The 72,089-nt window shown below is 41.5% G+C and overlaps 1 long non-coding RNA gene across 1 annotated transcript; it reads right to left on the reverse strand.

Annotated features, from left to right (window-relative positions):
• Positions 1-11,784: 11,784 nt before the first annotated feature.
• On the reverse strand, positions 11,785-22,839 carry LOC131828029 (uncharacterized). The gene is made up of 3 exons (XR_009352196.1): positions 22,512-22,839; positions 21,844-21,960; positions 11,785-11,867 (listed from the first exon to the last, which is right to left on the reverse strand). It is a non-coding gene; the product is annotated as an uncharacterized LOC131828029 (long non-coding RNA).
• Between the last annotated feature and the right edge of the window lie 49,250 nt (positions 22,840-72,089).

The following is a 72,089-nucleotide window of genomic DNA, read 5'->3' on the forward strand; positions in this document are numbered from 1 at the left end:
TGAGAACCATAATTTTCAGTAAGGAAAGGAGCAAATACAAATGTAAAACAAATACTGATAGTCAACAGACACATGAAAACATGCTCCCATCATCACCATCATCAGGAAAACGTAAATCAAAACCACAATGTGATATCCCCTTACACTGCTCATCAAGGCTAAACAAAATCACAAAAAACAATAAGTATTGTCAAGGACATGCAGAAAAAAAAATCCTTATTAGTGTTTTTGGGAATGAAAACTGATACAACCACTGTGGAAAAGAGTATGGAGTTCCACAAAAAAAAAAAAAAATCAAAGACAGAATTATCTTATAATCCAGTAATTCTACTACTAGGTATCCCCCCAAAAAAAGAAAAACAAAAACCATTCATTCTAAAAGATATATGCACCCTATGTTTACTGCAGAATGACTCACAATAGCCAAATTACAGAAGCAATCCAAGTGTTCATCAATAGAGAGATGGACACAGATGTGGCATATATATACAATGGAATATTACTCAGCCATAAGAAAGAATGAAATCTTGCCATTTGCAACAACATGGAGAGATCTAGAGGGTATAATCAAAAGTGAAATAAGTGAGTCAGAGAAAAAACAAATACCCTATGATTTCACACATGTGGAATTTAAGAAACAAAACAAATGGACAAAGAAAAGAAGCAACAGATCACAGAACAGTCTCTTAACAGAGAATAAACCAATGGTTCCAGAAGGGAAGTGGGTAAGATAGATGAAGGGGAATGAGAGTACTCTTATCATGATGAGCACTGAGAAATGCATAAAACTGTTGAATCACTACACTGTAAACATGAAATTAATATAACACTGTATGCTAACTATACTGGAATTAAACATTTTCTTGAAAATGTTATCTTCTTGTGGTACTATCTGCTGAAAAGGCTTTAGAAACCATGACCTACCTCAGAAATCAGTATCTCCACACCCAGATTGGGTTCTAACTGTCATTTTCCACTAGCAGGCCCTAAGAGTCATTGGAAAAATGAATAACTCCATGTCTGGGGCAGGAATTAGGAAAGATGAGCCTGGACTATCTTATCATTCCAGAAGACAAAAGATGCTACTAAAATCATGTCAAAAGGACTTGGAAGATGATCCATGAGAATGACCTCATTTCTGAATGGTAGAAGCATTCATAAAGATAATGGAGGTTTACTGTGTACATGTTAACTGTGGAGATCTACTGGAAAAGGCAATATCCAGTAGGAAGGTGTATTCCCCATTCTAGAGTTCAGGGGAAGATCTAAGTCTTCAGGTGAAGCTATGAGAATGCATGAGATTGTTTCTGGAGAATTAGAGAATGAGGAGGGATGATGACCATTCTTTTCTTGATAAATGAATGGAAACAATGAAGTCAGGGCTAATGGGAAGGGAGGGCCTATGGAATCACCAGGAGTGACCCAGCCTTCTTGTCTGCAGTGACCTCTGGGAGGACATGTGGGCACAGTGTAATGGTCAGAAAACCACACTAACAAGCAATACTGGTTGGAGAGGGAGAAGAGGATTAGGGAGAATGGTGCTAAAGAAGAAAAGGGAAGGGGTGCCCGGGTGGCTCAGTGGGTTAAAGCCTCTGCCTTCGGCTCAGGTCATGATCCCAGGGTCCTGGGATCGAGCCCCGCGTCGGACTCTCTGCTCAGCAGGGAGCCTGCTTCCTCCTCTCTCTGCCTGCCTCTCTGCCTACTTGTGATCTCTGTCTGTTAAATAAATTAAAAAAAAAAAAAAGAAAGAAAAGAAAAGGGAAGAGTTTGTATCCAAAAAAGGAGAAATGAACAGTTCTTACTGATAGAGAGAGCAAGTAAAATAATGAAAAAGTCCCCTGGACTTGGCAAGTAGTGGGTTGAGTCAGGGTGAATTTAGCACAGAGATCAGGGAAGAAGAAAAACATGGAGATGTATAGCTTCCATCATGTCAGGAAATGACCAGAGGAGAAGCAGACAATGTCAATACAGACACAGGAACATGGGGGATAGCCAGAAAGCACAATCCTAAATGCAGGAAAAGACTTACCAGAATTTGAAAGCAATGGTTTAGAAGTATAGGTTTATAAACCCTTATCTGAAACTCCTAGGACCAGATGTGTTTCTGGATTCAAAATTTTTTAGATTTTATAAAATTAATAATGGAACATACATAGTTAATACATAACACTTCATAACCAAATACCCTAATAGTTCTGCAAACAAATATATGAGTACTAGCAAGTAGGATAAATAGCTTCATATCAAGTCAGATATATTTTTGTCACAAAGTAAGATTCAAAGAGCTTTCAGTTCTCAGTGCATTTCTTTATTTCAGAGTTGCAGACTCTGTAGCAAAGAAATGCTAAGAGCAGATATACAAGTTTCTGCTGAGCAGATGGTGAAAGGGACATTGACTGAGAAGAATAAAGGTCTAAGTGTCTAGGATGGAAAAGGGAATATGTTGGGAAGAGGGACAGCAGAATAAGGAGGATGGATGAGGAAGTCCTGGGCAATATGAAGAGAAAAGGACTCTGAGTACAGGCTTAGCATTGAAGGCAGGAGCCAAGATGCCAAGGATAAGGGACACAATTGAACAGACTGGGTTTATGAAAGTTGAGTTCCAAGAAGTATCAGGATAATGAGATTAAAAGACTACATCCGTTCTTACTTTCCAAATAGAAAACTGCTGAGAGGCTCTTCTGAAGTCTTTTTTTTTTTTTTTAAGATTTTTTTTATTTATTTGACAGAGAGAGATCACAAGTAGGCAGAGATGCAGGCAGAGAGAGAGAAAGGAGGAAGCAGGCTCCCCGCTGAGCAGAGAGCCCGATGCGGGACTCGATCCTGGGACCCCAAGACCATGACCTGAGCCGAAGGCAGCGGCTTAACCCACTGCGCCACCCAGGTGCCCCTTCTGAAGTCTTTTGAAGGGAAGTCTGAACAAAGTTGCTAAGGGGTCCAGAAGACTTTCCAAGTGCACCCTGTCTGTGGTATCACAGCTTGTGGGAGTAGCCGGGGGACTTAAGCCTTGATATGTTTATAGCACAGGACCTCTCCTTATGTGCTCGAGGAAGAGAAGGACCATCTATCTCACAAGCATCATCCAGGTCTTAGCACCTCAAAATGTGGGTGTTTGCAGCCTCCGAGCTCTGCCATCCCTTTCATGCAGACCTATAGAAAAAGGACTACCAGGTTTCTTGCCTTTCTCCCCAAAGAAGGTCATTCCTGAGAACCAGCAGTTAATGCTTTAAATGTACTTGGAGATCATAGATAAAAGGCATGTCTTAAAGTAAACACATAATTTTATATGCATGTGGAATGCCTTTTTTCTACCATGCCTTCTAGGTTTAACAGTAGGTACAGAGATTATATTTGGCTTGTTCTAGTAATATTTAATATACTCCCACCAGGCTGGAAAGACTCTTCAGCCTCTGCCAAAGTTTTTTCTTAAAGACTCACATGCAATGAACCTCAGTGAAGGTAAGTCCCTGGCCAGGGAGGCAGGAGACCAGGCACATACTGTTTGAGGCAGAACCGGACCCCAAACACTGTCATTCCTGCACCATGCACTTCAGCAAAATGAGCAGAGATTAACAAAACATCACATTAAACCACTCAGCTCCCTTTCACAAAAGTCACGGATGGAGTGAGGGGAACACCAGGCTTTGGCTCAGACCTGTCAGGATGCCGCTGGCCAGGGTCCCTGGGGAAAGTAGGGGGTTTATGAACACCTGAGAGCAGGCATGTGAGCTGGTGTTTAAGCAGTTCCAACATATCATCAAGGGCTTCAGCCAAGTTAATGAGAACCAGAGCTCCAGACCAAAACGCTTATTTTGAAAATACCTATTTTTCAAAGATTTTGCATTTTAAATTAAACCATATGAGTAATTGTATCCTAGCTTCATAGTCTATTCTGGAAAATAAAATTCTTGTCCCCTAACTTAGGAAAAAAATCATAATTTTGCAGAAGGAAAGCAGCTAGCAGGGAGAAGAGTAGAGAGTAGAGCCCCCAGGGTACCCAAGCTTAAGCTACAGGGGCCACCTGGACCAGCAGGGAAGCAATGGTCCCTGGAAAGAGTTTCCAGACCACTTCCTCTCCCTCCACCCAGATATCCAAATTCACCTTACAAGCTAATCCTACCTCTACCTTATTTCTATAGAAGGTGATAACTAACTACAAATTAGTGAATCTGAGACATTTGAAATTCATGCATTTAAAAAAAATTCTGTATAGGAGCACCTGGGCAGCTCAGTTGGTTAAGCGTCCAACTATTGATTTCAACTCAGGTCATGATCTCAGGGTCTTGGAATTCAGCCCTGTGTCAGGCTCCACACAGGGCATGGAGCCTGCTTGAGATTCTCTCTTTCCCTCTTCTGCTGGCCCTCCCCTCTTTCGTAAAAAAAAAAAAAAAGTAAACCCAAGGATTGTTCATGGCCTGTAAATGGGACAAATTCATCTTGTTGGTGTATCTATTCTTTTCTTTTTTTTTCTTTCTTTATTTTTCTTTTGTCACAGGGGTAACCTTCCCTTTCTGGATTTTATGTCTAAGAGTCATACATTGCTCTAAGCGACTACCTCCAGAAAGAATGCATAAGGTTAAACTGATGATAGGCCCTACAAATTTCTACAAATTTTACTACAAAAATTACTACAAATTTCTACAAATTTTACTACAAAAATTACTACAAATTTCTACAGACTTAATTCTGTTGTTTCTCCTTCTTTGACTTGGTGATGTTGCACCCAAAACTATTTAGTTTTAGAATAAATATTTTCTTGGTTTTGGGAACCAATTATGGAACCATCAGTAAAACTTGCTAGTTCTCCAAGAGGCATTCATCCCCCCCATTAAATCATTAAATAAGGTAATGACAGAAGGCTGCAGAGAGTACCCATGGGGAGCCAGATGAGAGGTAGAAGGGTCTAATGGAGTTAAGCAAGGTTGAATATTCAAATCCTGCCTTTTGCCAGCTTTGTGAATAGAAGTTAATATGTACAGAGCTTTACCCATGTACTAGGCACTCTCCTTATAACCTATACATTTAATTTTCACATATAAAATCCATTTTCATAAGAAAACAGAGACACCAAGATTAATATCTTACTTGAGCAGTGTCTGAGAACTAAAAAGTGGCAGAACTAGGAAATAAACTAAAGTCTGTCAAACTCCAAAGCTCCTTCTCTTAAGACTTAGATTTGCAAAGTAAAAATTGTGACAAACTAGGTCCCAGGAATTTAACTAATCAATGCTAAATTGATTCACTGATTCACTGATTTGCATCCAGCTGTGATATGAGGGAAAGAACAAGGCATCTAAGTGCTTCCAAATTCAAACTCTTCCCCTTATGAGTGGTATGACCTTGGACTAGCCATTTAAGCCAAGTTTCAGTTTTCTTAACTAAAAAAATAAGACAATAAGAAAAGGGCAAAAGATAAAGACCTAGTATTGCAATTGCTGGGTCATAGGTGTTTATCCCAAAGATACAGATGTAGTGAAAAGAAGAGGTACATGCACCAATGGTCATAGCAGCAATGTCCACAATAGCCAAACAGTGGAAGGACCTGAGATATTCTTCAACAGATGAGTGGATATAGAAGATGTGGTATATATACACATTCATATATATGTATATATGAATATATATGTATATATGTATATGTACATATATGTAGATATTCATATATGTATATATGAATGTGTATATATATATATGTATTTCAAAAAAAACAAAATCTTGCCATTTGCTACCATGTGAATGGAACTAGAGTGTATTATGCTGAACAAAATAAGTTATCCAGAGAAAGACAAATATCATGATTTTACTTGTATATGAAATTTAAGAAACAAAAACAGATGAACATAGGGGAAGGGAAAGAAAAATAAATAATAAAATAATAAATAAAATAAAATAAAATCAGAGAGGGGCACCTGGGTGGCTCAGTCAGTTAAATGTCTGCCTTCAGTTTAGATCCTGATCCCATAGGGATCGAACCCCATGTCCAGCTCCCTGCTCAGCCAGGAGTCTGCTTCTCTCTCCTTTTGCCCCTCTCCCTGCTTACACTCTCTCTCATTTGTGAACTTTCTCTCTCAAATAAATAAAAAACTTAAAAAAAAAAGATTAAAAACAGTGAGGGAAGCAAGCCATACAAGACTTAACTATAGAGGAAAAAACTGAGGGTTACTGGAGAGGAGACCAGTGGGGGAATGGGCTTTATAAATGGGTGATGGGCGTTAAGGAGGTCATGTGTTGTGATGAGCACTGGGTGTTCTATATAAGTGATGAATCACTAGATTTTATTCCTGAAAACCATTATTACATTGTATGTTGAATTTAAATAAAATCTTGGGGGACGCCTGGGTGGCTCAGCTGGTTAAGCAGCTGCCTTCGGCTCAGGTCATGATCCCAGCGTCTTGAGATGGAGTCCCACATCGGGCTCCTTGCTCAGCAGGGAGCCTGCTTCTCCCTCTGCCTCTGCCTGCCAGTCTGTCTGCCTGTGCTCACTCTCCCTCTCTCCTCTGATAAATAAATAAAATCTTTTAATAAATAAATAAATAAAATCTTGGAAGAAAAAAGAATTTTTAAAAGAAACTAATAATTATGCTTGTCTCAGTCTTATTGTCAAGATTATATAAGAAAATTAAAGTAGAAGCATCTATCACAAGGATCTCAGTAGGTGCTAATTATGTTACTCAAAAGGAAATATAGCATAGTGTCTAAGTGCTTGGCCTCTCGCTCATTCAACAATATTCAATCCCAGCTTGATCACTTGGCAGCATCACCCTGGACAAATTTAGTTCTTGGCAAAATGGATACACTATTGTAATAATCTCTGCTAGGTCCTATAACAGTGCCTGACATTTGGTATTAAATAAATGAATTTATTTGAATTATCAGTGTGAGTGAGCAAAGACTTCTTTAGCAAGTTAATTAGTTTGACTACCACATGCTTGGAAAAAGGATTGCTACTGAGAAAAATAGTATCAATCTACAGTTTGTGCTAGATGGTTCAAGCTAAAAGCTTAACACTTAGTAGAAGAGACATACATACATAGTTGTGACTCCATGGGTGATAAAAGTGAATCATTTATGAAACAGATCAAAGACAGTGATTTCGTTTTTCTACACCATTTTTGGGGACACATATTGTGTTCCCACTACCATGCTTGGACTGGGAATGCAAAGATGAATGAGGAATGATTCTTGATCTTAAGAATTTATAATCTATAAAAGAATCAGATGTGAAAAGAAATAACTCTGATGCAGGTACTAAAAGCTACATCGAAGTTAAGACTAAAGGGCTAAGGAAACATCAAATGGTTTTATATTACTCAGTAATACAATCACGCATACAGAGTATCACCTTTGCAAGCTGTGATAACAAAAGCATAGACTTGGGGTAGGCAAAAAAGAGAGAGAGAGAGAGAGCACAGAGAACCCCAACGCAGGAAATCAAGATTCTATCATGGCTAGCAGGAAGAAAGGGATGGTCAAAGCAGTCAGACTAGAGGGATTCAGGCAAAATTAGAGTGGTGGTAATGGCAACCAAATGTTCAGAAAACTAAATGACACCTCTAGTTTCAAATATTTTAAAGCATTACACCCAAATGTATATAAATACATGCCATACCTACAAATTCCAATTTGGGGGTTGCAAAATACAGGCAAAAGATGGCACTACCGTCTAGAAAATGATGCCCATGGGGAGGTAGTAGTCAAGGCTGAATTGGGCTAGTGGCTGAGGGAAAGTAGTCATGGAGTGCTGGGTTCAGTTCAAAATTAGAAAAGGCAGCACCCAGCAGAAGCAGCAATAGACGATCCTTCCAAGTTGATGAGAAACCAGCCAGGAAAAGCAAGAGCCCTAAAGTTCTCCATTTCAGGCACGTAGCATGGGATAGGATTTAGGACACTTCTTCTCAACGGCTTGCGTACTGCTCTCCTCTGTGTTTGCTGATCACACTGCATATGGGGTGAATTTTCTAGAAGAAATTTCCTAGAGGTACGGCCCCCAAATCCCCCAAATATAAGGTCAAAAAGACTAATCCAGGGAAAATGGCAAGGGAGACTCCTTCTAAGAGACAATTTGGAACTGGAAGGCCAGGGTGGGCAAGATCAGCAGGGAAGGGGCTATAGAGACCACCAGACCTGAGTCTCCTGGGCTATTGCTTGAGGTCCCACATCACCCCCCAGATACCTGTGGCTTTCACTTGGTACATACCTTTGTTCCCAGCCAGACTGTAAGCAGGAATAATGTCATTTTCCTTCACAGATTGCTTGGCATAGAGAGGTAACCGTGATAGAGATGAAATAAGGGTGTGGAATTCAGCCCTGGAAATACTGTGTATTTCCAGGCACAGAGGTTGAAATGAAAGTCTATGATGCCAGGCCGCCTGGGTTCAAACCCTGCCTATTCTTTTTTTTTTTTTTTTTTAATTTATTTGACAGACAGAGATCACAAGTAGGCAGAGAGGCAGGCAGAGAGAGCGGAGGAAACAGGCTCCCTGGTGAGCAGAGAGCCTGATGCGGGGCTCGATCCCAGGACCCCTTCATGACCCGAGCTGAAGGCAGAGGCTTAACCCACTGAACCACCCAGGCACCCCAAAACCTGCCTATTCTTAACAGCTCTATGAGCTTGGGCAATTGTTTGTCATCTTGCACCTCGATTTTTGCATTTGTAAACAGAGTAATAATAATGCCTACCCCAATGCTCTGGGAATTAAATGAATACAAGCACTTACAGTAGTGCTATACTTAGGTAGATCATGTTATTATTCTCCATAGCCCAGTGAATAGTCCATGTTAATTTGCTTTCCTAAATATTCTCATCTGAAAAATGAGGGTGTAAGATGCAACCTCACAACTGCGGTGGAGCTAATGAAGTCAAAAAACAAACTGAATGGAAAATGCAATCCAAATGTTTGTGTTTGCTGTTATCACTGCACATAGTAGGCACTGGAATCTATGACAGCTAAAATATGGGATAAAAACAGCCACTGAGAGGCTGAGAGGCTGGACTAGACCCTCTCAAAATCCATCATCCCAAAATCCTGCACAAGAAAGTTATTTGTAAACATGATTGCCAGACAAGTGTTCCTTGTTAGCTATGCAGGGGCCCTGGAGACCAGCACTGCCATGTGGTAAGATCAAGTGAAGTGACAAACTCTGCCAAGTAGAGCTCTGAGGCCATACTTCACATGTGCCTGAGAAATAACTCCCCCAAAGGCCTCCTGTGCTGTGCAGTGCCCCACCCCCCCATCTTGGCCACCTTTCCAAAGACCCCCAGCTTTCTCCTCCAGCAATCCTCCGGACTTTGGCCATTCCCAGTTGGCATTGAGGTGCAGAGCTTGGCACATTCTTCATTTCATCCCCCTGGATTCACCCCAATGGGGTGGTTCTGCCTGGCTGTCCCACACAGCATCTCTAGGAGAGTTAGAAAGGAATGTGCTTAACTTGCCAGCACCAGGAGCATAACCAAAGCCAGCATGGCCTGTCATCCAAGGTAGTTTACTGCTCCCATCATCACTGTAATACACACACAGAACAGACCCTGGGAAGAGTCTGCGTCCTCCCCAGAGCCAGGGCGATGGCCAGAAAACCACATGGGAATGTGGGTTCTCCTGCACAAGCTGGGTCACTGATAATGGAGCCTTAAGCTCCTTCCAAGTGGACACTTGACAGGTAAGAGAGAAGAGGGAGAGCTGGCAGAAAAAAAAAAAAGCATCTGTCCCTGAAGCTCTTGGCTCCATATAAAACTTAGAATGGCTCATTTAAGATCAAATCCTAGAGCTTTGCAAACCAAGGCCATTTGCCTACCGCTGAGCTTACTGTATGCCGTAGTGTATGTACTCAAGCCCCTTTCAGCAGTGCCTTCTTCACTTTAGCCAAGGCTAAAGGTGCCCTGAGACTTGGATAAATCCGTGAAGATAAGCAAGCCATTCACAGCACTACAGTGTCACAGGTATTCAGAAATGCTGATTCTTCCACTTCCAACATGGGGTTAGTCCTTCAGTCCATTTTATGTTTCATAAACAGGATTATGACCCTTAATTCAAGTCATTCATAGTCATTCACCTATTGATTCATTCACTTAATCAACAAATATTTCTTGACTGCCTACAATGTGCCAGACACTATGTGGAGACAGAATAGTGATCAAAGCCAGAAGTGATTCTTGTTCCTGTGGTCCAGTAACACATTCTCAGCAGAGGAAATATTGCCCCAAAGGGGAACAAGCTGGATCCCAGGTGGTGAAAGAACCTATTCATTTTATGTATAAAACAGATATGTATATAGTACATGCAATATACACAACTGTACACATATATTGCATATATATACACATATATGTACACATACTGTATACATATATACATCATGTAGGCATCCATATGTACATAATATATATAACAATATACCTATTGTTGCTGTAACAAATTATCTTAAACGACTAAATAAGGTATATTTATTATCTCTCAGTTCTGGAGTCAGAAGTCTGAAGTGGGTCTCACTGGGTTGAAATCAAGGCCTGGCATGATGGCATTTCTTCCGTAAACTCTGGGGAAGAATCAGTTTCCTTGCCTTTTCCAGTTTCTAGAGGTTGCCCACCTTCCCTGGCTCTTGGCTCTCTTCTATCTTCAAAGCCAGCAATGACAGTCTCGTCTTTCTCACACTGCCATCTCCCTCACACTGATCTCCTGCCTCCCTCTTTGACTTATGAGAACCTTGTGATTATACTGAGCCCACCAGGATAATCCAGGGTAATCTTCCCATCTCAAGCTACTTAACAAACTTTAATCCATCTGCAGGTCTAATTTCCCCTTTCCATGTAATATGACTTGTTCAAAGGTTCCAGGGTTTAAGATATAGATGTCTTGCAGCTGAGAGGGGGCGCTATTCTGCCCACAACATTCTATCTGTAGTGTTAACATTTCCAATGGGAAGGTTTAGCAAAACATATCTAAAAAGTTCTCTTTAAGGGAGCAATAATCAAAGATTGAGAAATTGTGGTCTACTAGGAGGCAACACAAGGTCTTGACTAAATCTATACATACTGGGTCAGTCAGCCTAGGTTCAAATCCCAGCTCTGTGCTTATTAGCTATGTGGCTGTGAGCGAGTTACTTAAGACTTCAGGAAAGAAGGACAGTAATAGGACATACTTCCTTCAGTTATGTGAGAATTAAATGAGTCAGTGCATTGAGAGGACTTAGAAATTGCCAAATACAGATCTTCCTTGATTACAATGAGGTTACATCCATATAAATCCACTGTAAGTTGAAAATTTAAGAAACAAAAGAGTTGGTCATAGGGGAAAGGAAGGAAAATAAAAATAAAATAAAAACAGAGAGGGAGGCAAAACATTAGAGACTCTTAACTATAGAGAAAAACCTAAGGATTGCTGGAAGAGAGGTGGGTAGGGGAGATGGTCTGAGTGGGTAACAGGCATTATAGAGGGCACTTGCTGTGATGAGCACTGGGTATTATATGTAACTAATACCCAGTATTATATGAATCACTAGATTCTACTCCTGAAATTAATACTACACTATATGTTAACTAACTTGAATTTAAATAAAATCCTGGAGAAAAAACTCATAAGATGAAAATGCATTTAATATACCTAACATCACAGCTTAGGCCAGCTTACCTTGAACATACTCAGAACATTTACAGTAACCTACAGTTGGGCAAAAATTATCCAAGACAAAGCCAATTTTATAGTAAAATGTTGAATATCTCATGTAATTTACTGAATGCTGTACTGAAAGCAAAAAACAAAAAGGTTGTGAGTATATAGGTTGTTTACCCTTGTGGTCACATGGCTGACAGAGCTGTGGCTCACTGCCCCCAGTCAGTCACGACAGAGGATCATACTGCATATATCACCAGCCTGGGAAAAAAAAAATCCAAATTTGAAATTCAAAGTATGGTTTCCACTGAATGGGTATCACTTTTGAACCATCATAAAGTAGAAAAATTGTAAGCCAAACCATCATAAGTCAGAGACCATCTATAGGCAATAAGTGTTTGATAAATGTTTTCATTAGTGTTAGGCAAGACAATAAAAGATTATTCAAATAGTCACAGACATAAATGTCTAAGTTCTAATGATGATAAATGCCGAAAAGGAAAAGAATACTCTTGCAGTGTTGTAGGAGTATAAGCAGTGGGTAGGGAAGAGTTTCCTAAGGAAATGACTTCTGAACTGAAATTGGAAGGATGAGTCGGCATCAACTAGATGAAGAGAAGGAGGGTAGGGAGAGTCACGAAGAAGTTCCCAAACAGAAGAAACATCATGAGAGCGTCCTTGGGGCAGGAGAGCCATGGCTGCCCCAAAGAGAGCAGAGGCAACAGGGTGGCTGCCAGGTCAGGCTGGAGAAATGATGGGGCTAGATCTGAGAGCTTGGCCCATATTCAGGACTTGGACCCTCATCCTAAGAACAATAGGAAGCACTGATTGAATTGAAGCAGTGACAGTATGAGTGAAATGCTCCACACTGACTGGAGAAGGGAAACAGTGGGTGCACAGAGACTAATCTGAAGATGGCGGGGTGATGGAGAGCAGAAGGACATGAAGAGAAAGGAGATACTTATGGACTTGCAAAGTGTGGCAGAAAGGAGGGGGTAGATGCACACACCTAGTTTCCAATGTCCCATGTGCAGATCCACACGCATCTGCCAATGCTCAAATCCACCCCAAGAGTGTGGGTAGCCTGTCCAGAGAAAAGCCTGCCAAAATGTCTGATCAGTCCTGCCCAGATGTGTGGGGACTTCTTAGAGCACTCTACACACCATTCTGTATCCCGGGTATAAAATAAACTTTAAATTGGATACAGCTTTAACAAAAAGTGGTGCTGGCAACAGCTCTTCTTTTAAGACCTCTGTTTACTATAAAGTGTTTTAAGCATGACGTTTTAATTTCAACTTTTTTAAAATATGTATTCTGTGAGAAATAAACAGAGATGACTTAACTGGAAATTGAACTAGGGTCTCCTGGCTCTTGGCCCACATTTCTACCCAGGGATGACTGCTATAGCACAAATCCATCTACCCAAGCTGCTGTATGACTGGTATGAGCTGTACTTATGTTACCCTTAAAAATGCACACACTTCTTAGCCAGAGGGTCCATGGACCAAAGTATTGATCTGTTAGGACTTCTGCTCCAAGGAAGCCTATTCAATATGTGACATAATGATTCAAGACCAGATTGTGGCTATACATATTTCCCCAAAAGCTCTCTGCATTTGCCTATTCAATATCCAGGACAGGACCACAGTTTACAAACTAGTAGCTCTAAGTTTCTTAAACCATCTGCCATAGCAGTGGTTGGATAAGAATCTACTCAGAACAAACAAGACTGATAGGATCTAAACCATGGAGAGAAATTAATAGAGGTGAGGGGTGGAAGAGAGGGGGAAAGGAGGTATGTTCCTGTTTCTTTCAGAAATAATGAAGTCGAGAGACTTGGGGTTTACTCCCACCTCTGCCATTAAGTACCTGTGTAACCTACACAGTTCAACTAACAGTGAACAAATTAATGAATGAATCCATTAGGCAGGTCAACTAGCCAAACAGTGCAGGAATCAATGAGTGTCCAAAGATACCTAAGCCACAGTACCTACCCATGGAGAGTCTAAAAATGAGAGGTGGATACTTAAACAGGAACAAAATACCTAATAGGAACAAGTACCTAAACAGAAATACAATAAAGTGTCATAAACGATAAAGCATACATATTCCCGAAGGACCATGGGCGAAACCAATCCCAACCTGGGTGCAATGAGATGAAAAGGACGGTAAGTGAGACTAGAGAGATGCATGAGGGTTAAGTCACAGAGTGGCTGGGAATTCGGAATTCATCCTAAAGATGACAGGTGCCTCAGCCCAGAAGTGGCATTTGCCACATGCAAATACTAGATGGATTAATCTAACCTTGGTAGCAAAGGAGTCAAGTGGACAGGGGAAGAATGGGAAAGGCCAGACAAGGGGCTGTTATTTTAGGGCCCCAAGAAAAGGCAATGAAGGCTGAACCAGGGCAGTGGTTGTGGGGGAAAAGCGGTGGCTAGAGCCTTGAGAAACATTTTGGTCAATAAAGCACGTGATACTTATCTTCAAATTTAGATTAGAGAAGTCCCTTTACCATTCTGGGCCACAATTTCTTCAACTATAAGTTAAGAGTCAAGTCTAGGTGTCCTACAAGGCCTGTAACAGTCCATGGTTCTAATCACTGGAGATGCAGTCACACCTGCCTAAAGACAACAGAAACTTCACTAAGAAGGGAAATCAAATTCCTTATGAGGACAGGTCCAACAGGCAAGGCCCTTCTAATGATTAAAATTTCAGGATTAAAACTGAAGTCTGTAGAACTATAAAAGTCACAACATCTGGTAAAGATGGGTTAGTTTCCTGAAACTTACTAAGACTACAGCTTGAAAGAGCACGATGTCCTCATATGAAAGGAAGCATTGCATTCCACAACAGGTGCATTGCCAGAGTGCACTAACATTTGAAAATCTGATGTACTGTTAAAAAAAACAATCACCTTCATAAACAGATCTTTTTACCCTTTATCCAGATGTTTTCCCATTACAGAGACATGAATTCATGAGTGGACTTGAGATCTTGAACATTTACAGTAAGATGTTTCCTTCATGAGACTAAAACATTTCTTGATTGACACCACCTTCTTCCAATAAAACAAATATCAGAAGGGTTAGGCATCAGAACATACATGATAGAGTTTCCCTTTTAAGAATATGTATAGCTTGGGGCACCTGGGTGGCTCAGTGGGTTAAAGCCTCTGCTTTCGGCTCAGGTCATGATCTCAGGGTCCTGGGATCAAGCCCCGCATTGGGCTCTCTGCTCAGCGGGGAGCCTGCTTCCTCCTCTCTCTCATTGCCTGCCTCTCTGCCTACTTGTGATCTCTATCTGTCAAATAAATAAATAAATAAAATCTTTAAAAAAAAAAAAAAAAGAATATGTATAGCTCACTATGGAGTATTATGCCTCTATCAGAAGGGATAAATACCCAACTTTTGTAGCAACATGGACGGGACTGGGAGAGATTATGCTGAGTGAAATAAGTCAAGCAGAGAGAGTCAATTATCATATGGTTTCACTTATTTGTGGAGCATAACAAAAAGCATGGAGGACAAGGGGTGTTAGAGAGGAGAAGGGAGTTGGGGTAAATTGGAAGGGGAGGTGAACCATGAGAGACTATGGACTCTAAAAAACAATCTGAGGGTTTTGAAGTGGCGGGGGGTGGGGGGAGATTGGGGTACCAGGTGGTGGGTATTATAGAGGGCATGGATTGCATGGAGCACTGGGTGTGGTGCAAAAATAATGAATACTGTTATGCTGAAAATAAATAAATTAATAAAAAAAAAGAATATGTATAGCTAAAATTTAAAAAGGCAACCAACACCAGAAGCATGAAAAATGGACATTTTCACAGAATCTCACAGAGTTTCAATATGCACAGGAAAAACAGACTTTTGGTCCAAATGGAATTACTTGCCTTTGCAACTCAGGAGTTCTTTCTCAGCTACAAAAAAATTAAAAAAAAAAAAAAAAAAAAAACAGTTGTGACTATCGTTTTGTTTGAAAATTTAAGTGATAAGGAGGTCCTTTCATTTTTTTAATTCAAATGTTTTATTGATTTTCCAAAAGACTCCTCATAGAATCCCCTTCAAATGAGTTCTTTTTATGTGAATGCATTTTTTAGAAGTTTTTATTTTAATTTGTTAGTTACCGTACAGTGTTCTATTAGTTGCAGGTATGATACAGTGATTCAACATTCCCGCACAGTGCCCGGTGCTCATCACAAGTGTCCTCCTTAATCGCCGTCACTTATTTCACCCATCCCCACCTCCCGCCCCGCCCCGCCCTGCCCACATCCTCTCTGGTCACCTCAGTTTGTTCTCTATAATTAAGAATCTATTTCTTGGTCTCTCTTTTTCCTTTGCTCATTTACTTTGTTTCTTAGATTCTGGAAATCATAAGATATTTGTCTTCCTCTGACTGTCTTCTTACCGTAATACTCTCTAGCTCCATCCATGCCATTGCAAATGGCAAGATTTCATTCTTTTTTATGGCTGAACATTACGTTGAATATATACCACATCTTCTTTATCCATTCATCAGTCAATGGACACTTGGGCTGCTTCCATATCTTGGCTACTACAAATAATGCTGCTATAAACATAGGGGTGTGCATATCCCTTTGAATTAGTGTTCTTGTATTCTCTTGGTAAATGCCCAATAATGTGATTGCTGGATCACAGGGTAATTCTATTTTTAACTTTTTTGAGAAACCTACAAGGAGGTCCTTTTAAAATTATTTCTTTGGAGACCTGAATATGAAAATATGCCTTGTATTACTTTTCATAGCTAATGAGCATTTTCTATATTTCCCCCAATGTAATCAAATGAAATAAGATGACCTATCTTTGTCTCCTATGCTATCAAACTATTGATCGCCTCACCAAGAAGGGCTACTGAGTTTCTGAAGAAAGACTTGGGATCCAATTTGTTTCTCTGAACAAGCACCTCTGCACAAAGGGCCTAACTCCGCTAACTCAGCTATTGTGGGAAAGGATTACCACCTCACTGCAGCCCCTTGTGTCCCCACACAGGCTCCCCCAAACACAGGCAGAACATGACCCTGGGGGACTTGCTCCTGAAGGTTTCCTCATTGTCAGGAATATCTGGCCCATATGAAAGTTTAAATAATACTTATAGTTATTTTCCATTTTAGTTTGCTTTCTCTTTCAAATTGAGGAGTATTTGGCAAGTTTCTGATAGATAATGTACATAATGAAACCCCCCTCCATACTCGACACACACATATACCTACTACCATCCTTCATATACACCCTTCTAAATTGGACAACCAAGAAAAATTAAGTTATGCCTTGACACAGGAAGGAAAAGTATTTGCGTCTTTTATTCAGCCTGAATTACCCATTGGAGGATCTTCCCATTTTTGAAAATCACCTTGATTTAGTTAAGAACAGAATCATTTATGAAAATCTTTTTTAAAGCAAATAATGCAATCTTTCTCAAGCAGAGCTGATTTTTTTTAAGATTTTATAGAAATAGACTGAGAGCACAAATAGGCAGAGCAGCAGGGAGAGAGAGAAGCAGGCTGTCTCCCGAACAGGGAGCTCAATGCAGGGCTCAATCGCAGGACCCTGGGATCATGACCTGAGCCGAAGGCAGCTGCTTAACCGACTGAGCCACCCAGGCAACCTCAGAGCTGAATTGTTGATAGCTAAAGACATGACTATCATCCTCATTCCCTGCCCCCAAAAAATTGCTTATGTTTTACATCTGTGTTCCTCAAGACTTCTAGGTTTGATCCCCTCATCCCCAAGCCACAGCAACTTCAAAGATGCCCAACAGTGGGGATAGGTACAATGCACCCTAGCCAGTGCAGTTCTTTCATTCTCATATTTCTAATGGTTCCTGGAACCCTGAACTTCAGTAAAATTTGCTAAGCAGACAAGTGTTAATACTCGGACCGATTCACTCAAAGAGAAACAAGTTGGCCACAGCTGCAAATAGACAAGGTGAACAGTCCACACATGGGATGTCTCCTGGAGCAGCCCCTAAGCTGTGGGGTCTCTAGCTAGGGAGGAGAAGAGAGGTCTCCAGCTACAAATACTAGAAGACAGTTTCTCGCTGCTAACCAGCTCACCTTTGCTATAAATAATCAATTAGAGGATGGGAGAGCTACTTTGATACAGTTTTTTTTTTTTTTTAAACATCAATTTACTTAGTATAATTTTCTTGCTCTATATTTCTTTTTTTTTTTTTTTTAAAGACATGTGTCTTCAGGGCACCTGGGTGGCTCAGTGGTTTAAAGCCTCTGTCTTTGGCTCAGGTCATGATCTCAGGGACCTAGGATCCAGCCCTGCATTGGGCTCTCTGCTCAGTGGAGAGCCTGCTTCCCTCTCACTCTCTGCCTGCCTCTCTGCCTACTTGTGATCTCTGTCTGTCAAATAAATAAATAAACTTTAAAAAAAATAAAAAAAACCTGTAAGAAAAAACAAAAAGGAAGGAAAAAAAAGACATGTGTCTTCACTGGCTGACAGGGACAAATTTCCCCCTGCTGCCCCGTATAAATCCACCTCGCTGTCTATGTTGCCACCCCCTACAGCCCTCCAGCTGGATTCCATGATAAATAAATAATGCTGCTGCTGCCCTTGTCTTTATCTCGAACCAGAAAATGAACACAATTTCAAAAACCTGTTTTCTAAACTCCCAGGGACTGAGACAGGAAGGGGGGCGGAGGACGGGCCGCCTGTTTGTACACCCACTGGCACTGCCTCTTCCTTACCAGTGAAGCTTTCCATGGAAATTCTGGCTACATTAACCTTGGCTAAGCTTGGGACTATTTTTGGAAGCCTAAAAACCTCAGGGGAGTGACTTTTACTTTTATTCATGTACAGGGTCCTTACTTTTATTTATTAAAGAAACAAAAACATGTCTCCTGCTTAACTTCAACCAGCTTTCATGTCAAGTCAAACAAAACTTGTTGGCTGGTCCAATCGGCCTTTGGCCAGGGTAGAGGGGGAGCCCCTTCCGCAGCGTGTCTGAGGCATATGTGACCTGGGTATTAATCACCCTTCAGAGAAAGGGAGGACTTGCGGTCTTCTGAGACTTTTGTACCAAAGGAACAACTGTAGGAGAGTGTTTGAGTCCAGCCGGGAGAGAAAAAGGATCTGGGCAAAATCCCAGCCAACCTGAAGTGTTTTCCAAAGCATTTCAGGTAGGAAAGAAAAGAGATGGAAGGCTCTGTGCTCCCCCCAACACCCAGCACGGTGACACGGACATCCTAGAACCTAAAAAAAATCAGCCAAGAGGATCACGAAGTGAGAATCACCCCAGAGACTCAGCTTCACCCCCTCCCAGAGTCTAAGTGTTCATTTTAACAAGTTGTGAAGGGCAGGCAGCCAACCCCTCGGCCTCTACAAGACAAATTGATTCAAGGTTTTCTCCTGCAGCCTGCAGCCAGGGTGCGTGCGACAATAGCCGCGGGAGAGGTGTGCGTTTTATCTCAGCAGTGATTTGAAATTCTCTTACCCAGGACTAGCAGCCCACCAGGCGTCTATAGATGGGAGCAAGAAAGAGCAAGGATTGCAAGCTCTCCTAGGGCGCTAAACAGAGCTGCTGTGAGAGTCCCCAGGGAAGGTACTGGGGTGGGGGGTGCCGCCCGGCCTCATAGCAAGGCTAGCCCTCCATCACCTGAGCTCTTCCTTTCCTCCTGGACCCTCACATATTATTCTAGATGGGATTCACATCATATCCCGACATGTTGGACAATGGCTCCAAAGCACTGTGCTGCAATGGGCAAATCACTCCATTTTCCCTGGATGTGAGTTTCATCCAGTTAACTGGGTGTGTGACAGAGGCTACCAGCTGTTCTCCATAAATCTGTTTCATCTTCTTCCTGGGCACACAGCTAGAGTACATAGCCTCGTTTCCTTTGTGGTTAAGCGTGGCCATGTGACTAGCCAACAGACTACGGACAAAAGTGTGGTGTGCCATTCTAAGGCCAAAAAGTTGGTGTGCCCCCTTTTTCTCTTCCCACCAACTGGATGTGGTTAATGCTGGAAACCTAAATATCCACATTGAAGATGGCAGAGCTGGAAAATATATCCCAAGATTGCCCTGTGAAAGAAAGCTGACCTTTAACCAAAATATCTCATTGGGACTATTTCATGAGCAAGAAATAAACACTGATTGCACAGGGTCACTAAAGCTCTGTGACCAGTTACTGCAGCTGACCCTACCCTGATACGATGTGATAAAAAACAACAACAACAACAACAACCACCACCTTTGGCCTGCCTACCTCGAAGGACAGTAGGAAGAAATACTTTGTGCAGAAATACATCACATCCTTCAAGTCTAGAGCAGAAATAACATCATCTGAAGGAAGCAAATCATCCGTAAATTAACAATATGTACTGAATCCAGGCATGATGCTATTTAAATATTTTGTAAGAATTATTTCATTTAATCCACCTAATGAAACCACTATGGAACAGATATTACTGCTATTCCCATTAACCAGATAAGGAAACCAGGGCTTACAAAAGTGAACGCCTCACCCCATATTCAACTAGAGTTGAAAACAGCATGTCTGACACCAAATGAGTAACTGGGACTTTTAATTAACTAAGTGAAACTTTAAGAGCACTCTGACTCAATTACCTATTTCAAAAGAAAGCCATCTTTGGCCTACTATTTGCCATCCTGCTGATTCAGTTTTTCCAATTTATTTTCCATCTACACACACAGTTCCCATCCATGGCAGCTGGTGTTCTTTCAAACAAATGATGCAGACTACCACCTAGATTCCTATCATAAGTTTGGATGCAGGCTTTGACGTTTACTAGGTGTATTTTAAAATCTCAGTCCAGTACACTTTTTTTTTTATTCCCTCTAGAACCTCTTTTGTCCTCTTAAGTGCATTTAATATAAGCTAAAAGACAAAGAAATGCTGTTTAATGGGTGAAAGAGGGCAAGGGCACCTCCCAGGTATTAACTCATTTAAGAAATCTTAAAGCAAGGTTACCTCATGCTTCCACCATTAGACAGAGTCCCAAAGTACAATTACCAAAGCCTAGTAATGAGACCACCAAAGGTAGGCAGGCCATTATAAAAATTTAAGAGCTATTGAGTACCACGGTGTTGCAGCCGGTCAGCTCAGTTATTTAGCACATGTTTTTTCCATCCTTGCAATGCATGGGGAAAATTCAGTGTCCAACATATCTCAAAACCACATTTCCACCTGTGTGGGGCAGTGGAATTAATAAGCATATAGAATAACCTCACAAATTTGGATCCCACTCATCTGGAATTCATGATATTTCAGTTACGCATATGTGGGCCTGGCCAGAGAAAAAGGCTGGCAGGGGTAGAGAGGTCACTGCACAAAGCTCCAGTGAAGAAGGGCTGGCAGGGTCAAGGGCGGGTGAGGAGAGAAATCAGGCTGCAGGGCTCAGAGACTGTTACACATGCATGTTTTAATGATCAAATTAAAATCATACACACACACACACACACACATACACACACACAGAGTCACTAATTGTGGGCTGAGATGGACTTTACCCTTTGATACTAATGTGGGTTTGGGAAGTAAATTTAAATACACTAATGAAATTGGAGAAAGAAGGTTTCACCTACTTGCTGATTCAACCAAACAGAAAATTTTCTTGTACTTTTCAGAAATACCTTCACAAAAGCTATTGGCAAAGTTATCTGTTCACTGAAGGATAGAAATGGTGCAAGCCTTAGGGTCTTCCTGACATAAAAATGATAAAATGCCAGTCTATAAGATATAGTGCAAACCTGAGACTTGTAAGAACTCTGATTACCCGGTCTGTAAGGATAGGCTCCTCTGCAGAGAAGAAGTAGATATATCCAAGCTCAGAACTAACTATGGACCTGCCAAGGTAAGCCCACATTTGCTGTGCTAATTTCTGTTGTTTAAAAAACAGGTAATTTCAAAGTAGACATCAAAACCACACTAGTTAACCATCCTGGGGCTCCTTCTCCATTTTATCCTAGGGACCTGCTCCCTCCAGCCTCTTCAGACATCCTCTAAGATGATGAACATAAGAAAGCCTTATTACCTTTGGGGATGGTTTTTGTTTTGATGCTGTTAGAAAAAATAAAAAGCATAAATATCCCTACAGAGAAAAACGTGTTCCAATACCTCCATGAGACATCAAAATAGATCATTCTCTCTTAAGGAAAAGAAAACATCAGTTCAATATGACAAATACCTTCTTGTAATAGTGTAATGCACTAGGCAGAACAAAAGTTAAAAGAAAGGAAATCTCTACTTAACTGTTTACTGAATCTTCTTTTTTCTTCATACCAGAAAGCAGATCACCATCTTAGTTTCCAGAGCTGTCCCAGGACTTTTGCATGTTTCTCTGCCTCTTCTCTTCCAGACATTTTCCAGCTATTGATCAGAGGAAAAAGACAAATAACTGAAACTGTATTCCTAAGAAGAACTACTTTCTTCTGTTCTGATTATTAAGCATTCAGAAAAGACAGACAAATATAAAATAAAAATCACCTATAATCTCACAGCTCAGAGATAGAATTTCATCTTTTTAAACTTTTTCTATACATAAAATGCATATATTGTTTTAAAATTTTTACCAAAATAGTAAGGCTTTATAGTCTTATTTTTTTCCTTCTTAAAGAACACATGATGGTTGCATTTCCTGATTAATGAAGACCAACATTATCATGGTGAAGGTACATAATTTAACCAATCCTACATTGATTTACAGCTAGATATTTTCTAATTTTCCACCATTATAAAGAATGCTGTGATAAACATGCTTTGTGCATATCTGAGTAAAACTGCTCCTTTGATAAATACTCTCTTTAAGCACATACATTGTCTAAGAATTTCCATTCTTATTGTCAAATTGTACTTCAGAATGTTCTGAATTGCTAAGTTTACTATTCTAATAGCAAGGCAAGCAAATATCCACCACCCACCTTGACAACTCTTAGCCTTAACAGACTTTTTATTCTTTGCCATTGTTCAGTTTCTAGAAAAGCAAGACAAGCATTTTTGGCCATTCACATTTCTTCCCTCATGATTTACCTATCTACTGCACACAGTTGTTTGTTTGTTTTTATAACGATATACTCTGTTTTTTGCTGAATAACTGGGACCCTCAACTGCTCTGAATTTGCTCCAAAGTTGTCCTCCTTCTGCTACAGATTTGTTAGTCTCAGACTAAAGGTGTCTATTGTCATCTTTCCTAAATCATTGTCCCTCTATCCTAGCAATGATTTTTCTGTTAGCTTTAGATATCTTAAAGGAGTCATACTGTGTGTGTCTCTCTCTCCACTGAGACAGCAAGAAGTGGGACAAATTAGAATGTTATAAGTGATGTAATAAGGGGCCCTTGTTAGATCTTAAGCTTTATTTTTCTGCTGAGCCTCAGACACGAGCACTGGGGTAAAATTTGAAATTTTAAGTAAAGATCTTCCTTGGATCCACCAGGACCACTCATTGAAACGCACACTCATTCACTGACCCAGGTAGAATTATGGCAGACATTAAAAGGATAATAATAATAATAATAATAATGCTTTAATGTTCAATTTCTGAAGTTTTACATAGATGTTAAAAATTCATAATAGAAACAAGAACGTAGAAAGCCAAAACTGTTTACGTTGTAGGAACCAGCCTTTTTAAGAGGAAAAGACCTTTGGGAATTAAAAGTTAAACCATGGGGTCCCTGGGTGGCTCAGTTCTTAAACACCTGCCTTCAGCTCAGGTCATAGTCCCAAGGTTCTGGGATCAAGCTCTGCACTGGGCTGCCTGCTCGGCGGAAAGCCTGCTTTTCCCTCTGCCACCCACACCCTGCTTGTATTTCCTCTCTTGCTGTCTCTCTCTGTGTCAAATAAATAAATAAAATATTTATAAATAAATAAATAATAAAAGCTAACCCATGAAAGAAGCAAAGCTTAGAATTTATAAGACTATAGATTTGATCTATGAGAAACACAGCATCTCCCCCTCAGGCATGATAGGGTAAGAATTGGGGTTGAGTTGGAAATATTGGTGGGGGCATTACTTAATTATCCCAATGCCAATAGCACCCTCACTGAGAAACTGCTCAAATTAATGAACAAGGGAGAAATACAAATGAAGAGTCAGAGAGTATATACAGAGACCAAAAGAGAGCTGTCCAGCCTAGGAAAGGGGGATGTCTGACCTGGACAGAGCTCTGGGAATTTATGCTGAGAAGGCCAGACCTAGAGGAACCGAGTCAAGAGGAACTGAGGATCTGAGTCAGCTCTGAGACATGGTCCAGTCTCTTGCTGAACACAAGGCCATTCACCAGCACCAAGGGCCCATGTGGTATCTAATCCCAGAGCTGCATCTTGGGAGCTCCTCCATCACTTGTGCTGAGCATCATCTTAACTGTCCTCATTTCCAATTCCTAGCACTTCCTCCAATAGCCACATACTGCCCAAGAATCTTCCTGGTCCATCCAAACCATCCCAAGTGGACACGGCCCATTCAACAGCTCATCAGTTTTATAACCCTTGAAGCCAAGTCCTGACATTGAGCAAGGCAGGGACTAGTGTAGAAAGGTAAGCCCCAGGCACATGATCTTTGAAGAGAGTGAACAAAAGCCCTTGAGATTTCCTGTCCACCTCATTGCCTACCACCTGCTCCAATCAGGATAGCTGTGAAATATAGCCCAATTTTATCTGCCTGGGTTCACCTGTGAGAAAAGTGAAAGAGACCTGCCAAGAGTCTGCTTGCTGAGAGTCTGACAAATCTTTTAGGGAAAATACCTAAAAATGAAAGATGCAGACACACAAAGTCTGTTCAATACTACACCTCTTAACTTCCTGAGAGCAAGGACTCTATCTACCTTATCACCACTGTATTCTAAGTATCTGCCCCAATGGTAGACACCTTGAAGTTCCAGTAAATGGTTTTTGGAATGAATAAATGGATAGATGGAATACAGCCTAATGTACCTAACTTGGGTTTGTTCAAATTACAAGGAGGACGGAAATGTTCGTCAAGAACATACAGCTTGTTTTCTCTGAACTCTCACTGAGAAATTAAGAGACAAATCAGAACTGTTTTCATATCCTTAAAGCACAGAGGAACATAGAAGGGGACATAGTCATGCTTTCCACAATGTGACTCTGGCACAGGGAGGTCTCCAGAGAGCACAGCAGCAGGTGAGGGCTCCAGATAATGGTGGTCCTGCTGCTGATAGTGGCTGTACCCATACTCAACTCAGGAAGCTGCCTAATGGGTGCATTACTGGGAGATGACTTGGAGAGGTTTCATGAAAAAGTTGGGTCTTGAGAAAACCTTTTATTAGGTATTTACTGAGCATCTAATTAGCTGCAGGTACCTACGTGCCAACCTCAGAAAATGGAAAATTCTGAATGAACAGTGAGGTGGAGGGGACTCCAAAGGGAGAGAACAAAGTAAACAAAGATATGAAGACAAAAAGAATAACTGAAAAAAGAAAAGGCTCACAATTTACAAAGCAACTGGACATATATCATCTCATTTATTTTTTTTTCATTTATTTATTTTCAGCATAACAGTATCATTATTTTTGCACCACACCAGTGCTCCATGCAATCCGTGCCCTCTATAATACCCACCACCTGGTACCCCGACCTCCCATCCCCCGCCACTTCAAACCCCTCAGATTGTTTTTCGGAGTCCATAGTCTCATTTAGAAGAGAGATGACAGTGAGCAGATAAACAGTCAAGTCTAGAGTCTATAACACACAGAGCTGGTAAGTCTCAACTGGGGGATATATTGTTAAAGACAATGCATACAAAATAGGGAAGTGATCTAGTCTCTCCCGCAAAAGCTTTCTGGATGGAAGCAGGCAGTTAGACATTACTTAAAATTTCCATACAATGGTAGTTCTCTTAGACCAGCTGGGCAGAGGATAGAACTCACCTACCATGGATGACAAGTTTCCAGAACAGTTTCCTTATGGCACATGTATTCCACCCACAGCCCATTTTTAAATAGCAAATTTGGGCAAGGTTTTCAAACATAAAATTTTTAAGTGGTTTCATGACAGTTGCAAAAACTGGACTGACTCAATGAATTTATTCTTCAGAGGATCCTGGGCAGTTAGAATTCCAGGTTGCTATTTACAAAACCAAGAGTTAATTAACTCCTTTCTTGTATCTTATAGAGCTGCCACTGCTACATGCCCATGGAGAAAATGCTGGGTTCATGATTGAATGAACTGAACGTTTTGAAATCAATGATAATCTGTATTTCAACTCCCACCCCAAATTTCAGAAGGTGGCAAGGTCTGACACTTTCCCCATCTAGAGGCAGGTAACATGGAAAATAATGCCTCGTTTCCCTTTCCCCTCTCAGTACATCTCCAACCTGTGCCCCAAACTCTGGCTAACACACCTCTTGAATTAATGTGGAGAGAGCTTCCCAAGATCAACACTGACATCTTTCATCAAAGCCTTAATTCAAGGCTAACTGGTATTTTAAGGTAACAGAACCAGCTGTGCACACAACATGTTTGCCTGAGACACCTCTGCAAGATCCAGGCTTCTTAATATAATCATTCAGGCATGAACGAGTCCAGCAGCTCCCTGGAATTTCAGACCAGATAAAGGCAGGCAGGCAGCTACCCCTAGGAGCTTTGCATTCCACATTGAGTCCAGCTGCCTTGAACCCCTGGGAATTTCTTTCTCTGTAATTCCAAGTATTTGGACCAAGCAGCTCCATCCTCAGAAATTTGACAGTTCAATTAATATTGTCATACCCAGATAAATGGGACTATAAAACATCCATGTGTCATGATAATATGGTCTATTTTTAGGAGGACCCAAACTAGGACAAGGTCTTAAAACAGGTCACTGAGGCCTTTGAATTTACGAATTCCTGGTCAGAAGATGGTCTCTCCTGCTCTCAGGTGCCCTCCCTTCTCAGTTCTTTCTAGCAGATGATCAATTACCAGGGTCATGGGTCAAAAAGTCCATTTATCTGCTGCACATCCCCCAGAACTTTGTCTCTGATGATATAACTCTCCAAATACTTGGGAGAGAGAGACCAATTTCTCTAATAAAACTTGATTCACTCTGGAGACTGGGAAATGAGGGTAGACAGACAGCCTTTTGCTTCCACCACCATTGTCCCTCTTGTCTCAAAAGCAGCTCCCCTTTATCAGAAGCAAAGTGAATAAAATCTGAATATTGGGAGAGGATTCTGACATTAAATTATCTGATTCCAGAGATTAACAACTTGAGCAAATTGTCCCTTCTGAGAGGAAGAAAACCTAATGAGGCAAAAACACAAGAAGAATTTCTAGCCTTTGCAGATTTTATTTAAGAGAACTGTAAAAACCGAAATGAATTATTTTTCAAATAAAGTAAACTAACCTCATGTATTTACCACATTATGCCCTGATATTACTGGAGAAATAAAACTGACTCTTATATAACTTGAAGTCTTCTATCTTAAAATGATCAGGTGATTCAATCACCACCATAGTCATTTTAAATGTTTAAGATACACTTCTAATTGGACTCTACCTATTTGTGCCTGTCAGTTTATTACTCAAAAGTGCTCAAAAAGTTGCCTGTTTTGATCCTATTTTGTAGGGTGGATTAGAAGTTTTAACAGATAGCTTAGATTCAGTCTGTGGATATAAAAACAGAATGGGCAACAGAAGATTTCCAAAAGGTATATATTCTGTGGTATTTCATGGGGTTCAACTTAATTCTGTGGAAGTATGGCAGGATTGGATTTGCTTTTTCTTTGCACCCCCTTTCTGGGACTAGAAGCAAAACCATCTTCTTCCAGGGAACCTGGCCACAAAGCATAATAGAACAGGGTCTTTGAAATGCAGGGAAAAGAGGCTCAGACACTCAAAATAATATACCAGAGCTGTGCTCTCAGAATATTTGGGAACAGCCACATTTCTTCATGACCTCACCTCTCTATGCAGACCTAAAGCACACACAATCACCAGCTCCACCAGCACCCAGGCCCACTGAGAAAAAACAAACAAAAGCTGAGATGAGGAAACCTTAGGAAATGCAGAAAGGATCATGAGGAAGAAAAAGGGAGAGAATGATCAGAAAAGAGAGACTTCCTAAACCCATCTGCAGGCACTCAGTATGGACTGGAATAATCTGGAAGAGAACTGATTTTCTCCATCTTCTGAACTCCAAATACAGTCAATCCTCCAAGAGTACGCTTTGATCCTCCAACAGGAAGACCCTCCAATACTAAGAATATTAAGTGGAGGACTGCACATTCCTGCCTTCCAGAAGTCAAGGGCATGACTAAGAGGTTCCATGTGGCTAAAAGTTATAGGGAAATCCCATTACACCAGGCCCATGGTTCAGGGAATTATACATTTAAAAATAAGTTTCCCAGGAAAGATAGCTTCATGATGTGGCTTCACCTCTCTTCCAAATAGATGAAAACAGAAAGGGATGAAATCATAAGACATATATGGGCTTACAATATCTATAAAAAAAATCTAAAGTCAGGGTTGAAGCTATGGGTCTGCTGGGTTTCTGGAGTCAGAAGTAGTGAGAGCCCAGAGTAAGACAGGGTAATAACAACTAAAGGTGCTCCATTTACAAGTAGGTATGGAGCCAGGTTCTCTCCACAAAGCCATGGGGCTGAGGTTTTCTTGATTGTGGAAGGAGCTAGAAAATAAAGAAAAATACTTACCTAACATAGAGGGCTATAGCTTCATACAAAACTGTGCTGAGGGAAATTGGGGCAAAGAGACAGAGCTTCATGACAAGGAACTAAGTTTATCATGAAAGCTCAATTTTAAGTTGTGGCAGCCCAGAAACAAAGGCAAAAATGGAAGAGCAACAAAACGAAACAGAACTGGACAATAAGGAAGAGGAAAAAAACCAACCAAAGCTCCCATTTAAATCTTCAAACCAAAATCGTAAAAATAAGAAATCTAATACTGAGAAACTTAGCCACCAAACTTGAAACAAGTCTCTGTAAATTTATTACAGGTGAAATAAACTGTACAAAAGAACTTCACAAAATATAAAATAAGCATGCTTAGGACATTCTGAAAGATAAATAAAGATGCCATTAAAGTGAACATAAATTTATAAGACAAAACACATAAAAATGAAGAACTGATATATGTGATTTTAAAACCTTATCTGGAACCTTAGAAATGAAAAATATAGTGATTGACATTTTTTTAAAAACTAAAAAGACATAATGACCCCAGAACCAGAAACAAAGAGATAATTAAAGAAAGGAAGAATAAGGCAGATCAAGGAATATGAGAAGAGCATCCATGCAGGAGGGCAACCTGGCCTGAGGAGTCAGAAACAAAGCAGGAGACATCTACATGGGGCAGCCTATATGTGTATATATATATATACACACATGTATCTATGTTTGTTATTTATGTAACGGTACAAATATATATGTGTTTCCTAGCTCTGTCTACTGAGAAGGCCTTAGGGCATGGACAGCACAAGAACAGTGAGCACACCTAGTGCCCAGGGCTTGGCTTCTAACTACTCTTCTCCACAGCAAAATCAGATTTCCTTCAAAAAACAGACAATTCGGGCGCCTGGGTGGCTCAGTGGGTTAAGCCGCTGCCTTCGGCTCAGGTCATGATCTCAGGGTCCTGGGATCGAGTCCCGCATCGGGCTCTCTGCTCAGCAGGGAGCCTGCTTCCTTCTCTCTCTCTCTCTCTGCCTGCCTCTCAATGTACTTGTAATTTCTCTCTGTCAGATAAATAAATAAAATCTTAAAAAAAAAAAAAAAAAAAAAACAGACAATTCAAGGACCAGGGTAGGGAAACTAGAAGACCTTGTCACACCAGAAAGCAAGAAAATGCTTAAATAATGATGAGGACATGTCAAAAGAACACAGAAGCCAGCTTGGATGGATCCCGATTCATGTTGGTGATGCTTAAGCAGAATGTGATGAGAGGGGAACAGCAGCAAAGGTCTCCTGCACACTAATTGTTCCAGCATCACATGGGACTACAGGTTGTCAGATGGCTCTCAATGAGAGAGTGCATATTTGACCTAAATGGTTTTGTTGTCTTCTCCCGCCCTCTTAAGTGCTTAGTGCTGAAAAGCAACAGTGTGAAAAACAATTGATTGTACAAAGTCCCTCCTACTTGTCCTCCTATGAACACCAGTTTGAAACTTCAAAACCCCAGATATGGACATTAACTCTAAGTCTGATCTTTGTAATCAAGCCAGCTCTGAAGTGGCCTGCTTTTAGGAGATGTATGACTAATGTTTTCATTTCACAGAATCACAGAAATAAAAAATGGAAAAGATTTATTAAGTCATCTTATGCTTGCACCTTGCCAGACAGACATTGTTCCGCGAGGTCTGTGGGCTCCAACCGCATCCAGGCGTGATTGCAATAAGGCTACATGCTCTTACCTTGGGCAATGACTCCACATTCTGATAGCTCTTCCATTCAAAAGATTTTCCCCTGGGATTCAACCCCACTAGTCCTTTGTAATTTTTTTTCTTTTTTTCATCTCATTTTGCAATTATACCTTTTTTTTTTTTTTTTTTTTTTTTTTTTTACCATTCCCCCTAGAATGGGAAAAAAAAAATCTTTTGGTTCTATAACCTTTTAGGATGCTGAACCTAAAATGCTGAGTGAGAATTATGTTTCAGTTTAACCCCAGAGGCACTTCTATCATTTATTTGCCCAATGCCAATGGTGAAAATAAACAAAAGTGGAAGAAATACATATAGAGTTACAGGGATCCTAGAATATGTAGAACTTTGTATGATTCAGAAGACAAACATTTTGTGATATGACTATAGAGCTGCTAACAGATTATCAAAGGGTGACTCCAAAATGTTTAAGAACTGCTACCCAGAACAAGGTCACAGAGGACAAATGGAATAAGCTCTTACCTTACAAGTAGATCAGCTATACATTCTTGAGTCTCCTGCCCAACAACTACATGGTTTGAACAAGTCTCTTAAATTCTCTGGGCTTTGGTTTCTATCTCTGTGGGGTGAGGGGAGAGGAGGGACAGGGAGGAAAAGATATCAGAAGAGAAAGAGGAGGGTGAATTAAATTATTTCTAAGGTCCCTTTCCACTCACAGAATCCTACTACATAACGAATAACACCAATCCTTAAGTTCTAGTTCTGAAAGCTGCACCCATGGGCTGACAGCCATTAGTTCATTCCAACTTCTGCCTCTCTCCCAGATGAAGATCTTTGACATAGGTGTGCCATGTATAAGTAGCAGCAATAGACTCCAGTACAGATAATCATGGACCCCTGCCCCATCCACATCCAACACCACAATACCCCAACTTGTGAATAAAGTTTCCTGGGCCATTATTCAATCTCACTGTCTTTGATCTTCTATATTGCTCCAAAATGGAGGCCCCAGGGCTTTATATGGATATTGCTTTGAAAAGGGTATTCAATTTTTCTCTTGTTTCTTCATTTCTTCCACACTCACTGAGCAGCTACTATATGCCAGGCACTAAGCTACATCCTGGGACACTACTGTAAATAGACCAGTCCCCATTCCCAAGAGGCTAAGGATCCTAACAGCACATAAAACCCCTCCCTGTGGAGCTGTACATGGTCCAGGGGTAGCTATTGGTTTGGTTCAATCGAGGGTACACAGACATGGGCAGAGCTGGCATTGAAATGAGAAGAGATAGAGCCTCCAGAAGTACCATACACTTACCTATCCAGGGAAAGGTGATGCTGGCCCTTCTCAGAAGTGAGAATGAAAACCCAGCCTAAGTTGCACTATGTCCCTATGTTTGGCAGGAAAAATGCTAAGGTTTTGTGTATTCAAGTTTTTCTTCCACTAAAAAGAAACTGACTACCATACTAGACTAGCACATGAATATTGCTCTCCCAAGGAGCAGGATTCCATCCAACTTTGAGCCAGCTGACTTCATTAGACCACACCTAGTAACACTAATCCTGGTGTTATGTTTCCCATGGGGGAAGAGCAGACAGCATCTGCTTCTTTCCCCAAATGGCTAATATTTCCTTGCCCGTGTTCTTTTCCTTTCAAGTTCACATCTTATGCTAGTGGAAAGCATTTCTCTCATTTAAGACAAAAGGCTTCCAAGTATAAAAGTATTCTCTCTTGATAATACCAAAATGCACAAAATTCTACACTTAAATTGTTTACCATTTCTTTCATTCTGCTAGTGATACTTGCCTGGGCTAAAACTGTGAGTCTATAAAATAAAAGAAGGCTCATGGCAGTGAATGAAGGGGTCACTGCACAGACCCTACAAGCAATCCAGAACTGAGACTCAGCAACCCCATCTCTCCCAGAATGCCAGGAAGATATTCCTCTCCCAGTAGGGACTCAGAGATCAAACTCCATCTCGCTTGGGGAGAATATGCTGTCACAGCCAACCACCTGCTCTCACCCCCTATCGCTGGATAGTAGTGGGGATGTCTTATGCAAAAGCCAGCACGGAAGTAGTGTCATAATATAATAACAAGGATAGAGCAAACTGTACACATTCACTGTAAATACATAATATGTAAGTAACATTGACCACTTGAGGTAAAGAGGGAGACTCCAAGGGGTACACTCAAATAATAAACCCACACCCAAATAAAGATGGTCGCTAAGTCAACTGATAAATGGAAAGGGTCCCATTGGCTAAGGAGTCTTTTGTTCCTCTGTTCTGTTTGTAGTTAGATGCTGTGGCAGAGTTGAACTGCATCATATTTAAAAAAAAAAAAAAAAAAAAAAAAAAGAGGTCAGGAGTCTGGAGTTCCCAAAATAAAGGAGAGGTAGGATATAGGAGAGGCCAAGATGGTTGCCGTTCAGGAAGGGAAGGAACAGAAAAGAGGAAGAAAAGAAGAACAAGGCTACAAAGGAGACTGGGGAGAAAACAAACACCTAGAAAGGATTTTAAGTTGTCTTGAGATGACGAAGGCATATGCCCCCTACAAAAAATTAACCAAGCTTACTGATGTTTTTAAGCAAATAGATTCTTTGGGATTCAAAGTGAGAATAATCCAGACAGAGAACTGGAAGCTAAAAAGCCACACAGCTCACTCAACTCCATCATACTCCCAATATGCCCACTGTCCCTGTGAGGAGGCCTCCAGAGAAGACTAGGGCAGAAACAGTCCACACAAGATCTATGCAGGGGCTCACCCATTCTCAGCACCGTCTACTGTCAAGTGTCTGTTACTATGCCTTTCCTGCTAGAAGTGACTGATCCAGCCCCACCCAGGAACAGCCATACTCTAACTACAGGAACAGCTCATAGAGTGAGCGACGTCATTTACCTCCTAAAGGTACATGTTCCCTGTGGTTACGAGGGTCAGCTTCATGGGTGTGCAACCTGTGTACACCCACAGGTAGAAGGAGGCCCTTGGTTTAACACTCTTCTACTTTGGTCTTGAAATCACTAATACTTTTTGAGCAAACCCTCCTGCATTATCATTTTGCACTGGATCCTAGAAATTATGTGGCCAGTCCTGATAATAACATCCATTCTGCCTACAAAGCACTAACCAAGAAACCAAATTAGATCATGTAAACAAGAGGGCCAGAGCAAGGTCAAAAGTTAGAGGTAAGGGCCTCCAATATTGTAAAAGGATCCCTGAACTTGGAATTGAGATCCGTGTTCAAGGCCTGGCTCTGCCATTCTCAGCTGGGTTTTCTTGGATGAATGTCATAATGCCCCTGAGACTCAGTTACTTATTCACTGGTTCCCTCAAATGGGAAAAAACAATTATAAGAAAAATTATGAGTGTGATGTACATTTTGATATGGGAAATAAATAATGCTCAAAGAAGGGGCACCTAATCCTCCCTAGGGAAAGGGAAGGAAAACTGGGTGGGGCAGATGAGGGAGGGGAGTGAACTTGGAGGAAGGTCTCCCCAGTGTGGGGATTCTGCCAGTCGCTAAGGAGGTCTATTCCAATTATGCATTCACAAACTGGGGCGACAACCACAGGATAAGTTTGAGGGCTAACTACATGGCAGATAGATCTGAGCTAAAAGTCCACTGATCGTCTGCCCTCTGTGTCCTACTCTGACTGCTGGGCCACAGTAACATTTCAGGTCTCCTGAAATTAGTTCAGAACCAACACCTAGGAATCTCTGAAATGTTTATTTCCCTTTCTACAGTGCACACGCCCACAAAAGAGTGTAGGTCTTTTAGGAAAGGAAAGAAAACCTGCAACTGCCACAAAATTGTTCTATTCCTCTCTGGTCTGCCTACATATCAGAGCTGCTATGAGGATCCCATAAGAGAGCCTTTGGTACTGAGTAGTTACCAATTTAAAAAAAGAGAGAATTATAAGAAAGGACATTAGTTACAATATGGTGCGTCTTCCCTGCACATGAAAACATGGTCATCTTTCCTGCTTTTCATTTCTACCTCCAACTGTGATCATAATTTAAAACTCTCCTACTAAGACTCTTGGACTAGATAAAAGATCATCACCAGGTTTAAATTTCCAAGATCTCAGATAGAGCCAATCAGTATCCTCCTCTACATTTTCATGACCTAGAAGACACACAGACACAGGACCTACTTCCTTCTCATCTACACTTATTTTGGGAGCAGTGATGACATATACACAAACAGTGAGATATGTGCAGGGCACCATTTACTTGGCTAAATGTCTAATTTAGTTAATTTAGCTAGATTGTGCAGTACAGACTGAAAGCAGTGATGATCCAGCAAAAGGAAGCCACTCCCCATAGGAATCTCCACGACTCATGCCACTTTTTCCCTCAGCAAGAATGATAGTACAGTTCGGCCGCATCTCTGTCACCACAGAGGGCACACTTAGCACCCAAATCTTGGTGTTTCTTACTTCCTCAGCTCATGCTTCATGATGCTCCTGAGAGCTGACACACACTCACCATTCTAATGATATAATTATACCTCTTCTGATTAATCATCACAATATCCCAGGTCAGCAAGTGTTGGAATTTGGGAAGCTGGCTTTTATAAGTTGGGTATTTCATGAAATTCAGCCATTTTCCGTAGTTTTCCAGAACAACTGGGTCTCTAAAGCAGATGGACAGTTTCTCTGATATGACAGCTCCCCTCATCTTTGGTGAAAGAGCATGGGTTTACAGACAAAGGTTTGTCATGCCAGGTACCCAGGTAAGACCACTAGATACAAAAGTGATAGATTGCCAATGCTTGGGAATTTAAGACCTGGAATAGTAGAGAAGCTCCAACCATGAAACTTTTCACACTAGGAGCCATTCTTGTTTATACCAATGGAATAATATACATCACGTGGTATGACTAAGTGGGGGGGGGGGTGTTCTTCATCTCTGTAGCAGGTCTCCAGCTGCTCTGACTTGTCTAAGTGCTGTCAGAAGCACCCTACCTAGCAAAAGTGGTTCATAAATATACTTTTATGTAATGTCTTTAAAAATGGTTTTGATTTTTTAACAATTGATTACTTTGCTCTGACTTCACCTAACCAGTCCTATTCTTCAGATCATTAAATCTAGAGTTGGTTACCAAACACTGTGGGTATGACAAAAACATTCACTACACACTGAACATTCATGAGCTCAGCCATGCTTTCTAGCCCCTCCCCACTAGTGAATGGGGGCAGGCCCTGTGTCTAGTTCTGGCCAATGGGCCATGAGTGAAAGTAATACCTCACTTCTGGGCTGAAATTTTGAACAGCCAGTGCATGACCCTCTCTGTCTTCCACTTCCCAAAGTATTAGCAGGATGTCAAGCAGCCTCCATCTCTGAATCAAGGCCAATAAGGAAAATGCTCTAGGGAACTGCCAGGCTTTTCTTGAACAAGAAATAAAGCTTTATATGTTAAGCCACTGAGATTTTGGTATGTGTTCATCACAGCAGCAGAGCTGAGCCGGATCTAACTAAATGTGAATAGGCAGCCAGAAGCATCCTGGGCTCAATGGGACTCAAAGCTGGGAATGGAACCTAACAGCACTACCCTCAGATAAGGTCACCCTTTCCTCAGATTATCTGGGTCAGAGGCTACCAAAAATAGTGGCCATCTAACTGGTAGTAAATGAAAAGAAGGGAAGTGCCAAATAAAATAAGGACAGGAAATGAAAGTCTGCCCTCTCTTGTGGATATACTGGTCATCCCAAAGATGCGAAGTTGGGAAAGATGTTATAGTGAAGGGTTAAGGCAAAGGTGGGGATGGAGGCCACACAACCAGCATGGAACCTTTACTTCTCAGCCAAACCCCAAACTTTTATGTCAGGCCAATAGCAGGGTAAATTAGAAAGCTAAAAACCTGGGCAGCCACAGACAAAACTGTAAAGTTTATTTCCAGACCCGGTATCTGCCACACGGCTGACAAAATCACTATTTCTTGAATTATGTGTTCATTCTCCTGGCCCCCTTCTCCTTTCAGTGATTTCGGTCCCATACTTCAACCACCTAGTATCCAGACCTGAGGCACTCGAGCTCTGAAGCCACCACAGCAGTACCACAGCCCCAAAACCTTCCTTCTCCTCTACCCTGTCTCATCAATCCTAGGTCCAATTCTCTTCAGGCCTGGCCAGGCCAACACATTAATTTACATAAGCCAAGGCACTGCTGGCCACTATGGGATTAAGGCCATGTTCTCCTCAACGATTACACTGTAAGAAGCAACACTGCTGCTGTGATCGAAAGATGTTGAATCTCAGCCTTCAAGGCAAATCCAGAGAAGAATCTTTCGGAGAAAAGAGGCCTTTCAGGGCTTTTCAAATCACTCCAGGGACATAGATGACAGTCTCCTACACTCGCCTCTTCCATACATTCTGGCATCGTAGCCACAGAGCCCCTCCCCCTGTCTTGTCAAAGCCATAATTCTTTGACCTTGTCCTGTTGTGGATACTCTTACCCTGACCTCCCTCCCACATCCACTTTTGATGACACATCTCTAGCGCTCGCGCTGTTACTTGGGAGGCAAAAGAAAGGAATGGAGAGACACCTGGGTTTTCTGCCACTGAAACAGGAAAACAGTCCTTGAGAAAAAGATGTCAAGGTCCAGCGGGACATATTTTTCTATCAAAACATTGTAAAATGAGTAGAGGTTTCACATGACGTCCATGTCTTGGTATGTATTTGTTGTTTTTAGAACAGCAGGCTGCATATCTGAAGCAATACATGCATATATGATGTGGACATTACCATGGCAAGTGCCATGTATTTTTTTGGTTGAATAGAAGGGTAAATAAGGGCATAAATATTGCATTTCCTGTTGCTATGGAGATGCAACAGTTTGGGCCTTTGTCGTTTTGGAAACTTTTTATTTAATTTTTTGGGTTCACTCTCTGCTGTGAATATTCCTATCACGAAGTCTCCAGGCCCTGCTGCTGCTATAATTATGCTTACCCCAACCAGCATTTTTGTCTTTTCAGATAGGTTATGACTGATCTCTGAGGGAGAAGATTCCTTATGGGCTATGACTGATCTCTGAGGGAGAAGATTCATTATCTGCTTTTTCTTTATTCCCACATGTGAAATTTGTATTTTCAATATTAAAAGTATTAATATTAAAAGCATATTTTAAAGTCAAGATTCTATAGTCTACCTGACTTAAAAAAAAATTCTCTTCAAAGTCTTAAAGAGTTTTGATCTATTTTTTGATCTAGACAACAAATGGGTCTAATACCATTTGAACTCTTACTGAACAAAGTGTTTTAATTCCTAATCCTAATATGTCAGCATAGAAAATCAGCCCTTTTGACCTTTGCATTGTCTTAACGTCTCCATCACAGCCATTGATTTACAAGTTTCTAGCATCTAAGCTTGATCTATAATGTGGTCTCTACTAAATTTAAGTCTTCAAGGAACAAGAAATCTAAATTTAGAGACTGAGAGTATTTATTCTGAGATAAACTGGTTTACTGCTTACTATCTAATCAATATATATAACAGCCACCCAAGCAGTTAATGAACACTTACCATGTGCCAGGCATTATACAAAGCACTGGGAATTCCAAAATAATTAAGACACAGTCCCTGGCTCAAAGTTTGTTTCACTGATTAAACATCAAAGTGTTACTACTGGGGATTTTTGTGTTATACTAAAGGTGAATTAAATTACCTCCAAGGTTTTCTCAAAACATAAGATACCGAGCTTATTTGATTCTTCTCTTTTTTTAAAGATTTTATTTGACAGAGAGAGAGCGAGAAAGAGAGAGAGAGAGAGGGCTCCCGCACACAAGCTGGGGGAGCAGCAGGCAGAGGGAGAAGGACAAGAAGGGTCCTCGCTGAGGATGGAGCCTACCCTGGGCTTGATCCCAGGCCCCTAGGATCATAACCTGAGCCAAAGGCAGATGCTTAACCAACTGAGCCACCCAGGCGCCCTTGAGCTTATTTAATTCTATATTAAAGTTTAAGACTAAATTAATATTAATATCAAAATTTTAGCATTTGTGTTCTCAAAATATCTCAAATACATATAATCAATTCTTAAATACCAAAAGCATTCAAAAATAATTGGAAGTTTCTAAGCTCCTTTGCAACCATAGTGTCAGAAGTTGCCACCAGTGATAAAGCAAATTAATTTGATTTTACTTCTGTCCATTAAAGGAAGTGGTTAGGACATGGAGGTGTAGTCAGATTATGTGGTCTCCTTTCCCTATCCCCAAGCAGCCTCTGCTAAAACAGTGATAAGACAGATCCCCCGTAGAGGAGGCAGCCCAGGACAAGGTAGGGGGCAGTTAGGATCTCAGGCCTGCAGTCATTACCACTAGGAAGAGTGAGCTACACTCAAACCATGGCAAACCAGCTGTATCTACCAGACCCTATTTTCCTATTTATGTTATCACTGTTTTACATTCTCCTTACTCTAGTCATTCAAAGTCACCTTAGACCCTTTCTTCTCCTTTGTTCGCAACATCCAGATGCAACGTACTATATGTGATTGTATAGTTTTCATTCATGAAGGTTCATCAACCCAACTTCTGCACAACAGCCTATTGCATATTTGGGGAGATAGGATGAGGGATTTGATATAAACATATTATGATTCAGATATTAACAACTCTTGTAGCTTTAACAACTCATATTTTTTCTCAAGTTCTCTTCATAACAGAAAAACAAAAATATTTAAATAGCCCACTCAAAATTTTAACTCCATATCAGGACTATTACTTCCCTTTCAAAAGATCGTTCTCCCCCTCTTCATTCCCTAGAACATCCCCAAGTATATACACCTCTCCTGACAGTGGAGAGGGCCAGGACTGAGGTCTATGCTGTCCTCAGCTAAGATGTTCATCTCCCTGCTCTGCTCACTGAGCCTACCATGCTGGAGCCCACAGAGTGATGTGGTCTCAACTGCCCTTGTCAGGTCTGAGCTGTCATTTGGCTGCCTGGCCAGTGACATGGTCATTCTGGTCACAAAGCAAAATAAAAACACATGTACCTGACTTGCCATTCTTCCATGACCCTCTAAGCTCCTGTCCTAAACAAGCAAGCATTTACCCTTCCTGCCAACCTACCAGAAACTTCCTTCATACCAATTGCCTCCTCCTATCTCTGCACTATAGCTTTTGGCAAGATTGTTATGGTCTGAGTTGGCCATATGTGGATCTTGACATGGACTGAGAAGCTTCTGAAATTCATAAAAATCTTTTTCTCTCATTAAAAAAAAAGGGGGAACTCCATGCTGTTTTTCATATTGCTTGGACTGCCTCTTCCCTTTGATTTTATTTTGCTTGGACTCAAATCTGATTTAAAACCCAAACCTAATCAATAGCCACTTAATTTTAGGCTTTCCCTTAAGCAATGACATCATTAATTCAACAGGTAAGAGAGCTCTAGGACATGTAGGAGCTAGAATCATTGAGGTATTCCTTGGTTCATTATCACCTTAAGCCAGTTCTCACTGATTGGTCTTTCTATTCCCCTCACTCTGCCTCACCTCTGGGCCCAATACAGATTGATATGGTTAGGGCACTTTCAAACAGGGAGAGAATATGAAGAAGGTTTAGATTTGATTCAATCAGAAAAATAAAATATGTATTATTTTAGTTTCAAATATATGTGTGCTTGAAATTTTACAATTTTTTAAAATCACAAATGGGTAAGAATGGGCCATCATTTTTTGGTGTTAGGGCACTTGAAATGTTAACTTGACAGCTTCCCCATCTTAAGCCCCTGGAATGTAAGCAAATGTTCCATACTTTTGCTTTTCTCTAAGAGCGTAGATCAGGGCCTGGTATGCATCTGGGTAGGCAATAAAGGGTCAGGATCCAGAACAAGACCATCTGCTGAAGAAGGCAGCAGGGGTCAGTTCCTAAAGAAAAGTCCAGGCCTGCAGGCAGAACACAACACCCACCTAAAGAAAAGAGAACAAAGGGTAGCAGCCTCAACAGGCAGTGACCATCACAGAGTCAGGTAGGACAGTCTGAATAAGACTACTGAGGTATCCCCACAGACTGGGAAAGTACAATATAGAAAATCCAGTAACAGGTGAAAGAAAATAAATTAAGCAGGTAAGCTGACCAAAGAGTGTATCACAAAGTAGTAAAAACTCACCATTAAAATTGGAGCCATGGCAATCTTCAAAAAGACAAGAGACAACAAGTATCAGTTAGGTGTGGAGAAAAAAGAACCTTGGTACACCACTGATGAGAATGTAAATTCTCATAGTACAGTCAGTATAAAAAACAGTACGGAGGTTCATCAAAAAGTTAAAAATACAACTACTAACAATCCAGCAGTTCCACTTCTGAATATTTATCTGAAAGAAATTAAAACAAATTTCAGAGAAAAAAGATCTCCCATGTTCGGGGGCACCTTCAGTGGCTCAGTCAGTTAAGCATCTGCCTTCAGCTCAGGTGATGATCTTGGGGACCTGGGATTGAGCCCGCATAGGACTCCCTGCTCAGTGGGAAGCCTGCTTCTCCATCTCCCTCCTGCTCCCCCTGCTTGTGTTCTGTCAAATAAAACCTTAAAAAAAAAAATCTTCCATATTCCCTGTAGCATTACTCATAATAGCCAACATACAGAAAAAAAGGATCCATCAGTGGGTGAATGGATAAAGATGATGTAGAGTGTGTGTGTGTGTATAGATATGTATCACTGTATTTATATATGTGTACATATATATGTGAATACATATATATATACGTATGTGTGTGTATATATATATATACATATACACACATTCACACACACACACACACAAATATTAGTCATATGAAGAAAGGACATCCCGCCATTTGTGACCACACAGAGCTTTAGGGCATTATGCAAAGTTAAATAGGACAAAGAAAGGAAAACAGTGTAGGATATCACTGATATGTAGCCTATAAAAAGCCAAACTTGGGGTGCCTGGGTGGTTCAGTCAGTTCAGTGTCTGACTTGATTCTTGCTCTTGGCTCAAGTCAAGATCTCAGGGTCCTGAGATGGAGCTCTGTGTTGGGCTCCCTGCTTACAGTGGGGGGTCGGCTTGAAGATTTCTCTCCCTCTCTCTCTGCTCCTCCCCCACCCCAACTTTCTCTCAAATAAACAAATCTTAAAAAATAAAAATAAGAAAAAAAAAGCCAACTCATAGAAACAGAGAGTAGAATGGCAGTTACCCGGGCCTGCTTGGGAGAAATAGAAAGATGTTGGCCAAAAAGGTCCAGATAGAAGATGCATAAGCTCTAGAGATCTAACGTACAGCACAGTAATTATAGTTATTAACACTGCATTGTATCCTCGGAAGTTCTCCCATCAGTTATCCCCCTACGATGTCACAGTCCATGTGTTACTTCCCGGCTCAAGCACCTTTAATGTCTCTAGCAGAGGCTGAGCACTGGAAGCCTCCGGTTGAATCCAGCCCCAGCAGGCTTTTGTTTGGCTCACACTGTGTTTTCCAAAACTTGACTTAGATACATTTTAAAATAGAGATTCACGTGTATGTGTGCATGTGTGCCTGTGCGTACACACACACACACACACACACACACACTCTCCCTCTGGTTTCTCTTAAAAATTCAAAAAGTCTGGCAACTCTGGGCCTGTGTTCCCACCTGGCAACAATCAGCTGACACTGAGCGACCCTGTCTGCCCGTCCCTGGCATCTGCTCTCTACCATCCACCATGTTCCCACCAGCACCTGTGCTCCTCTTCTGGCCTTTTACCCATTATGGTTCCCACTAGCCTCAGGCAGTTTTTTTAATTTATTAGCCCTTAACCTACAGGATGAACTCTAAACTCCTAGCATTCAAGGTTCTCCTCAGTTTGGTCATGCTATCACACCACTGTCTAATATGTGAACCCGCTTTTCAGAAACTTCTCTGACCCCCTCAAAAATAGCTTCTACTGGGGCTCCTGGGTGGCTCAGTGGGTTAAGGCCTCTGCCTTCGGCTCGGGTCACAGTCCCAGGGTTCTGGGATCGAGCCCGGCGTCGGGCTCTCTGTTCGGCGGGGAGCCTGCTTCCTCCCCTCTCTCTCTCTGCCTGCCTCTCTGCCTACTTGTGATCTCTGTCTGTCAAATAAATAAATAAAATATTTTTAAAAAATAGCTTCTCCCCCACCTCTCTTCATGAAACAAACATTCATGAAACAAAACTCACTGCTGCCAGGTGCCAAAGAATAAGCAAGACCCACACAGAGCCTGCCTTCAGGAAGATGATAATTCAGTATCTGTTATTCTAGAACAAGGGGGAAAAATCCCTTTAGGATAGCGGACATGAACTCTGACTGCTTATTGGCATCCGGAGAGCTTTAAGAAAAACCAATTACTCAGCCCATCTCATTGTAGGCCATTTCTGTCCAGCAGGGGAAACTACTGTTCCAGTCACAGCATGCAATAGAGAGTTCCCATTGCTACGAGGCTGGCAGAAAAGGGAAAAGCAGTTTGTACCAAGGTCCTAACCCAGTTTAGAGGTTCTCTGAAGGGAGTTACATCTAACACAAAGTAGGAGAGGACAGGTGAGGAGGAAGTGCTCCAGGCAAGGGTCAGAGCCTCAGCAAGGCCCAGAGGTGAACAAAAAACTCAAAGGAGGGACGCCTGGGTGGCTCAGTTGGTTAAGCAGCTGCCTTCGGCTCAGGTCATGATCCCAGCGTCCTGGGATCGAGTCCCACATCGGGCTCCTTGTTCGGCAGGGAGCCTGCTTCTCCCTCTGCCTATGCCTGCCACTCTGTCTGCCTGTGCTTGCTCTCTCCACCCCCCCCTCTCTGATAAACAAATAAAATCTTAAAAAAAAAAAAAACTCAAAGGAGTTGGGTTTGGACACAATGGGCAGTGAGAATGGTCCATGAGGACCAAGGAGTCAAACCTGCAGCTGGAGAAGCAGGCAGGCACAATCATACAGACTTTATCCCAAGGGCACTTGGAAGCATTTGAAGAATTTCACAAAAGGGAGTGGCATGCTCAGTTCTGTGGTTTAGAAAGAGCATCATGACTGTTTATGGAGAATAGATTGGAAGAGACAATGAGGGAAGATGGAAGACATGTTAAAAAGACGATTATTACAAGAGGCCAGACATGAAAGGTCACATATGTGTGATTCCATTCATATGAAATATCTGGACTAGGTGAATCCTTAGAGACGGAAAGCAGACTGGTGGTTGCCAGGGCTGGGAAAGGAAGGGGAGGGTGCAACTTAATGGGGAAAGGGTTTCCTTTGGGGTGATGACATGTTCTGGAACTAGATAGAGGTGATGATCGCACAACACTGTGAATGTACTAAATGCCACTGAATTGCACACTATCAAATGAGCAATTTTATGTTTTTTGAACATTTTATATGAATAGTACCTCAATTCTAAAAGGATGATTATGGAGTCCAGGCAAGAAATGTTAGGAAGAAGAGATGTCATGACATGAATTCTAGCCTCCATGCCACACCCAGATCATTCCCTTCTCCCTCTGGATGCCCTTTCCTCTCCTTCCTGCCTCTCTGGACTGACTCATCCTCCAGCTCCATTTCACTGGCTACCACCTGAGACCTAACCAGCTGGAGCTCATCATTTTCTCCTCAGAAGTGGAGGCCAGGCCTCTCCTCACACACTCCCTGCCACCTCTTTATCATTTCTTCATGTCTGTGCTCCTCTTTTCCTCAACTGTAAGATAAGCTCATGAATAAACAGCATCATTTAGTGAATATGGGATGAGAAAGGCCGATGCTAAGATCACTATGTGGTTTTTCTATAAGGAAAAGATGCAAGTTTTCTGCCACTTGACTATGAGTATATCTGTATACTCATGCAAATATATCATTGTATATTTTATATATACACTGTTGTATCATTTTATATATACATCATTTCCATTACAATTTCCATTACAATTGTATCATTATATATACATAATATATATACATAAAACTTCCATTATAATTCAAGAATTTAGGGGACCTAGTCCAGTAGAGAGTATCAGACATATTTCAAGGTGATACACAATGTTTACGTCTTATCAAGGGGCACAAGTCGCATCTGGAGAAGCAGAATTACAGTCTCTTTTAACAACTGGTTGTAAGTCTAAATCGCCCTGCTTCTCACTGAGGGAGGTTTACCCTATAACAAGCTGACCCCCATATTTCTAAGTTACATCATCTGGCTCCTCCATGGCTACTCAGAAAGCTGGAGTTCTTTCCCATGGAGTGGTGCTTTATCTAAGCCCGGAAGCAGACAGACACTTGGTATAGACAGGGCTGGGGTGCTGGGTGTGAGGGAGAGCCAGCCTGGACGCAGAGCTCAGACTCCTGCCACTCAAGGTGCTGGGCAAAGGCTCTAGCAACAGCTGCTCAGAACAAGAGGTGGGCAGCACCCTCAGGAAGGAGGGGACAATGAGGAGGTGACCAGCTTTGCCGTCAGTAACTCAGACCAAGTGACTCAGACCAAGCAGTATGCTCTGAAGAGCTCAGCAATGTAACTGGCCAACAATCTATTCATCCAGCATAAAGTCACTGAAAACATACCACCAACCAGACACTGTGTTGGGAATACAATGGATATCAACAAAGACAGTAACTGTCCTGATACTCACAATAGGGGATACAGTCCAGTTAACGGGAAACTATACAAGTATAGAGCACTAAGAGAGGGTCAGTGTATACTCAAGCCAGCGCCCAGGGAAACAAAATAGCAGAGACGGTAAGCTGGAGTTCCCAAGTCTCACTGCCCAAGTTCACACCCCTAGCCCTGAGCAACTGTCTGAATTACTTAGTCTAATGGTAGTCCCCCCAAAAAACAGGTCCACATTCTAACCTCTGAACCTGTGACTATGACCTTATTTGGATAAAAGGTCTTTATAGATATAATTAAGGATCCTGAGATGGGTTTATCCTGGATTATCTAAGTGGGCCCTAACTCCAGTGACATGTGCTTTTATTAGAAACAAAAGACAAGGGTCTTTAATGGAGGTGGCTCAGCGGGTTAAGTCTCTGCCTTCGGCTCAGGTCATGATCTCAGGGTCCTGGGATCGAGCCCCACATCAAGCTCTCTGCTCAGCAGAAAGCCTGCTTCCCCCCCCACCTCTCTGCCTGCCTAATTATGATCTCTCTCTGTGTCAAATAAATAAATAAAATCTTTAAAAAAAAAAAAGAAAGAAAGAAGAGAAAAGAAACAAAAGACAGAGACAGATAAAGACGAAGACAGGGGCAGAGACTAGAATGACGTAGCAAAGAAACACCCGGAACCTCGAGCAGCTTCAAGAGGGAAGGCAGGCTCCCCTGGAAACTTTGGAGAGGAGCACAGCCTGCTCTCACCGTGATTTTTGGAGTTCTGGCTTCCAGAACTGTAAAAGAGTAAACTTCTGTTGTTTTAAGCCACTAAGTCTGTTGTCATTTGTTATAACAGCTGAAGAAAATTAATCCTCTAAACTTCTCTGATCTCCAGTTTTCTCAACCCTAAAATATGGAAAATAATAGTACACATCGTATCAGGCTGTTCAAATGAGATAAGGCATAGAAAGCACTTAGCACAGCACTGGCCATGTGGAAAGGACTCCATAAGCATTAATAATAAGATTACCATTACTAGTAGCAGTAATACGCATAGAAGACAAGTCCAACCCAGGTTTTGGGGGGGGCCTCCCGAGGAAATGACTTCTAATTGAGACTCAATGGATGAGAAGGGATTAGCTGAACAAAGGAACAGGGGAGAAGGTTTAGAAGGCGGAATGGTAACTGAGAGGTGGGTGTGGAGTTTCAAAAGGAAAAACATGTTCAGAGGATCAGAGGTAGGATGGACCAGGGAACATCTGAGAAACTGAAAGCGGTTCCAGCAAATGTTGACTGGCATATAGGAATAGCTTTATTTCTCTCATGTGCTTCGTTTCCCATTAGTGTGAGGACAACAGGGAAGCTTGATTTGACGTTATTGTACATTTACTCCCAATCTAATGTCCTGTCGAGTATTCACCGTCTCTATCTTCCTCATCTCTATCCTGGGTAGAGGGACAAGGGTTTTCAGAAAGCACAAAATTAAACTATATTCTTTCAATCTTTTTCTATAAATCTCAAACTCAAAACTGCCCTCTTTTTCCCTAAGTCTGTTTTTACTTAGACACATATGCTTGTGGCGTGTATCCAGTAAATAAGTGTTTGCACTTCGTGGAGATACAGGGCTGCTTCACGTGCCAAGTCCATGACATGCCTGTCACCAACCTGTTTGCTCTCATCCATTCCTAACCTTTCCCCTCCTCTGCTCTCCACATCCTTTCAGTCTTCCCTGTCCTCTGGCTTCCTGATAAGTCTGACCAACAAAAGTTGCCTCCTTAAGCCTAGATTTCAAGGAGTACTATAATGATCTTGCAGAGCTGCTGTGAAGGTTAAATGGGAAAAAAAAAATGTATGTTAGGTGCCTATGGCAACAACTATTGCTTTTTACTAGCACTTTTTACCCATTATATACTTTCTCTTTCTGCCACTATAATAACATTTATAGCTGGGCATATGATCATTCAGAGTAAAACCTGTACTTGCAAACCTCCCTTGAAGCTATGGGTATTCATAGCCTAAGTTCCAGAATGTGGAAAAAAATGTATGATCTCCAGGCTTGCATTCTCTTTCCCCCTTTCTCCTTGGCTCTGGCTGGCATGTGACATGATGGAGAACCACCTTGGAAGGTATGGATAGGGACAAGGTATGGATAGCAGAGAGATGAGATCAAAAAAACTTGGGACCTTACTTGACTTTGTAGAGCAGAGATGAAACATCAGATAGACTTTTACAAAGAGAGGCATAAACTCTGTGCTAAAGGCCACTGTTACTTTGGGACCTGATTGCACAACTTAACGTATGTCTCATTTAATGTAGCACCCAACAAAATGTCTGGTGCACAGTAGACATTTAATGGAGGAGGTGGTTGTCTGCATTGCAAGGAGGTACCTGCAGAGAGACCAGCTCTGCTTGTTTGAAAGCCAAAAAAATAAATAAACTCCCTTCTGAAAGTAATAGTTTTTGCCTGCTGGAGGCAAGCTAGAACGTGACTTTGAAGCAGTCTATCCCTTTGTTCTCTAAGCGGAAACACGGTTGAGCCCCTTTAATTATACAGTAAGGAAGTGGTCTTAAAATTAGCGGGGGAATTTTTGAGAGAAATGAATTTCCTGCAATTAAGCCAATGGGTACTCGAGAAAATTAATTGGGATATTAAAAGAAAGTGGACTCTTCTTTGTAGGACACAGACTACTAAGGCTGGAGATTTATTGGTCACACCAGTTACTTCCAATCTTTCATCATGGCCAGACCTGGACACAGTGGATCAGCAAGCATCTTAACCAGTATTTGGATAGAAGGCCTCTAAGAAATTTCCTATAATGGTCCTTTTATAACAAAGTCTGAAGCTCTTGTACGAGCTTCCCTGCCTTCCCCAAGCCAGGCTCTCCAGGGTAGCAGTTTTATGCCAAAACAGCCTCCTGTCACTTCTTGCCCCTCTTTGCTGACACACACAAAATATCCTCCACAGACTCCCTTGTGTTGTCTGTTCTCTCCCTTTCCTTTTGTCAGTCATCTGTATTTACCCATACTCTCCAACTTCCTCTCCTTCTTAATTCACATCCTAAACTCCTTCTTCACTGCTCTCCTAGGACACACTCAGCCATCTCCAACTGCTATCAGGAATGGTTATTATAGCCCCCAGTTATGAACTTTCAGTGATTCTATATTCACCCAGCGCAGCCATTAAATGGTGGCCCAGAGTTTGAGTCACTAAGATTCACGGAAAATCTGATAACCTGGTTTCATTTTCCATCCTCAAAGGAACTGGCCTTTACTGAGGATCTCCTCCAGGGCAGAAGCGGTACCAACAGCATCAGAGTGCAGGAAAGGGAGCTGATTGCTGGCTAGTGTCTTCTGCCTGATCTTCTATTTTAATCATTAGAAGAAGCAGTATTAGAACAAAAGGAGTCACCACGTTTACCCAGAAATTCCCGTTTGTGGGACTGGGCCGGGAAAATCAGTTTTAATCCTCCTCCATTCCTCCCTCTCCACGTCCTTCTAATCCTCTCTTTCTGGTTAGTGACAGCCACCGGTCACTATCATCCTCATGGTTATCGTCAGAGAATCGTGCTCAGCTTTGGAGCCCCAGGCACCAGCCGAGCAGTTTATGGGACTGGGAGCCAGGGACAGACCCGAAGAGCCCTGAGGCCCTTTCACCCACTCTGCTCATCAGCTCCTCCACTCCATGGGATGCCTCTCCCCACCTTGGCATGGGGAGTCCGCTCCTCTATGGCTCCCTTTCCCCTTCCAGCACTTTCTCTCCTCGTGGTGTAGCCCAATTCTCTCTTTGTAAGAAAACGTGGGGAGGCTAGTGGGAAAGAGGCTGCATACAGGGTACTATTCCAGCTAAAACCCCTTGGACAAATCCCTCTGGAAGAAAAGTAGGGTAGCGTATGTGAGGGATGGAAAAGCCATGGGGTTTATAGGCCTCATAGCCGTCCTTCTGGAGAAAAGACAAAATCTCAGTTCTGCCCCCACTCCACCCCCTCCTCTTCTCCCATTAAGGTTATTTTTTTTCCCCCTGCCTAAAGGTTGTTTAGGCACTAAAAGGGGAATTATTTCAAGGAGGTTTCAAGGTTTCTGCCTGCTGCTTTCTGAAAGAGGAGGATTGTCACCATTGCCACCTGTCCCTCACTAACCAATAAACTCTGGCAAAGCAAGAGCAGACCCCCAGGAGGCTGACAGCTCCACAGAGTTCCGGGACTTTGCTCCAAGCACTAACACTTTCAAGAGCACCTTCCACTCTGGTTTATTTGTATTTGGAAAATGTGGCTGCATCAATTCACCACCCCCGCAAAAGAAAACACCTGTAAAAGGAGAATCTGGCTTTCAAGAGGACAGTGGAGGTGAGATTCAACTTGCACAGGGCATTAACGGAAGAATCACAATCAGCAGGAAGCAGACCAGAAATAAAAATGGATTCCCACCTCCCACTCACCCGAGCTAAACTTAAAAGGAGATGGAAGTGGCCACAGCTGGGCTGGCGCAGCTCTGCCCTGGCACTGCCCTTAGCACTGGCACCTACCGGTTTGCTCTGAGTCTTGCTCAGGGTTTGGCTGGTCAGGAGGTGCCCCTGTAACCACCATAAAACAACACACAAAACTATGTTTTTAGTTCCCATAATGTGTACTTTGACCCTGACTCCTCTGCTGGGAAAGAAAGACAAAATTAGAGCATTGGGTGGGACATTAGAGATTATTGAGCTCAGCGACTTTACTGTGCTTCCATTCCTGCATCTGGGGTGGGGAGTGCAGGTGAGTGACTTTTCTAAGGTCCAACAACAACAACAACAAAAGGTGGCAACAAGGGTACCAGACTCCCTTCTATCAGGTTGCTCAGCATTGTGGCACTTTACTTGCATGACTCAATAGTGATAAATTCCCCCCTGCAAAAAAAGCCACAATATTTTGCATGTCTTCCCATCAATGCCACATCTAGAAAAAGCCCGTTTTTTTCCACTCCCTGAACCTGAGGTTGGTCATGTCACTTGCTTTAGCCATTTGGATATTTGCAAACGTGATATAAGAAAAGGCTTGAAACATACTTGTTTCACAAGTATTGACAACATTGACACTTGCCCTCTCCTGCTGCACTCAGAACCCTGAGGTTCCTATGTGAACATGTCCCAGCTAGCCTGCTGGAGAATCACCAAAGCACTCTAGCCATGAAACCATCCTAGGCCATTCCACCCCAGGCAAGCTGCTGGTAGGTGCAAGAGTGAGCCAAGGCGAGACCAGAAGAACTATCCCATTAATTGCAGCTCCACAGTATTAGTTTTTAATTAAAATGTTATTAAGTGCCTACATGTGGGGGTGTTTTGTTCAATAGCATAAGCTAACTGATACACTTCATTATGTCAGAACAGGATTTGCTTTTGACCCCAGATACACACATCACACTCACATACATACACACGCTTGCTTTGAAATGTTCACCAGAGTTCTTTCCACTATAAGCCACTCACGATGTATCAATATCTTAGGCTGAATTGTTTACTGAACACTTACACAATTGTTATATTATCTTGGTTTATAAGCTAAGTGTTAAATACCTAAAACACAGCCTTAACCCCAACAGAATATTTCATTCACATAACAATCCAGGGTGGTTCCTGATTGAAGAAGGGAAGTCTGCTCCATGAGGTTTTTCGGGGATCTGAGCAGACAGCAGCTCTGTCATCTCTACCATGCTTCCAAGGTCATCCTGCGCATTGCCATTCCAGGTGGGCAAAAGAGAGAAAGAAGAGAGGAACAAACATGGAAGGTTATGGCCAGCCCAAATGGGCCTACACCTTACCATACTCACTCACATTCTACTGGCATGAATTCAGCTACATGAATACATAAAACTGTGAGTGAGTCCAGGGAATGAAGAAGAAAATGACTCTCGGTGGGCAGCAGCAGTCTCTGCCATACTTGCGTGGCACGCAGGGTTTAGAAACTATGACCTCAGAGTTCGGGATCCAAGAAAGAACCAGGGATTCGGCATTGATGGACTCATCAGAAAGAAAAGACAGAAAACTAGGCAGATTTGTCATGTGCAGAGGAATCACAGTTTTCTCAGGTTCTTTATTTTTTTTTTCAGGTGGAGGTGGAGCCAGGTAGGGGAAGTAAGACGCTGCTCCAAACATGGAACAGCCAAGAGGAAGGTTGGAAAGCAGCCTCTGACAATCTGCTGCTTGGTTTTCAGAAAAGGTCAAGGCTGACTGTCATAGGGGCTTCTATCTCTGAACAGAGGTAAGGAAGTCCTCTGAGGGCTTACAAGTAGGTTCAAGCCAAACTTCATTCCTCTCTCCCCATTTACTCAAGTTCGATATGACTGAAAAGAGGAAACAGGCCCTTAAAAGCATCATAGGCCAGGGGCGCCTGAGTGGCTCAGTGGGTTAAAGCCTCTGCCTTCGGCTCAGGTCCTGGGATCAAGCCCCGCATCGGGCTCTCTGCTCAGCGGGAAGCCTGCTTCCTCCTCTCTCTCTGTCTGCCTCTCTGTCTACTTGTGATCTCTGAGTGTCAAATAAAAAAATAAAATCTTAAAAAAAAAAAAGTGCATCATAGGCCAGATCTCACCCAGTAGAAACTTTTTTAATGTTGAGGGCCACTACCCATAGAAAACTCAGAGACATAAGTTCCATAAGACTTCCTTATAATTAGGAATGTTTCAAGAAATAAAGTTATATAATGTTCTATTTATTTGATTTTTAGATCAACAGCAAAAAATACAAATGGTTTAGGGGCGCCTGGGTGGCTCAATGGGTTAAAGCCTCTGCCTTCGGCTCAGGTCATGGTCCCAGGGTCCTGGGATCGAGCCCCACATCGGGCTCTCTGCTTAGCAGGGAGCCTGCTTCCTCCTCTCTCTATCTGCCTACATGTGATCTCTCTCTGTCAAATAAATGAATAAAATCTTTTTAAAAAAAAATACAAATGGTTTATAATTAGTAAAATATGTGTTGCAGTTTGATTTTAATGCTAAATAAGATAAAGATACAGCAAGTGTTTATAAAGTTAGAAGGTTGAAGGAGACAAAAACAAGGATAAGGAAAAAGAGGGAGGGGAGAGAAACAGAAATAGACACTCCGAGCAGCCGTGGACATGCAAACACACTGTGTATACCACTTTTCAAAACCGACATAGCATTCACTTTGTGATCTCATATGATACTGATGCCAAAGACATTTAAATTTCCTTTGTATTTTCCCAACTCTAGGCATAAATGAAATTGTCTTTTCATACTAGCCAGTCAAAATGATGGAATTAAATCATGGGGGAGAAAATCCAACAATGAAGTTTCATATCCTTTTTCTAGGGACCAGAAGTAATTACCACAAAGTGAAGGATTAAAGTAGGATGCATTGAGCACCCTGGAAAGGAAATAGAAAGGAAATATAAACTGTGCAACTCAAAGAAGGAAAAAATCATAAATTCAAAAGAAACAACTACTGTTTCCTTTCTCTAGATGCCTCTGTACTGGTTCACTCAAGAGTGCACCATTTCCTTCCTATTCCTTGGTAACACAGTAGCACTTCATTGGGGTTTTATTTCAGTGTTTGGTTTTTTTAACAAACATTTCTTGAGCAACCTCTATAGAGTAAACAGTGTTAGGTGCTAGAGCTACAGAACAACTGAAATGTGGCCTCTTCTACAAGGAACTCTCCACATTCTGGTGAGAGAGACAGGCATGGAAACAAATTATATTTTAGTGACAAATAAAGTATGCACAAGACATGGTGTTGCAATCCCTCAGAGAAAATGGAAGCCCAACTGTGATTCCTCTGCCCAAGACAAATCTCTAGTGTGTCGCCATCCCCAGGAGCTTCCATAATCATTCTTCCTATCTGGCTTCCCTGAGCGTCATATGACCCAAAGGACCCATGTCTCCCACCATGTTTGTTACAGTTATCTAGTGGTTTGTAAAAAATCATTCCCATCGGTGACCTAAAACCATTGATTTGTTCATAATTCTACAATCTGGGCTGGGCTCAGCTGGGTAGCTTGTCTGTGTTCATGAGTTCTCTGGGTTCATTCATGCATTTTCAGTCACTTGGCAAACTGATTGAGGCTGGAAAATCCAAGATGGGTCTATTCACAGCTCTCGCACCTCAACTGTGACAGCCCATGGTCCTTTATGCACCAGGGCTTCTCCTTCCATAAGTCCTCTCATGCTCAAAGAGGCTAGCCCGAGCTTCTTTACATGACAAGCCACAAGAGCATGAATGTGGAGGACCCTGTCCCAGAACTTGTACAATGTTACTTCTACTGAGTTATTTTAGCCCAAGGAAGTCATTTAGGCTAGCCCAGGTTCAGTTCAGAAAGGCATGACTTATTGAAACCAGTATAACAATTTAAGACAATGTTTTTATGACCCCAAGTTTTCATTACACCAAAAGGAACAAAATATTTTAACCCCAACTTCTTCTAAAGTGTCAAAGTATTCTCTTAAACAGGCAAATTCCTTTTGCAAAATTTCGCACATTTGGGTTAAGCAAGGTCTGTGATAATGCAGTGTTTTTAAAAATGCTCCAAAATTCTACTGAACAGTCCTTCTGCTTAAGAACATCATGATAGGGGCACCTGGGTGGCTCAGTGGGTTAAAGCCTCTGCCTTCAGCTTGGGTCATGATCCCAGGGTCCTGGGCTTGAGCCCCACATCAAGCTCTGCTCAAGGGGGAGCCTGCTTCCCCCAGCCCCCCGCCTGCCTCTCTGCCTACTTGTGATCTCTGTCAAATAAATAAATAAAATCTTTAAAAAAAAATGATAGAAATTTAAAGTAGAAAATGGTTGATAAAGAGTTTAAAGATTCCTGTTCAGAACCGCTATGGAGTCCCACAGACCTCTCTGTAAGTTCCACTTCCTGACAAGTCATTTGGGGACAGTGGAAGGTGAAATACTCATCTCTCAGTGTCTTCTAAAGCCTCTTTTTACGTCTGAGATGGTTGTTCACAAACCACCAGTCTTCCTGCAGGGACAGCAGGTGTCAGAACCTTTTAAATAACAGGAAAAGCTTATTAGAAAAGCAGATTCCTGCCCCAAGCCCCTTCAGATTCACTATGTTTACAGTGAGGCCCAGGTATTTGAATATTTAACAAGTGCTCACACACACACACACACACACACACACACACACACACGGTAATTCTGGTAAAAATGGTCTGCAAGCTGCCCTTTGAAAACACTACACTACAGAAATGGGATTTCAACACTGCCTTTAGAGGCAGTTCTCCAGTTTACTCTGTCCTACAAAGCTGTTGACCTTAGGATTTAGCAAAAATACATACCCCAACTTCTTTTTTCATATTAAACAGAGAACATGGGTTGCACAACTAGAAGGATTCACGGAGCCAATTTGTGTGAATTACCAGCTCTTTCTCAACTCTCCTAGCTGTTCACAAAAGTATTGATCTGCCTCCTTGAGGCAGATATTAAAACTGAAGACATAATTCAAAAGACTGAAACTGCTTCTCAAGCAAAGACTTCATTGGTCATAACCTTCTTGCATATATAAAATTCACATGAAGAGTCCAGACAACTCCACAATGAGTACTATAAGCCTAAGCACTTAAAGGCAATGCCCAGGCAGGAAGCAAACTTAACCCCAGAATTTGTTTCTGTGACACCTGATAAGCCCAGTCAGTCAAGGCAATGTCCCCATTAGAGAGATCTGGCATTCACTGGAAACTGAGGTAGACCCCCCCCCCCACCATGCTCTACAAAGCTGTGGGGGCTCTCTTCTATGGGCTGTTGTAAATAACTCTGTGAGAAAAAATAGGAACTCTGTCATCTGTTGGGAAATCATTCCAAAATGCTGTGGGCTTCATTATATAAGATGTGGAAATAGGTAGTACATTTAAGAAAGTAAAAATAAAAATCCCTTTGTATTATAAATTAAGGGGAAAATGTTTTTTCTCCATTTTCTTGACGATTATCAATGACTCACTTGTCACAACTGAGGTTGATGCTTTTCTTCTCCTGAGATTTTCAAGAGAAAAGTTAAAGAGGCAATAAAATCAACTTGGAAAGCATACGAATGAAGTGCCATGTAACCCCAGGGCAGGGTGACAAATCACACATGCTCCCTTCAGCTCTTTGATTCTAGGATTTTTCTGGATGTTCCAAAGAAACAGAAAGGACCAAGGTTTGAAATCATATTCCTAGAAAAGAACTGCTTAAAACTTTCTCTATTCCCTATTCTGAAGGCAGCAAGGGTGAAATGACCATTCATTCATTCATTCAATAAGCATTTCTGAGCACCATGGTAGGGGTGGGGTGATTAATAAGAGTTTCATTAAAAGCCTATTCATTTCTTAAGCACCCAGATAGAATTATTCCAATCTTGAGTCTGTCTTGCTTTCTCTTAAGTGTTCTGGTTATATATTGCTTAATAACAAACCACCCAAAACTACCGTGGCTTAAAATAAAAGTTGTCAGTTACCTTGCTCCTGAATCTGCAATTAGAGTAGTGCTCCGGAGAGATGGTTCATCTCTGCTCCAGGCAGTTCATCTGGGGAGGCGCAGCTGTACCAAGATGAGGTACACACATGCCTGGCAAGTTGATGCCATGTATCAGCTTGGAGCTCAACCCAGGCTGTCATCAGGTCAGGGGTTTTGGTTCTTCTTCACAGGGCCCTCTCCATGGAGTATCTGGACTTCTTCATAACACAGTAGCTATATCTCAAGACTGAATATTCAAAGAGGTCTGGGTCTACATTCTTGCAATTAGGCAATCCATAAAGACCAGCCCAATTTTAAGGGTGGGCAATTAGACTCCCATCTCTCAAAGGGAGTAGTAGCAAATAATCTGGACTCCCTTTTATCCTACCGTAGCAAGATTAAGTCCCACAAATGCTCACAGTTTTTCCCCCCAATGGCTTTAACGAGAGCTTCTTTTCTATGTGCCTGAAGAAAGAATGAACCTCTGAAGATTCCCTCTGTAGAGAAGTATCCAGAAGGATACCATGTAATTGTCCTGGCATCCTACTAAGGGTGGTAGAAACTCTAACATAAAATACAAACTTAATTTGAGATTAAAATTCTTCCCATATATTAGTATACAGTCTTTGATTAGTAGGTATGGTAGACACTATTGTTCGGTTATCCCAAATTCACTTCCCTTTCCTCTTCTGACCAAGCCCAGTTTTGTTTAAAATCATCTTCTCTGCATAACAAATAGCATGGAGAACATGGGGTGTTAGAGAGGAGAAGGGAGTTGGGGGAAATTGGAAGGGGAGGTGAACCATGAGAGACTATGGACTCTGAAAAACAATCTGAGGGGTTTGAAGTGGCGGGGGGGGGGCGGTGGGAGGTTGGGGGAACCAGGTGGTGGGTATTAGAGAGGGCACAGATTGCATGGAGCACTGGGTGTGGTGAAAAAATAATAATACTGTTATGCTGAAAATAAATAAAAAATAAATTTTTAAAAAATCATCTTCTCTGCAAAGCCACCTTGCAAGTGTCTTGGTGGCTCAGCCAGTTAAGCGTCTGCCTTCAGCTCAGGTCATGATCCTGGAGTCCTGCCATCGAGTCCCCCATGGGCTCCCTGCTCCACAGGAGGTCTGCATCTCCCTCTGCCCTCCCCCCCACTTGTGCTCTCTCTCCCATAAATAAATTAAATCTTTAAAAAAAAAAAAAAAAAAAAGCCATGTTGCTTCAGACAATGTGCACTCCCAGCACCAGGGGGTGAATTTGAATTGGAGATTATCTTGATCTCATTACTCTTGCCAGCAAATGGCTAGACCTGTGACATACGCCTAGCCAATGAGATGTGCGAGTGAATCTCTTAGAATGCTTCAGAGGAGGATTTTTTTCACTAACAGAAGACACACGGGAAGAAACTGTTTCTCTTTTGTGGGTCTGAATTGGATGCTCAGAACCGCCATCGCCATCCTGCCGCTATAATAACAAGAAATCTGAGTAAGGACCTTTGGGTGTCGTTCCATGTTTCTAAATAGATCTTATGTTGCCTTTTAGATATAAAAGGTATAGACATTTGGACTGATTTGGTTTTAACCCCCAGGACAATGACAGAATCTCGATGTAAGAAGGTGTGTTAAATGGTTAAAATAACCAACTTGTACCAAACTATCCAAATTATAGACATCCATGAAAACTGAACTTCATTATTCATAGATTCCATTATTTTTTTAATTCATCTACTCATTAAAACTTATTTGTAACCCCAATATCAACATTCACCCTGCTTTCCCACTCATCTGTAAACATGCACAGAGTAGGGGCAAGTTTTGAGCTTCCTGACACACATGTTCCCAGCTGAAGTCAAACAGTAGGGACAACCTGTCTTCCTGTTTCAGGTTTCAGACTATATACGACGATTCTTTTTCACGGTATATTTAGTGCCACAATTTTTGTTTTGTACTTTTTGATAATTTCACTGCTAAAAATGGCCCCGATAGTACTGAAGTACTATTGACTGTTCCCAAGCACAAGAAAGCAATGATATGATACCCCTTACAGAGAAAGTACATGTCTTAGATAAACTTCACTCATGCATAAGTTCTAGCACCATTAGCCAAGAATTCAATGCTAATGAATTGACAATAAGAAAGTGTTTTTAAAAAGAAATGCACATAAAACAAGGCTACATATATTAACCACTGAAGAAAATGTGAAATACTGCCTAAGCTTGTATTTCCCCTAGGAACAGTAGTTTAATATTCATTAATTCAGTGTTTACACAGAAACTTTCAGAACAAAACTACCATGAATAATGCGAATTGATTAGGTTTGATTTCCTATTATTTGTTTCTTTCTTGCACAAAAGGCATAGTGTTCAGGGGCAGGGGCAGAAACTACGGGAAGTGAGTACCATCAATCTCAGTGAATCCTGCCCTTACAAAATCCAATGACTTCACAGTTCTGAATCCAGCCTGCCTGGAGCCTTCCAGTGGCCTGGCATCATAACCAGATGACCTAACGAAGTTCACCTCCACATTCCAACAGTTGTCAGCAAATCACAGCATGTTACAATGAAAGGCTCACCCTTTGTAGTTAAAGAGGGACATTAGAGGAAAGTCTTCCCAAAAGCAGATGTTCCCACAAAACATCTATTTTCAACCCAGATCTGATTGTTCTGCCAGGTTTCCTCACTTTAGGTGATGGAACATACATTTGTTAAAGTAGTACTTTGATCTGGGGTCTCATCCAGACCTGTATCAGACAAAAAAAAAAAAAAAAAAAAAAAAAAAGGAAAAGAAAAGAAAAGAAAGAAAGAAAAAAAGAAAAAAAAAATGCTCTTTCCACAGATAAGCATCTGAGCCCAGACTGACAGTAAGAGAAGCCAGTTTCTTTCTGAGCCACTTTCCAGAAACAGCCTAGTTTCTATGTTCCCCAATCCCTCAACTATCATCTTCCCTGAGTAGTAAGACATTCTTGCTGCCCACTGGTGATGTCAAGACCACTGAATCCAACAGAAACCTGGCCAACACAGGCCACTTCCACAACTGCTGAACTCAGCCAATTCAGGAGACCGCCGAGGCTAATTCCTCCATCGGACTGAAGGCGATGACCGAGGGAGTTCTAGCTCCCTCCACTGCATGCAAAAGGGGATTTGGATACTTCAGGGCTAGTCTTTATTGACTGGCCCACACTTGGCCAGGAGGTAACCTGTATTCCTAGTGGAAGTTTTCTTCCCTGATAAGCCAAACTTCTCAAATAATTTGTTCCCACCTAAAGTCTCCCTCTTTCCTCACTCTTTAACCTGGCTTCAATCTCCACTGCACCACCTAAAATTTTCAAAAGTTTTCAATGGTTGCCTGCTAGCTGTTGGGCATTTTTCTGTCCTGGCATTCAGGCACTCTTAACGGCATATGACACTGCTGAAGCCTCCCTCCTCCTCAAAGCACAGTCTTCCCTTTGCTTCCAAACTTCTCCTCTGTCTCTCTTTCCCATTCAGTCCCAAGCACTGTGAATCACTCATCTTCAGTCTACTCTTAGATTCCTTGAGACCTGGAGTGAGGCCATCTTCCTTCTTCATTCTGTACATACTTGCGAGAAAAAGCCTCATCCCACATGAAGCTTCACACTTGCCATTGTGAATAAGCCCCAAATTTACAGGAGCAGCCCAGATTTCCTTGAGCTTTGGGATTGTCTATAAATAATAATAGTGACCAATATCAATATAGTATTCATTCTGTGCCATGCACCAATCTAAGTTCTTTATATATGCTAAGCTCATTTGGGCCTCAAAGGAACATTATGACATAAGTATTATTGTTATAATCCCCATTTTCTAGATGAAGAAACTAGGGAACACAGAAAGGTTAAACTTTCCCAAGGTCACACAGCTGCTAAGAGTCAATCAGGATCCACAGACCATGCATTTTAACTACTACAACACTGCCTTTCAATTTATTTGCCTACTGAAAATTACTATTTGAATGTCTTATAGAAAATAAAAAGTAGGGGCACCTAGGTGTCACAGTCATTAAATGTCCAACTCTTGATTTCATCTCAGGTCAAGATGTCAGGGTTGTAAGATCAAGCCCTGTGTCGGGCTACGTGCCCTGCTTAAGATTCTCTCTCTCCCAACTTGGCAGGCCAGAAAGGAGTGGAAGGAAATATTTAGTGTGCTGAATGAGAAAAATATACAGCCAAGAACATTTTATCTAGCAAGGCTATCATTCAGAATAGAAGGAGAGATAAAGAGTTTGCCAGACAAACAAAAACTAAAGAAGTTTATGACCACGAAACCAGCCCTGTAAGAAATTTTAAGAGGGACTCTGAGGAAAGAAAAAAGACCAAAAGCAACAAAGACTAGAAAGGAGAGAATATCACCAGAAACCAAAAATGCCAACTTTACAGGTAACACAATGGCTCTAAATGATTATCTTTCAATAACCACCTGCATGTAAATAGACTAAAAACCCCAATCAAAAAACATAGGGTGGGGCACCTGGGTGGCTCAGTTGGTTGCGCGACTGCCTTTAGCTCAGGTCATGATCCCAGGGTGCTGGGATCGAGTCCTGCATCAGGCTCCCTGCTCAGTGGGCCTGCTTCTCCCTCTCCCCTCTGCCTGCCTCTCTGCCTACTTGCGTCTCTGTCAAATAAATAAATAAAAATTAAAAAAAAAAAAAAACATAGGGTGTCAGAATGGATAAAAATACAAGACTGCTTGATATGCTACCTACAAGACACTCGTTTTAGACCTAAAGACCCCTGCAGATTGAAAGTAAAGGGATAGAAAATCATCTATCATGCTAATGAGTGTCAAAGAAAGCTGAAGCAGCCATTCTTATATCAGACAAACCAGACTTTTAATATTTATTTATTTACTTATTTATTTAATTTATTTTAAAGAGAGAGCACAAGCAGGGGGAGAAGCAGAGATCCTGCTTCTCCCTCTGAGGGAGGGCTCCCTCTGAGCCTGATGCAGGGCTCAATTCCAGGATCCTGGGATCATGACCTGAGCCAAAGACAGACACCTAACTGACTGGGCCACCCAGGTGTTCCCTGACAAACTAGATTTTAAAATAAAGACTATAACAAGAGATAAAGAAGGGCATTATATCATAATTAAGGGGTCTATCCATCAAGAAGATCTAACAATTTATAAATATGCCCCCAACATGGGAACACCCAAATATATAAAACAGTAACAAAGTTAAAGAAACTCATTGATAATAATACACTAATAGGGGGTTGTCTGGGTGGCTCAGTGGGTTAAGCCTCTGCCTTCAGCTCAGGTCATGATCTCAGGGTCCTGGGATCGAGCCCCGCATCAGGCTCTCTGCTAGGCAGGGAGCCTGCTTCCTCCTCTCTCTCTCTCTCTCTCTCTCTCTACTTGTGATCTGTGTTAAATAAATAAAATCTTTTTAAAAAAATAATAATAATACACTAATAGTAGGAGATGTTAACACCCCACTTATAGCAATGGACAGATCATCTAAGTAGAAAATCAATGAGAAAACAATAGCTTTGAATGACACACTGGATTGGATGGACTTCACAGATATATTCAGAACATTTCATCCTACAGCAGCAGAATACACATTCTTCTTGAGTGTACATGGAACATTCTCCAGAACAGATAACATCCTGGGTCACTAATCAGCCTCAAGAAGTACAAAAAGATCAAGAATATACCATGTATATTTTCAAACCACAGCACTATGAAACTGGAAGTCAACCAAAAGAAAAAATACATGGAAGTTAAAGAACATCCTACTAAAGAATGAATGTGTCAGTCAGAAAACCAAGAAAATTTTAAAATTACATGGAAGCAAATGAAAATGAAAGCACAACAGCCCAAAACCTCTGGGATGAGGCAAAAGCAGTCCTAAAAGAGAAGTACAAGCAATACAAGCCTTCCTCAAGAAGCAAGAAAAGTCTCAAACACACACGGCCTAACATTACATGAGAGGTAAGAAAAGAAACTACAAATAAAGCCTAAAGCCAGAAGAAGAAGGGAAATAAAGATCAGAACAGAAATAAATGATATAGAAACAAACAAAAATCTAGAAAACGGATTAATGAAACTAAGAGCTGGTTCTTCGAAAGAACTAATAAAACTGATAAATCCCGAGTCAGTCTTATCAAAAAGAAAAGAGGAAGGACCCAAATAGTTAAAATAATGAATGGTAGAGGAGAGATCACAACCAACACCACAGAAATACAAATGAGAGAATAGTATGAAAAATTATATCCCAACAAAATGGGCAATCTGGAAGAAATGGGAGAGATTCCTAGAAAATTATAAACTACCAAAACTGAAACAGGAAGAAATAGAAAATTTGAACAGACCCATAACCAGCAAAAATATAGAATTGGTAATCAAAAGTCTCCCAACAGGGATGCCTGAGTGGCTCAGTTGGTTAAGCCACTGCCTTCGGCTCAGGTCATGATCCCAGGATCTGGGATCAAGTCCCACATCAGGTTTCTTGCTCACTGGAAAGCCTGCTTCTCTCTCTGCCTCTGCCTGCCGCTCTGCCTACTTGTGCTCTCTCTGTCAAATAAATCGATAAAATCTTAAAAAAAAAAAAAAATCTCCCAACAAACAGAAGTCCTGGGCCAGACAGCTTCCTAGGGGAATTCTACCAGACACTGAAAGAAGAGTAAATACCTATTTTTCTCAAACTGTTCCAAAAAATAGAAATGGAAGGAAAATTGCCAAACTCATTCTATGAAGCCAGCCTCACCTTGATTCCAAAACCAGCAAAAATCCCACTAAAAATGAGAATTACAGGCCAATATCCCTGGTGAACATGGATGCAAAAATTTAATTCAACAGTACATTAAATAATTATTCACAATGATCAAGTGGGATTTATTCCTGGGCTGCAGGTATGGCTCAATATTTGCAAATCAAGCAAATGATTTACCACATTAATAAAAGAATAGATAAGAACCATATGATCCTGTCAATAAATGCAGAAAAAGCATTTGACAAAATACAGCATCCTTTCCTGATAAAAAAAAAAAAAAAACCCTCAACAAAGTAGGGAGAGAATAACATACCTCAACAACATAAAAGCTATGAAAGACCCACAGTTAATATCATCCTCAATGGGGAAAAAAATTTGAGCATTTCTCCTACAGTCAGGAATAAGACAAGGATGTCCACTTTCACCATTACTATTAACATAGTCCTGGAAGTCTGAGCCTCAGCAATCAGACAACAGAAAGAAAGAAAAGGCATCCAAATTGGCAAGAAAAATAAATCAAACTTTCACTATTCACAGACATGATATTCTATGTAGAAAACCCAAAAGACTCCATCAAAACATTGCTCGAACTTATACAGGAATTCAGCAAAGTCACAGGATATAAAAATCAATGTGCAGAAATCTGTTGCATTTCCATACACGAATAACAAAGCAGGAGAAAAAGAAATCAAAGAACCAATTCCACTTGCAATTGCACCCAAAACAATAAGATACCTAGGAATAAATTTAAATAAAGTATAAGATCTATACTCTGAAAACTATAGAACACTTATGAAAGAAATTGAAGAGGACACAAATAGAAAAGCATTCCATGATCATGGATTGGAAGAACAAACTTTGTTGAAATACCTATACTACCCAAAGCAACCTACACATTTAATGCAATCCCCATCAAAATACCACCAGCATTTTTCATAGAGCTAGAACAAACAATCCTAAAATTTGTGTGGAACCACAAAAGACCCTGAATAAGCAAAGCAATTCTTAAAAAGAAAAACAAAACTGGAAGCATCACAATTTCAGGTTTCAAGTGGTAGTACAAAACCATAGTCATCAAGACAATATGGTACTGGCACAAATAAAGACACATAGATCAATGGACCAGAATAGAAAACCCAGAATTGGACCCACAACTATATGGTCAACTAATCTTCGACAAAACAGGAAAGAATATCCAATGGAAAAAAGATGGGTCTGTTCACCAAATGGTGTTGGGAAAACTGAACAACAACAAGGAAAAGAATGAAACTAGACCACTTCCTTACACTATAAACAAAGATAAATTCAAAATTGATGAAAAGCCTTAATGTAAAACAGGAATCTATCAAAATCCTAGAGGAGAACATGGGCAGCAATCTCTTTGACTTCAGCCATAGCAAATTCTTACTGGACATGTCACCACAGACAAGGAAACAAAAGGAAAAATGAACCACTGGGACTTCATCAAGATAAAAGCTTCTGCACAGCAAAGAAAACAATCAACAAAACTAAAAGGCAGCCTATAGAATGGGAGAAGATAGTTGCAAAATGACATATCTGATAAAGGGTTAGTATCCAAAATCTACAAAGAACCTAAACTCACCCAAAAAACAAAAAACTTATTTAATAAATGGGCAGAAGACATGAATAGACACTTTTCCAAAAAAGACATCCAGGGGGCAGACATATGAAAAGATGCTCAACATCAGTCCTTACGAGGGAAACAAATCTAACCATGATGAGATACCACCTCACACCTGTCAGCATACCTGAAATTAACAAGTCAGGAAGCAAGGATGCAGAGAAAAGGGGACACTCTTACACTGCTGGTGGGAATCCAAACTGGTGCAGCCACCCTGCAGAGGAGCAAGGATGTTCCTCAAAATGTTAAAAACAGAACTACCCTGGGGCACCTGGGTGGCTCAGTGGGTTAAGCCTCTGCCTTCGGCTCAGGTCATGATCCCAGGGTCCTGGGATCTAGCCTCACATCAGGCTCTCTGCTCAGCAGGGAGCCTCCTTTGTCTTCTCTCTCTGCCTGCCTCTCTGCCTACTTGTGATCTCTCTGTCAAATAAATAAATTTTTAAAAAAATCTTTAAAAAACAGAACTACCCTACAGTTCAGCAATTACATTAATAGGTATTTATTCAAAGGATACAGAAATATAGATTCCAAGGGATACAAGCACCATGCACCCCAATGTTTATATCAGCATCATCAACAACAGCAAAACTATGGAGAGAGCCCAAATGTCTATCGACTAAAGATTTGTTATATATATATATATATATATATATACACACACACACACACACACACACACACACACAATGGAATATTACTCAGCCATCAAAAGAATGAAATCTTGCCATTTGCAAAGACATGGATGGAGCTAGAGTATATTACGCTAATCGAAAAAAGTCATTCAGAGAAAGACAAATACCGTATGATCTCACTCATATGTGGAATTCAAGAAACAAAACAGATAAACATAGGGGAAATGGGAAAAGAAAAAAGGGAGAGAGGCATATAAGCCATAAGAGACTCTTAATGATAAGAGAATAAACTAAGGGTTGATGGAGGGAGGTAGGGGATGGACTAGATGGGTGATGGGTATTAAGGAGGGCACTTGTTGGGGCATCTGGGTGGCTCAGTTGGCCAAGTCCTCCCAGGATCCCAGGATTAAGCCCCACATCAGGCTCCCTGCTCAGTGGGGAGTCTGCTTCTCCCTCTCCCTCTTCCCTTCAAACGTGCACCCTCTCAAAATAAAATGTTTAAAAAGAAAAGAAAGGAAAGGAAAGGAAAAATGGAAAGGGGAACGGGAAAGGAAAGGATAGGAAAGGAAAAGAAAAAGCAAGAAAAAAGGAGGCACTTGTTATGAGGAGCACTGGGTGTTGTACATAAGTGATGAATCACTGAATTCTACTCCAGAAAACAATATTGCACTGTATGTTAAATACCTAAAATTGAAATTTGAAAAAATAAAAGATTCTCTTTCTCTCCTTCTGCCTCTATCCCTCCCCTCCACCAAAAAAAAAAAAAAAAAGAAAGAAAGAAAGAAAGAAAAGTGGAAACTAAAGTCATAATATCTCTCCCCAAATTTGGTCTTCCTCCAGTACTCCGTCTTGGAAAATGGTTGCCAGCACCCCAACAGCCATTCTGCTCCTCCCTTACCTGCCCATCCCAACAGCTTCCAAATCCTTTCCAATCCACCTTAAGCATATTGATTAAATCTGACTTCTCCGCAACAGTATTATCTTGCCTAGGTTTTTGCAAGAGCTTCTTTCTGTAGGCCCCCGGGGCTGCCTCTAGAACTTCAGAACTTTCTCCCTCAGCTGACAGAGTGACATTTTAAAACCCATATCTAGTTATGTCATACCCTACCTCAAAGCTTCCCACTGCCCACAGAATAAAATCCGAAAATTTTTTCCAGGCCCACCAAGCCCTGCGGATGGAGGCTGACTTCTTCTCTTGTTCTCTCTTGCCTTACTCTGCAAAGTCTGCTTTCTGTTCCTCAGAGGTACACCTTCTCTCTCCCCATGGTCTGTTCCCTCTGCATGACCCCCCCTTCCCTTTCCCACTCCCTCTGCCCCAGTCTCACTCTGTCTAACCAGCGTTTGTTCACACTTCGGGATGTCTCTCAGAGTTCAGCAAGCCTTTCCTGACATTCTTTTTTTCTTTTTTAATATTTTATTTATTTATTTGACAGAGAGAGATCACAAGTAGGCAGAGAGGCAGGCAGAGAGAGAGAGAGGAGGAAGCAGGCTCCCTGCTGAGCAGAGAGCCAGATGTGGGACTCGATCCCAGGACCCTGAGATCATGACCTGAGCCGAAGGCAGAGGCTTAACCCACTGAGCCACCCAGGCGCCTCTTTCCTGACATTCTTGTAACATACCTGAAACATACGGTGCTTCTCCTTTGCAGCACATCACACAAGGGACAACAAATAACTGATTTTTGCAGAAGCTATTTAACATCTGTCTCCCCAATTAAAAGTTCCATAAGGGCAGAGGCTCTTCCTGACCTTGTCACTATGTCCTCAAAACCCATCAATGTACTGAGAACACTTCCAAAGTTTTATTTTGTATTTTCCAACGGGTAGAGCCATATTAGAAGCAGCTTACATGCCAGATTGAGAAGTTGGCACTTTCTCAGCAGGTAATGGGAATGTGGTGGTGCTTTGAGCAGGGAAGTGGTAGGATATAAAGAGCCACATTAGGAAATTACTCTGACAGCACAGTAGAGAATGCACTACATTACCCGGATAAGCAGTTAGTCCAGTCATGTTAGATCAGAACCCAGACTGCCAGAGTCATTTTGGAAGTGGAAATAAACAAGCGGGCAGAGTCAGGAGATGCTGCAAAGTAAAAACCTGCAGGATGTGGTAACTCAGTTTATGGCCTCGTTGTCAACTGGTCGGTTTAACTCTGCTAGTTAGCTGAGAGGAGCTCTGTATTAGATGCCTATGACATAGTTGCGTGCAAATAGAAGAGAAGAACGTAGAGACTCAACAGGAAGGACTATAGGAAGGGTGCCCAAATTCCCCCCTTGCACCCTGAGAAAATGCAGACAAATAAGATAATTACATTTGCAATAAGTAAATATGCAGATGAATTAAGATAGGAGCAGATAAGTAAAACAATTACAACTCTCTCCACCCTATCTAGTTTCGAAAAAGACTCATCTGTTGTTGCTTAAAGCAGGTCGACCTGGATGGTAGTAATAAAAAGCCTTTCTTGCTTTGGGCATGCTCTGTTCTCATCAATAAACAACCATTCGTTACATCTGAAACTGAAGTTTAATAAACTTGTTATCATATTTTAAAACATCTACTTCCCCTTATGAAACAAACCTTCATAAAATAGGCCGAGAGCATTCCAAGTGTTCTCTGATAATAGACAGAGACAGGCATTATCAAGTAATCTGGCTGGAGTTACAAATGTATAATAATATTTAAAGTCACTAATCTGAGTGCTTCTACCTTAAAGGCCATTATTTACTTTTAACATTAAAGAGCTTTCCATCATGCACACATAATAAAGGAATGGAAAGTCCGAACAGATCGACAAATGAGATGCCTCTGTGCCTCTTAGATTTTGAGGCTTTTGCCTCTCCCTAAAGATACTTGGAAAATTTAAACTAACTTTCAGGAATGGCTCAGCCCTAAGTGAGATATATGTAAGTATATAAAATGTCAGACTGCATTTCTCAATCCTGGTCTTTCGTTCTGAACTTCTAGTTCATGGGAATAAAATGGCACTCAACACCACACTCTGCAGAAGTATTTTGGGTGCATCATATATATTCCCAGCCAACAAAAGCTTGTCTGATCAAAATGCTTTGGAAATTTCTTTAAAAATGTAATGTGCAAATCTACAAGTAAACTCAAAGCTCCTCCCCATTTCCCAGTGAGGCTGCAAATGGACTGAAAAAGGCAAATCAGAACTGTAGGCTAAAATGTGCCACAGTTAACCAATTGTAGAGCACTGACTTTTCCAAGCCTCAATCATATGGTGACCAGCTTTCCATGTTTGTGTTAGTGTCCCTCTTATCTTAAAAACCATGATTTATCTGGACAAACTTTTAATAAGGTCAGTGGTTATATCAACAAAAGAATAGTACTTGATCTTGAAATAGGAGAAAAACTCTAAGCAAAGTGCAATTAACGACAAAGCAATAATCCATTCAAACCAAGAGGAAATGGTTTGAATGAAAACAAATGACTTGAATTTTTTAAAAATAAACCATTTTTAAATTATACAAATGCAATTTCCCACTTTTGTTTACTTTGGTTGTATTATTTTTCTATTTACGTGTAAGCCAACCAGAGCTTGATGGCTGATTTCATCACAGAAAAGAATAGCAGAAGGGTGCCATGTTTCTCAGGACCTGCCACAATAGAAATTTTTACATCGGTGCCCACTGGGGTCAGTCTGTGTAACAACCAGAGATCACTATCTTTTTTTTTTTTTTTTTAAGATTTTATTTATTTATTTGACAGAGAGAGAGAGATCACAAGTAGGCAGAGGCAGGCAGAAATGGGGGGGAAGCAAGCTCCCCGCTGAGCAGAGAGCCCAATGAGGGGCTTGATCCCAGGACCCTGGGATCATGACCTGAGCCGAAGGCAGAGGCTTTAACCCACTGAGCCACCCAGACACCCCCAGAGATCACTATCTTACATGACTTCCTACCTTGATACAGCACTAATTTCAGCTTTGTGGCAAGCCTGTGAGGTCAATACTATTGTGCTCACTTTACAGATATGAAAACTGAGACAGGATGCCTGGGTGGCTCAGTTGGTTAAGCAACTGCTTTCGGCTCAGGTCATGATCCCAGAGTTGGGATCAAGTTCTGCATCTGGCTCCCTGCTCAGCGGGGAGTCTGCTTCTCCTTCTTCCCCCCTGGCCCCTCATGCTTGCTCTCCCCCCCACCCCGCTCTCTCTCTCTCAAATAAATAAAATCAGGAAGGAAGGGAGGGATGACGGGAGGGAAGGGAGAGACGCGTGGGAAGGAAGGGAACTGAGATGGATTGGGAAGACAGAAATATTAGGTAATCTGTGAGCACAAAGATGAGATGTCACATAAACTCTGGTCATTGGACTATAGGTACATTCCCCCCACACACTGCTATTTGATAAGTACAGATCAAAATGTCTGGAATTCCTGATACATGCCTAGATTCTTTATAGCCTATCTTACCTTTAAAACCATCTTCATACTCCATCAACAATTTTACTGCCCTTCCAACCCAGTGAGTAGAATCAAGCCTGAAATAAAGAGGTCCACCTATTAACCTTTTTAAAAGACTCAAGAGAAAATATCTAGATTTCTATGAACTAACCACTGACCACATGCATGAGTATTTCAATACTTATAATTTATCCCCCAAAAATGCAATTTCCCCTCTTGACTTGTCTGTTGTGGGTGACTGCCTTCAAAACTGCTAGGAAGGAAGCAGTCAGGTCAAGTGAATACACCTGAGCTGCCTCATCTGGGTGACCCCTCCCAGAATCCCACTGTTTGCAGTATCAAACTGAACCCATAAAAATCTTATGTCCAAACTTGTTCTGCCACACCAATGAGCCTCTTCCCTCAAAGAACTGAAACAAGTACTATATGCTGTTTATTCATGTACTTCACTGCTGCTTCAATGAACATTGAATATGGAAAACAAACTATGTGTCAGGCACTGTGACAGGTTTTGGGCAATAAAACTGTTTACTCAAGTGTGGAGCATGGAAAACAATGCTTTGAAGTGTGTTAAGAAGTATGATAGAGAAGAATAGTGTCTATGGTTGGGATGCCTTACACAGAATTAGAAATTAAAGAAAGTTTCCTGAAGGATGGCATGTGTGAGTAAAACTATCATGGATAAATGGGATTTAGTCAAAGGAAGAGGCTACTATGTGCTGGGTGTTTTCTGTCTTCTCTTTTAGCCTCTTAATAACCTCTAAGGTTATCATCTCCATATGACAGATGAAAAAAACTGAGGCTCTCATGATTCTCATAAGAGCCAACTACTCTCAGAATTCAAAGGCCATTCTGCAAACCCCAAAAGCCCATGTTTCATTCTTCTTTCACTACTCTGCAAGGGAAACACCTTCCTGCAGATTCTGTAGGAGCCACGAATGGACATCAGTGTCAGTTGAAGACCTCCTTCCTGTGTGTTATTGATCTGAAAGATGGAGCAGAAAAGGTCCTGGTGCCAACCACTGGTTGGGCTGCTATCTAAGGCAACACAATGGTGGTACTGAATCAGAACAAAAGCTTGATTTGGAGAGGCTTTGTTTGGAAAGTGCCCTTCCTGAACCATAGGGGAGCTCTGGGTTCTGCGGCGGGCTGCATTCATACCACCAGTGACCAATCCACCCGCAAACATCTCCATGACTTCTGCTTTCAAAGCTACACATTCTTTGGTATCATAATTCTATCATTTTATACAGGTTGGTCAGTTGTCATCTTGTCTTCTTCCCCAAACTTGGTACCCAGAGACACTGGGAGACTTTCATTAAACCCATCCACTGGCATTAGAAGAGAATTTGAATCCATTAGAGATATTCAGAAGAAAGTACCACAAATCCTGATCATGGGGATGGATTACATAAATAAAATTGTAGTGTAAATTCCTACATCAACAACTTTAACTCAGTGGGCAAACTCATCTGAGTGTGCAAATTCTGACACATTGGTTCAATGAACAGTCTCATCACCTGACAGCTGTACATTCACCAGAATATTTAATTTTGGTGAACGAGAATCTTACAAGACTCCAGAGTTCTTATTCTGAAAAATCCTTTCTAATTAAGAAGATGCAGGCATTGTAGGCAATTGGCTAGATCTCAAATTTAGTCCCTGTAACAGTCCCTATAAATCCTAAATGCCAGCTTGTTCTCTCCTGCTGCTTTCTCTTAACTGCAAACTGTCTCAAACATATCGGTTTATTGGGATTTCTGGTGAATTATGTTCCATGTGCTTGAAGGGTCTTTGAACCTTGGTTAATTTTATGTTCATTGAGACCTCCTAGGTGCTGGCACCATTTATGTGCAGCAGAGGACCTCCCTTTCAACAGCAATTACTCACAGTCACAGACAATACTGTCATCTCTCTGACAAGCCTCACTCTGACCCAGGCATCAACCATGAAAGGGAATCCGCCCTTGCAATTTGTCCTCACCATCAGAAAAATGGCATTGTTCTCAGGCTTCTTCTTCCCTCCCTTGTATACTCCCTTCCCTTGTAGCTGCCCATGACTTCATGCTGCTTTGGTTTGCCCAAATCTCCTTATCAGGGCCTTCCTCATGGGAAGAAAATGTGTCCCTAAAGTGGTACCTTCCCTATGGGATTTCTAGGTCCTCTAAGCCAGTCCCCCATCACATTTCCTGTTCTGTTTCCCTCAAAGAGATAACCTCAAGTAGACCAAAAGCAGTTTGAATCCAACATTTTAAAAATGATTAACATAACAATAACTAATCTGTGAAAAAGGACACTGAAACATGAGCAGATTTCTCCTCTGGGAGGTGCCTCCATCCTAACATTTTATCAACCTAAAGAAATTGTCAATCGGGGAGATACATAATTGAACGGGGACAATCTGTCCACAGTCCTCCTCTGTGAAAAAGCTCCAGAAGAACCTGGAGCAGCACCATACCCAGACACTTCCAGGCCACCACTGACCTTTGCCTTAACATAGACAGTAACCCCTACAGGACTGAATCTCTTCCCATGCTCAGGCAAGAGTTAGTTGTGTTGTCATCCTGAAAGAGAACAGTGATGAGAATTTTGTCTCTCTCTATCATTTATTAAATCTTTACTAAATATCTGTCATGCCAGATATGGAGGCTTGAGAAGATCTCCACCAAACTCATGACTGAAAGACCCGCGGATCCCCTTACCCAAGAATCCAACACTGCCACTGGATGCAAACAGCAAGAGGTTTATTGTCACGTAGGTACCGGTGGGTGGTCGGCAGCTCCAGCTAACCGAGCACACCGACCGGAGTGAAGCGGGGTCTTTTATAGGAAGGTACAAACAAGTTTTGGGTGGGGTGCAACTGATTGGTGGACAGTTTGAACTTTTGAAAAAGGCATACTTGGTGTTAGTGGATTGGCCCTGGAAGACCCCCACGTGCGAAGAGAAAAGCGGGAAGGGGAAACAAAGAGGGGAAGTTTGACCTTATTACTGGGCAGAAAGGCATCCTGTCTACGTGACCTACATGACCATGCAGCCCCCTTGCCTACGTGACCTACGGGACCATGCAGCCCCCTTGCCTACGTGACCTACGGGACCATGCAGCCCCCTTGCCTACGTGACCTATGGGACCATGCCCCGGCTATTAGGAGGGGGTATCTTGTTCAAACAGGAGTCAAGTGTCATGCCCTAAAAGCCAAGCGGTTACAGAAAGGCAAAAAAGCAGTTACATTGAATTCAACCCTGGGGGAAGGGTCTTTTCATTGCAAGGGGAGGAGGGGTACTTTTACACAACAAAAGAGCAGTTAATTAGTTAACAACGGGGGGGGTGTGTCTTTCAATGACTATGTTCTAGGTAGAGACAGCCATGTATTCAAATAAGGACAGCACAGCATGAAAGATGCTCTCCTTACTAGAGCCACACATGTGATCCTATGGGAGCAGATTTACAGAGGACTAATATTCTCCCAGTGATACTGGGAGCAGGGAAGGGATTTCAGGAAAAGGGAAGAGTACATGCAAAGGTCTGACTGAAGCTATGGGAGGGCAAGGCCAGGAGTTCTGTCCACATGAAGAGCATCTAGCTCTTACCCACAGCCAGGCTCCTAATTTTTCTACAGTTGGAAAAGAGGTTCTGCTCTACCCCTCAAAGGTCAGTGAAGATCTAAATCAATTGCCCAGACAACTTAGAGCAGATGGATTAAGTGAGGTACCATAATAAAGAGAAAAAATCCAAAGAACAAAAAACACTGGCCTGGGTACACATATTTCTTAGCCATTAATTGCTATGTGATTTGTGGTGATTAAATTCTCAGAATTTGAGTTTCCTTATCTATAAAAT

Source organism: Mustela lutreola, chromosome 3, assembly GCF_030435805.1.
Source record: "Mustela lutreola isolate mMusLut2 chromosome 3, mMusLut2.pri, whole genome shotgun sequence".
NCBI classification, from domain to species: domain Eukaryota; kingdom Metazoa; phylum Chordata; class Mammalia; order Carnivora; family Mustelidae; genus Mustela; species Mustela lutreola.